This window comes from Zeus faber, assembly GCF_960531495.2.
Source record: "Zeus faber genome assembly, chromosome: 16".
In the NCBI taxonomy this organism is placed as follows: Eukaryota; Metazoa; Chordata; class Actinopteri; order Zeiformes; family Zeidae; genus Zeus; species Zeus faber.
In genome coordinates, this window is record NC_137202.1 from 1,804,727 (window position 1) to 1,875,474 (window position 70,748).

General features: G+C 44.1%; 5 protein-coding genes across 7 annotated transcripts in view; 2 read left to right on the forward strand and 3 right to left on the reverse strand.

Annotated features, from left to right (window-relative positions):
* Positions 1 to 7,281, forward strand: part of sufu (suppressor of fused homolog) — a 14,844-nt gene extending 7,563 nt beyond the window's left edge. Inside the window, exons 7-13 of one of the 2 annotated variants that reach the window (XR_013844597.1) lie at positions 1 to 42; positions 234 to 336; positions 1,127 to 1,261; positions 5,230 to 5,368; positions 5,461 to 5,529; positions 5,617 to 5,985; positions 6,082 to 7,281. The exon at positions 1 to 42 is cut by the window's left edge and continues 115 nt beyond it. Coding sequence is in view for 1 of the 2 variants with exons in the window: in XM_080017243.1 (XP_079873369.1) it covers positions 1 to 42; positions 234 to 336; positions 1,127 to 1,261; positions 5,230 to 5,368; positions 5,461 to 5,529; positions 5,617 to 5,706 (578 nt within the window). In the remaining variant the exon portion in view is untranslated. Of the gene's footprint in view, positions 43 to 233; positions 337 to 1,126; positions 1,262 to 5,229; positions 5,369 to 5,460; positions 5,530 to 5,616 lie in introns of both variants that reach the window. The other variant, XM_080017243.1, reaches the window with a different exon arrangement.
* Positions 7,282 to 8,400: 1,119 nt separating this feature from the next.
* On the forward strand, positions 8,401 to 18,716 carry trim8a (tripartite motif containing 8a). Its single transcript, XM_080017091.1, has 7 exons — positions 8,401 to 8,685; positions 9,301 to 9,905; positions 15,377 to 15,472; positions 16,324 to 16,557; positions 16,846 to 16,877; positions 16,985 to 17,100; positions 17,217 to 18,716. Exons 2-7 carry the CDS (start codon positions 9,336 to 9,338, stop codon positions 17,852 to 17,854), a joined length of 1,686 nt encoding a protein of 561 aa, XP_079873217.1. The 5' UTR covers positions 8,401 to 8,685; positions 9,301 to 9,335; the 3' UTR covers positions 17,855 to 18,716.
* A 6,769-nt stretch (positions 18,717 to 25,485) lies between these two features.
* npm3 (nucleophosmin/nucleoplasmin, 3) lies at positions 25,486 to 28,234 on the reverse strand. Its single transcript, XM_080016215.1, has 5 exons — positions 28,047 to 28,234; positions 27,863 to 27,948; positions 26,926 to 27,045; positions 26,703 to 26,796; positions 25,486 to 26,067 (listed from the first exon to the last, which is right to left on the reverse strand). Exons 1-5 carry the CDS (start codon positions 28,117 to 28,119, stop codon positions 25,973 to 25,975), a joined length of 468 nt encoding a protein of 155 aa, XP_079872341.1. The 5' UTR covers positions 28,120 to 28,234; the 3' UTR covers positions 25,486 to 25,972.
* Positions 28,235 to 28,375: 141 nt separating this feature from the next.
* On the reverse strand, positions 28,376 to 48,871 carry oga (O-GlcNAcase). 2 transcript variants are annotated; one of them, XM_080016573.1, is made up of 18 exons: positions 48,407 to 48,871; positions 47,462 to 47,513; positions 47,165 to 47,262; positions 46,935 to 47,065; positions 46,536 to 46,707; positions 44,403 to 44,501; positions 43,694 to 43,978; positions 43,425 to 43,580; positions 41,730 to 41,920; positions 38,934 to 39,194; positions 38,314 to 38,526; positions 37,457 to 37,631; positions 34,328 to 34,413; positions 33,271 to 33,375; positions 32,834 to 32,925; positions 32,262 to 32,454; positions 31,859 to 32,021; positions 28,376 to 30,674 (listed from the first exon to the last, which is right to left on the reverse strand). In XM_080016573.1, exons 1-18 carry the CDS (start codon positions 48,573 to 48,575, stop codon positions 30,538 to 30,540), a joined length of 2,778 nt encoding a protein of 925 aa, XP_079872699.1. In that variant the 5' UTR covers positions 48,576 to 48,871; the 3' UTR covers positions 28,376 to 30,537. The 2 variants fall into 2 exon arrangements, with proteins under 2 accessions (XP_079872699.1, XP_079872698.1); XM_080016572.1 differs by having other exon boundaries at positions 43,425 to 43,583.
* An 869-nt stretch (positions 48,872 to 49,740) lies between these two features.
* pprc1 (PPARG related coactivator 1) lies at positions 49,741 to 59,895 on the reverse strand (the record flags this gene model as incomplete). Its single annotated transcript, XM_080016981.1, has 14 exons — positions 49,741 to 50,050; positions 50,511 to 50,662; positions 50,971 to 51,092; positions 51,225 to 51,303; positions 51,424 to 51,621; positions 51,720 to 52,446; positions 52,830 to 52,897; positions 53,154 to 53,214; positions 54,965 to 55,018; positions 55,133 to 57,275; positions 57,364 to 57,444; positions 57,551 to 57,700; positions 57,852 to 57,947; positions 59,815 to 59,895. The coding sequence occupies 14 exons, from the start codon at positions 59,893 to 59,895 to the stop codon at positions 49,950 to 49,952; spliced, it is 4,113 nt and encodes a 1,370-aa protein (XP_079873107.1). The 3' UTR covers positions 49,741 to 49,949.
* Between the last annotated feature and the right edge of the window lie 10,853 nt (positions 59,896 to 70,748).

Here is a 70,748-nt window from a genome sequence, read left to right on the forward strand (position 1 = left end):
CCATCTGCATCGGATCGCAGCCACGAAGACTCTCAGACAAAGGTGCGCTTAAGTCCCTGAGAAGCAGTGAGCCAATTCAAAACTGCCTTTAATACCATGCACAGAGAGGGGGCAGTTCAGGCCTCTCAGGTGTGTGTGTGTGTGTGTGTGTGTGTGTGTGTGTGTGTGTGTGTGTGTGTGTGTGTGTGTGTGTGTGTGTGTGTGTGTGTGTGTGTGTGTGTGTGTCTCAACAGATACAGAGCAGATCAGGGAGGCCCTGAGAAAAGGACTGGAGTTCAACAGCAAGGCAGCATTGCCGCCGATCAACAGCCAGAGGCACGGACACGAGAGGCCCCAGTGAGTGTCCACGTCCAAACACCCTGTCCAAATTCAATGCTTTATGCTAAAACTGTATTAATACTATTGCGCTTGGAAAAATTCTGTGGTATTCGATAACAAATTTATACCCAAGTAGTTCATCTTCTCGGCATCAGTGAGCCAAGAATTTATGTAATTTTATTTTAAAAAGCTACAGAGATCTGTTTATTTTAAATCTATATTAATCAATATATTACATTTCAAAACAATACACAGCCCACCTCATAAGCACACACACACTCCGACCTACTCACCTTGGTTCACCTGAGCATACGTTTGCGTCAGCTTAATCTTCTTCACTGTGGGTGTCGCTTCACCGAGCCCAGCATCTCATCTGTTCTCCTGCCAGCTGATTAGCAACCAGGCAGGCTGTAGGTTCCTATCAATTGCAATCATGTTAGACTGTCATCTTCAAGGTAGCAGTATCAGAGATAAGAACACCCTTAACAGGAAGGTTGTTTTTTTTTTTTATGAAACCGCCAACCTCTCTACTGGTACTCTTGAAAGTATTCAGAAATCTACGTGATTTCTACTAGTTACTTTGATTTCTACAACTACCTGATACCAAACTAGCGTGACGTGTTCGCCTCAGTTACAGTTCCATTTTTTTTCTCTCTGCAGTTTCAGGGTATATGAAAATGTTTGGAGTGAATATATAAATTAGTGAACATGGTAAACACACAGCTCCCACAATTTCAAAATCAGCCTGTGATGTGATTTCATGTTTCCGCTGTCTCCTTTTTCGCTGTCACCTTCTTCCGTCTTTCAGGAGCCGGAAGGACAGTCTGGAGAGTGAGAGTTCTGCAGCCATTGTTCCACATGAGTTGGTGCGAACCAGACAGCTGGAGAGCGTCCATCTGAAGTTCAACCAGGAGTCCGGCACACTGCTGCCCCTCTGCCTCCGGTACCATACCTTTTTTGATATACACTCACTGAGGACTTTATTAGGAACACCTGTACACTTAGTTGTTTATGCAATTATCTAATCAGCCAATCGTGTGGCAGCAGTGCAATGCATAAAGTCATGCTGATAATGGTTAGCAACTTCAGTTAATGTTCACATCAACCATCTGAATAGGAGAACAAATGTTTTTCTTGGTACACTTTTGGCCCGTTAATACCAATTAATCATTAATGCTGGAAGTAGTCATTAGAAGATGGGTAAATTGGGGCCATGAATTGATGCACATGGTCAGGAACAACACTCAAATAGGCTGTGGCATTCAATTGATGATTGATTGGTATTAACGGGCCCAAATCTCAGGCTTCTTCTTTTGGGGCCATGGTAATGGTACGGTTTCTGTATCTTAATACTTGAGAAAAATAAAAAAATATATAAAAGGTGGTAAAAGTGTTTTTATAGTAGTCTGCCACAAATAACTTGTGTGTGTGTGTGTGTGTGTGTGTGTGTGTGTGAGAGAGAGAGAGAGAGACTGTGGGGGGAGGGGTTCTAATTTACATTAGCTCATCTGATTGGAGGGGAGGTGTCCAGGATATTGGATAATTCAGATATTAATTTCTGTTATTTGTTTATTTATTTACATATAACAAAACACAATAATAAATAAATAAACCAGTACTTTAGTTATTTTTGTGTAGAACAGGTATAAACAGTTTTTTTCACACAAATAATAATATAAAATAACTTATTGAAATAAAACCTCACAGTCAGACCAGTGCTTGTGTGCCTTTGCTTTGTGAGCCTCACGCGACAGTGGGTGTGCTCCTTATCAGCCAGGGCACCTCCCATCGAGGGAAGAGCATAGGCTATCTCTTACATAGAGGGGGAAACATTTGCCGGTGGCAGGAGACGGCAACTTAAACAAACAACACAACATAAAGCTGTAAAACTTGACAAAAAAAAGAACAGCTCATCACCCAGTGAGACTTGGTTCCCTCCATTCCTACAAAAGAGTTGTTCAAAAGAATCAGATCGTTCGTGGACGACGTGTTGCGAATGGAAGCGAGTGTCTGAAGGGAAGTTCGTAATAAGGGTCACAGCCATCCCAGGGGGTTATTTTCAGACTTGACACCTTGATTGATTGCACTCTTTACAAAAACATTTCTATGTAGTTTTATCTTGTTTCTATTGAATAGGCTGCAGAGCCATACACAATTGGGGGGGGGGGGGATAAATAAATAAAATAAATAAACCCCTTGCACAAAAAAAGAGAAATGCTGCGCACAGACCCCACACGACTAATGGATAAGCCGCATTATATAGGGATAGGATTCACTAGGAAGCAGCACTTACAGCATGCCGCAACAGTACGCTGCGCCAGCACGCTGCATCAACATGTTCAGTGGACCTCTACTGTGATATCACGTGTCCGTATTGAGCGCTAGCGGGTGTACGAGACAGTTCGATAACATACCGTGTACTGTTGCATCCCTAACACACACTCTTACATATATATACCATGTATATGTATGTGACAAATAATCTCTTGAACTTGAACTTGAACTTGAACATTAAAACCACTGACAGGTGAAGTGAATTACATTGATACATTCATCTTGTTTCAATGGCACCTGACAAGGGGTGTATTATGATATATTAGGCAGCAAGTGAACAGCCAGTTCTTGAAGTTGATGTGTTGGAAACAGAAAAAATCGGCAAGCTTAAGGAGCTAGGCAAGCTTCTTTGACAAGGGCCAAATTGTGATGGCTAGACGACTGGGTCAGAGCATCTCCAAAATGGCAGGTCTTGTGGAGTGTTCCCAGTTCCTACCAAAAGTGGTCCAAGGAAGGACAACCGGTGAACCATCGGCAGGGTCATGGGTGCCCATGGGCTCATTGATGAATGTGCGGAGTGAAGCCTAGCCCGTAAGAGAAGAGAAGAATCTTTAATTGTCACGCAACACACCACACTACAACACATGCATACACACATGCTTTGGATGGTGGCCGGTGAAATGTGGCCTCTGCATTTGACCCATCCTGGCTTGTCCTTCCTCCGGGGGGCCAGCCAGGAGCAGTGGGCAGCATTCGTCGACACGCCCGGGGACCTGGTACCAAGTGTCTTTCGCTGGTCAGACAATGTGTGCATGTTTTTGGTGGGGGTCCTTACTGATGGTAGGTGGAGAAAACCCCATGTGAGCACGGGGAGAACATGCAAACTCCACACAGAAAGGCTCCTATTTGGGAGATAACCCGCCGGAGCACGGTGCCAACAGTGCCCCAGGCGGGAATCGAACCCAGGACCTTCTTGCTGTGAGGTGCAATGCACTGCGCCACTGTGCCTGTATGGTCTAATCCCACAGAAGAGCTACTGTACCACAAATTGCTGAAAAAGGTAATTCTGCTATGATAGAAAGGTGTCAGAACACAGTGCATCATCATCATCATCATCACTGCACCTTGCTTCGTATGGGGCTGCGTAGCTGCAGACCGGTGTTCATGCTGACCCTTGTCCACCACCGCAAGCGCCTACAATGGGCATGTCAGCATCAGAACTGGACCATGGAGCAATGGAAGAAGGTGGCGTGGTCTGATGAACCATGTTCTCTTCTACATCATGTGAATGGCCGGGGTTAGGATCCGATCAAGCATCTATGGGATGTGCAGGAACAACAAGCGCGATCCATGGAGACCCTACTTCGCAACTTACGGGACTTAAAGGATCTGCTGCTAAAGAGCGAGATGTAAAAAAACAGCCACTTTCAATGGCTGTGTTATATGGCTTGCGCAAAAACCCATCTCTTCAGTTGAACAATATATCTGAAGGGAGTCGCCCTCGAGGGAGTACACAGTACTCCTACTCAGTCAGAATAAATGGTATCTATGTTTCTGTAATGGTGACAAACGTTCCTCTTCTTTCTTGTGACTTCTCTTTTTAAACACGCTTTACCTGTTTTGCGCATATATTCCTGTGGCAAATGATCACCTCATTGTGTTCATTGAAAAACCTACCACACCTCACTGCTTTTGCATGAGTCCATTACTGTGCAAAAGCTTCTCTGGCCATAATGAACAAATGGGATATCGATAGTGACCCTCCGCTGCGTTCATACTGCGTAATCTGTCTCCCTGGAGAAGAACAGGGCCAAAGCCAGCTTACAGACAGGCACTTGCCGCGAGAGGAGAGACGATTAAGTGAGAGACTTGTGGGTTGTTAAAACAACACACAGAGGGAAGTTTGATAACAAGTAACCAAAAACAGACCAGTTCCTCGTTCAGGTCAACCTTTCAAGTTTGTCCCCGGGAACTCCTCTTTGCATCGTTGTTGCAATGAACTGTAGGGGTGTCTACCCAGAGGTTTCGGTTTAGGGAGGGAGACAGTCTTTCTGGCAGTGGGATGCCGACATGGCATGAGATTTACCGATAGACAAACAAAAAGGCTCGCTGGCACAAACAGGAACATAAAATAACAGTAGTAATAATAAGTCTTGCTGATTCTCCTTAGTCGCGGTCTGATTCGCAGGCGTTTCTATGTCCGGCACCAGGCGATCCCTGCTGCAAGACAAACAACACATACGACAACTCTCCCAGCCGGGTCCGACCAATCAGTGCTAAGGAGGCTGATCAGGCAGACTGGGTACAGCTGGGCTGCAACGGGAAGAAGCCAGCACCGTCACCTGCAGACTGTGGCTTAACCATGCCCCCTTGTCTGCCACATGAACGCTGCCATATCTGGGTCAATCCAGTAAGCCAAGGGCCAATGCGTAGGCCTTCTTTGCTTTTTGCCAACTGGAGTTTGGAAGATTTACAGAAATGCATGGGAGACAAATATTAATATTGTCACCAAGCAGGTAGGGGCATTAATTAAAAGGGTCTAAGAAATTCAGAAAGTTGCATTACTTTACTGTAACGGAGCCTTAAAGGCAACGACATCACCCAGCTATACGTCCTTTTTTTTTCTGCCTCTTTCAGGGGGCGGTTGCTCCACGGCAGACATTTCACCTACAAGAGCATCAACGGCGACACAGCGATCACCTTTGTGTCCACAGGAGTGGAAGGAGCCTTCGCCACTGAGGAGCATCCGTATGCAGCGCACGGCCCCTGGCTTCAGGTACACACGTACACACACACACACACACACATACACACACCCATCATCCCCTTGTGCTCCTTTCATTTGACTGGCTGCTCCCTCCTCTGCAGATACTGTTGACTGAGGAGTTTGTGGAGCAGATGCTTGGAGACTTGCAGGAGCTTAACACTCGTGAAGAGGTGGGTGAGACCTTTTTTTTTTTTTCTGCCATTACGAGAAGAATCAAAAGATTTTAGTCACCCTAACTTTCTTCTTCTTTTTTATAGACTAAGATACCAAAAGAGTACACTTGGCCAGCGAAGAAGCTGAAGATCTCTGTGCTACCAGACTCTGTGTTTGATAATCCGTTACAATGAGACAGTGACTACATGTACAGACACACACGACATTCTGGTTGTGCCCTCAAGTCCATCTCTGCTTTGACGGGGGACACATGCCACACAAGACTATCACGGCATAGAAGCTAAGGTCACAGGTATTCACATCTGCCCCACACACACACACACACACACACACACACACACACACACACAGCAGATAAACCAAACTGCCTGAGACCATCCTCGCCTTGACCTAAACTGACGGACACTCTGGATTGGTCCAGTTCGGACAGCTGATCTGAAGGCCGGTGCCTGGTAAAGCCTCTCCCTGCTGCATGGCATTACTGTGTTGATCTGGATCTTAAACGCTTTGGAAAGAGTTTGACTAAACTGCAAAACCTGCCTCTCCAGATGGTTGAGCTGGTTCCATGCTGGTGGCAGGTCCACGTTGTTGGTGTTCTGCCAGTAGGCGCCTGCCAAGCACTCTGGTCCAAAACACAGTGGAGAAGACATCGCTCATGGAGTCACAACTACGAGTTATGAGCGCGAGTTGGCCAACAAAAAAAAAAAAAAGGGTCAAAGGAGAATGCAGTGTTGTATTTACATGAACGACATTGGTCTTTGAAAGGGCGGATATGTGACAGACAGTAACTAGAAACTGTTCTGTACAATTGAGGTTTTTATGTGTATACTTTTCAAATGCTGGACATTTCAGTTTATTTGTGTTTTATTTTTCTCGTACCAAAGCGGGAGCAGTTGCCACTACGCTACCACTGCTGTTCATGACAAATCATCATGTGAGGTTGAGGTTTCAGACTAAACCTTTATTCCATGTTGTTCCTGGATTATTAAATTGGCAACATTGTTATACTTGTTTTACAGTTCTGTTATTTGTTTGAAAATTTTTTTTCAAGCGCCTCAAACCTATTTTTTCCTTATGTGCTAAGACTAATATCTCAAATGTTGGATTGGTGGTGCTCTCTTCGGCTCTTTGCATTAAATATGGCCCCAGAGTGATGTCCAGTGGCTCTTTTACGAATGTTTCAGACCACAGGTTGTCCACAGGACCGTTATCGCAGCAGTTCTTGAATAAACAGTTGCATTGCAGGTTGAGAAGTTGAACTCCACTTGCAGACTAACTCTGTCCTAGATGCAATGGCACAAATACTCTGTGTTGTAGGCCGAGCATGCTGACAGCCCAAGTTAAAAAAGAAAGTTTCAGCGCCCCGCCCCCTCCGATGGGATATGATCGAAGGGAGTTTGGGGTGAAATTCCTCTGTGCCTTGAGCTGAATGGGAATCATGTTGACTGTGTTGGACTGTTTACACTGCTGCCGCCATGAATTGAGGTTACTGTGTTCCGTTCATTTCTGATACTGTCAACGCATTCCATCCCGACTCAGAAAGAAGTGACCGCTTTACACCATCTTACCTATCTATCTTACAAAAAATGTACCTTTCCAATATGTCTTGGTATGTTTTATTTTAGTTGTTTTTTTTTTTTCTCCCCGTACAAAACCGCTTTGGGGGGCATTCAGTATATTTGATAGTCTTATTTCACTGAACTTTCTACCGGTTTCTATGTAATCCCAAGTGCATTAAAGAGCTATGATATTTACACAATGGTGGAGAAAGTTGTTTTGGTGAAGCACATTTTCACTCCAGCTCTGTCACCGCAATGATTCAGTAAAACAAGAGGAATTTGTATTATCAGACAACTTGATGATTCAGATTTAAAGACCAATGGTTTTATTTGTATTCCACAGCTATGGATATGAGTGGAACGTAACTGAATGCTTTTACTTAAGTACAGTTTTTAAGTAATTACTTTAATTCCATTTTAGGGAACTCTGCTTTTACTATACTACATTCCATTGCAAGTACTGGATTGCTCAATTCAAGGGGTTTCCATGCAAGTCATTCTGTAACAAGTTTAAAAAAAAAAGCTCAAATGTTAAGTTAGAGCTTACAGACACTGTAATGAGTTTAACGCATTCAGGATGGAATGTGTCCCTCCACCAAAATGAGGTCACAATGTTGAGTATATTGACTCCAATACATTTGTAAGAAAATATCTCATATTTTTTACTCTACTGCATTTCTACCAGTCACTTAAGAAATAACTATAATTTTAAATATTTTCTGTTTACTAGTTCTATTCTTTTGTCTTTTTTAGTCAGGATATGCATAAGCACTCATCTGCAGAAAAAAGGGAAATAGGCTATGTAATAGAAGATATAAGTATATGTGCTTTTAATTTTAATACTATACTAATACAAAGTACAAGTACCTTGTATATCTGAAGTACATTTAAGAGTAAGTACTTGGATACTAAAGTGGAAATGTCAGTGTGGTACCTTCACTTTTAAGATAACACTTTATTAATCCCCAGAGGGTATTATTAATACCCCAGAGGGTATTTTGTTGCTTTAAGCAACAAAAACAAAAAATATAAATTGTGTCATGGTATTTTTTAAGTATAAGCACTTCTGGGCACCACTCGCAACAACAGCAGCACTTTGTTCCTGCACTGCTGATGCATTTACTGCATATGGTGTTGGTCCAATGGTGGGCTGTCATACAAACCCTCCCGCTCTCAACAAGACTCCTCCCACTCTGCAGAGACCCCTCCCTCTCCCCACAAACCCCTCCCATCCACTGCAAATGACCCGCCCCTTATAGGGGTGCCCCCTCCCCCTTACCGATCAGCTTTATGACGGGTCACGTTATCCGGGAGGGGACCAGTGTGAGCACGGCCAGCGGGCTCCCGAGTCGCCTTCCGCGGGGACCAGCCTTTCGATATAGTCCGGAGAATCCGAGGGCGACTGAGCCGGCAACGGCACGCCGACATCTGGGTTCGATAAGCCGGCTGTGAGTGCGCCGGACGGTCCGCTGAATAACCAGGAAGGACCGATCGCTCCGGAAGTCTGGAGCGGAACGCGGAGATCTCTTCGTCCGTGGACTGTGCGATCCGGGTGCGTGGGAGCCAGCGGACGACATGGAGAATAAATAGTTGGTAACGTTGCCTTTTATTTATCAAAACAAAGCTCAAGTGGTTCATTCAGAAACTTGAATGTATTTTCGCCGATGGTCGACCGTGTAATCTCCGTATATTTTACGTTGTAGTATTATTATTATTATTATTATTATTATTATTATTATTATTATTATTATTATCCATTGTGATCCCGGAGCAAGTTGCCATTGGTTTAAAATGGTGGTGTGTTTAGTTAATTGCTTCTTGTGCATATTCATGTACTACTGAGCATGTATGGGTACGTACATTTGGTATAACCATGTACAGGAACGTTTTTCTGTGTATTTATTTGAGTCTATTTTGTGACGTGTGTTGTTGAGGCCCATGTTGGTCGAAATGCACTTAAAATAGATCTGACTTTATGGCAGTACTGCCTGCCTCTGTTTGATTGTATGGGAATTACATTTTCAGCAGGGTATTGATCACCTGTGATCTATAGGGCCCAAAGCATCCCGAGCCAACACAAGTGAGGCAGAATGTTTGTTTTTAGTATTCATTCTTTATTTTATATTATTACTGCAGATATAAGTTTAATGATTTTTTTAGATAATCATTTACTTTCTATTGCCTATTTTTTTTGTTATTGTTTTTTAGACACTGGACATCATATTGGATTTGAACCAAGTACCATGGATGAGGATTGGAAAAACTGCTTTGAAGAGGAACTTCTGTGTCCTATCTGCCTGAACGTGTTTGATGAACCCATCCAGTTGCCGTGCAAACACAACTTCTGCCATGGCTGCATCTCCGAGGCCTGGGCCAAGGAGGCAGCCGGCGTGCGCTGCCCCGAGTGCAACCACGAGTACGCACACAAACCGGCCCTGGAGAAGAACATCAAGCTGGCCAACATCGTGGAGAGGTTCAACGCCCTGAACACGGAGAAGCCCCCCGTCGCCCTGCACTGCATCCTCTGCCGGCGCGGTCCGCCGCTGCCCGTGCAGAAGGTCTGTCTGCGCTGCAAGGAGCCGTGCTGCCAGTCCCACATCCAGACACACCTGCAGCAGCCCTGCCCGGCGCCAGGGCACCTGCTGGTGGAGGCAGAGGAGCTGCGGGCCTGGAGCTGCCCCCGGCACGAGGAGTACCGGCTGTTCCACTGCGAGGACGAGCAGGTCGCTGTGTGCCAGTTCTGCTGCATCTCACACTGCGCCGGCCACAGGCACACGGTGCGGGACGTGGATGCTCAGCGTGCACACATGCAGGTAAAGGGCTCCGAGGGGCCAAGTTAGGACGACGGGCAGAGCGGCGGTGGTACAAAGTACACGCACACACACACACACACACACACACACACACACACACACACACACACACACACGGAAACATGCGCCCACACTGATAACGACCCCATGACACACGACCACATCTTGGTACCAATACCCCCCTTAAAACTCACTCACTCACTATTTAGTGATTTTGTACTGACTTCTTTAACGCAAGGCAAGTTTGTAAGTACAGCACATTTCATTCATGCAGTAAGGGTAATTCAAAGTGCATTACATAAGACACAAAATAGTAGGCATAGTAAAAAAAAACAAAAAAAAAAAAAAACCCTGAAGGTCAATATACAACTTAAAGCAGGAGGCCCTCACTTGACTGGTCAAATATAAACATCTTGAGCCTGGATTTAAAAGTAGTAGTTGGGGCGAGTGTGAGATTCCCAGGTATCTGTCAGTAGATCTGGTAGATTTTTGTCACATATGAGGCGTCTTTTTAAAACCGCTCGGAACGGGGGCCCCTGGGCGAGGACTACTGAACCACTCTCCTGTTAACCCCTTGCCTTCCCTCGAAGAAACCGCAGCTTTATGTCAAGGGAGAGTGAACTCTGACACATGTCAGAGCTCACTCGCCCATTTTTTTTATTAATCTTAACTCATATTCCATATTCAAAGGAGGCTTTACCCTGGAGTGTCTCTCTTCCTAATACACGGTTTTGCAATTCGTCGATAGGAGGCAAGCGAGACCCAGTTTGAGACCCTTGATGAATCCACCGCAGTGTGATTAGATGCTGATTGCGTGTGGGTGACATGTGATTACACCGTCGCCAGAGCAGTGTTCAGACGCCGCTCTACGCTGTTAAAGTCTCAGGAGGAGGAGGAGGAGGAGGAGGAGGAGGAGGAAGAAGAAGAGGAAGAAGGAGTGCAACTCGAACGAAGGCCAGAGCACTCTAATATAATGTTGAGCAGAGGGGACAGAATTCGGTCAAATAATCTTGTTTTTAAAAATGTGGTTTGGGAAGGGTTGGCCTCAACCACTCTCCTCTCCACTCTCTACTCTCCTCTCCTCCCCCTGCTTTCCTCTCCTCACTCTCTTCGCTTCCCTCCTCTCCTCCCTCCTCCTCCTCTTTTCTCCTTCCCCCCCTCTCCTCTTTTCTCTCCTTCTCCTTCCCTTTTCTTCTCTCCCCTCTCCTCTTCCCTGATAAACTCTCCTCTCCTGTTCTCTCCTTGCCTCTCCTGTCTTATCCTCCCCGCTCCTTCCCCCTTCTCCGCTCTCTTCTCCTCTCCCCCTTCTCTCCCCCCCTTCCATTTTCCTCTCCTCTCCTCCCCCTCCATCTGCCACTCTCTCTCTCCCTGTCCCTCTCTCTCTCTCTCAGGGTGATATTTTGCTGATAGTAACGACCCTCTTTGACATATAATGGACGCATGCAACATTTCCAAGCACCGTGTTGATCGCCACATTCTACACGTCTGTCCGTCCGTCTGGAGCCTTTATTGCAACCCTTGCCCCAGTTTGGAGCTATTATTGGGACAAAAGATGTCTGTTCAGCCCTTTCCACAGCTGCTCTACACACAAACACACACACACAAGCGCGCGCACACACACCCATTCCTGTGTTGTTTCCCAACTTCCTGCTTGAGCAGGGTGACTGGAGTCATCTAGGAGTCAGACTGCGGAGCCTCTCCTTCTTCGTCCTCCTCTTCCTCACTCCTCGCTTTGAAAAGGTGTGTGTTCTGGTTCGTATCTGGATTTCACAATATGATACTTTAACAGCTTGGTCCAAATTGCATCAACATTATCGAGTAATGGAACGTTCTGTGGCGTTCAATGCCAAAGCTGGATAATCTTAATATCTTCAGCGTCATTGAGGCAAAGAATTAAAGCTCACGGTTTGTACCGATGTAATACAAGCAAGTCTTTTCTTTCTGTTGAAAGGGAATTTATTTAAAGCCGAGCAGAGATGTTTTGGGTATTTCTGGGAGCCGCGGTCCTGTTTCTCCCTCCCGGCAGAAGGATAATATTCAAGAACGTAGTATGAGCTGTAGAAATATGTCAGACCTTTCACAGTGTTTTATAGGACGGCCTCCGCACGTTGCTTCCCACTGTGGGTTTCTCTCTCTTGAGAAAACTTGTCTATTCGGGTGAAAGAATTTGGATTCCCCTGGCGCTGCGGGAACTGCTGATTTGACAAACAGGCAAAGGGGATAAATGATCTTGGCTATTGCTCATATCTCTGGTTATCTCTGCCTCTTTTTGCTCCTGGGGGACAGTTTCACAACATTCCACCGTGGGCATGGCCATGAATTCCAAATGAGGAGTTACAGTGTGAGTAATATCACAGTCGTTTCAGTCGGTGGGGGATTGGCGGCGCAGAGTGCGTGGAGCCTTCCCCGCTCACGCCTCACCTTTAGGCAGGAAGCCATTTTCTCTGGAGGCCTGGGCGATCTGCTGCTCCTGGTCCATGGTTCGGGATGTGAGTCAGAAAGGAGGGACGGCCAGTGACGTCAGATGTGGGGAAGAATCGTCTGCTGATTGTGAAAGAGGCCTCTCTGTTCACAGAGCCTGAGACTCCTCATTTAAACATGAGCTGCAACGTCTAGAAACCGAAACAGGACATTAGGGAAAGTGATCATTGAGCGGGGTTTAATCTTGATAAGGGTTGGTTTTCACGCCGCCAGAGAGAGCGACAAACACACTGAGGAGAATGGGCTGTTCTCCAGGTGTACGGGACAATGGGAATATAGAAGGGAAGACAAGAATAGAGGGGGAGAGAGAGAGCGAGAGAGAGAGACACCTTAATGTAGTGAAGTGGAGACCAGGCCACAGCATAAAACCTGGAGGTTTTTAGTTTCGGAAGCAAGGAGTGAGAGTCATAGAGGAGTCAATGGAGGTGCAGGTTTCATGCGGGACACATTTGCCGTCAGCAGAGTTCACATCAAAGCAGGAGCATAGAAGTTCAAGACCGTCGAAAACACTCACTCACACTAAATAGTTTCCTGGTTACTCCCACAGTCGGCATGGCAGCCAATAAGACGGAGAAAGAATGCTTTATGGGAAGTGTCAATGGTGCTTTCAGGCATATTTGACTGGACTGCTTGACTCATAAAGTGTGTGTGTGTGTGTGTGTGTGTGTGTGTGTGTGTGTGTGTGTGTGTGTGTGTGTGTGTGTGTGTGTGTGTGTGTGTGTGTGTGTGTGTGTGTGTGTGTGTGTGTCATTGAACTCACTTTGTTATGAGATGGTCGAACAGGACCGGGGGAGGTCGGGGTCTTGGGGAAATAGATATTGATTCATATCAAGTGACCTAAGGAAGGAGGAAGTTGAACACTGAAGATAAATACCAGGGATGGTCCTGGAGGTTTCGGAGTGTGAGAATCAATGCCCAGATCACTGACCCCACAGCGGTGGGTGTGGCTCGGTAATGAAGTGCTCAGTTTCAGTAATGTTTTTATTTTCTGTGGTAGACAAAGGAAAATGCAGGTGTGTAATGTATTGGATTCATTAAACTGTGTGAGAGTGTGTGGAGCAACAGGTATAGAGACCTGGGAGACGTATGGACGTGGAGAAGATTTGACTCCATCGCACATGTGATTTTGTGATGTGGGCCCTGGTTCCGCAGCCGAGGGGCGGCCGCGTTCCCCCCCAAAAACAAAATCTGACAAGGGTTGGTCAAACACCATCTGGAAATACTGGTATATTTTCTAACGACAATCATACATGTATATTTTTCTTACATCTAGTTCTCTTTATTTTTATGTATGTATGAATGTACTGTATGAATGTACTGTACTGTATGTATGTATGTATGTATGTATGTATGTATGTATGTATGTATGTATGTATGTATGTATGTATGTATGTATGTATGTATGTATGTATGTATGTATGCGTTTAATAATTTTTTTCTGAATTTTTTTTTTTTTTTTTTTTTTTTTTTTTTTTTTACACAACCTTTGGAGTTTCGCCCTTTTATCGTTTCACTGCACTTATATGACTGCAAGTGACAAATAAAAAAACAAATCTTAAATATAAACATTTAGGTAATTAATTATGCGGCCAATGAATTGAAAATCAATTCATAGACTTCTTTATTTTTGTGGATACTTTAACATGTGAACACATATTGAAATATACACAAGCAAATAACAAGGGCGCAATGTGCATTTTCATAAAATACATTCCATTATGATGTGTTTTTTTACAAGATTAATCTCTGTGGGGAAATCCAGGTGTTACAGCAGCAAGAGAGAAAAAAAACTCAGTCAAGAAAGGCATAGAAGTACGATTGCGATGAAAGTAAAAATAGTATCAACATATCATGGGAGCCCAATGTAGCCAAATGGCAGTAATGCATAAGTCAGTACTGGTAGTATAAAGCAGCGGTGTCACAATACTGTGCAATGGTATATTGTGGTTATATTGGTAGTGTATATTATTGTATGGTGGTAATAGTTATATTGTTTTTCTATTATCCGATAATGGACCTTAGTGACGACACGCGTGGTGTTGCAGAGTTAAATGGAAGAGCTCCGGTCTGCAGCCAGTTGTTGTGTGAGTGCTGGGGGCAGCTGAAGAGGCCTGTTGCTGCGATACCACAATGTGGCCGCTCACCAGCGGAATGTCCCATTTGTCTCCCTACTTCTATTTATCTAATTTTTATCACTATCTTTTCCCCTGCCGCTGTCATTCTCCTCTCTCTCATACTCTCATATTCGGCTCCTGCTTCTATCTGGCCAACCCCAGTGTTGTGCACACAGACATGACAATCTGTCACTGACACACAGGCCAAAGCAAACAATGGCAGAGAGAGGGAGAGAGAGAGACGCTTTGTCGCCATGACAGCGGCAGCTTTTTTCTCATTTGGGCATGGTGCCTTTCCCATGCACGAGCAGTTCATTAGAAGCCATACCTGCCCTCGCCTGGTCCCCTGCTCGCTGTCCACTTCTGACAGCAGATTGATTTCCTTCTACACCAGGTGGAGAGAAGGATTATGTTCCCTGCGCCTTTGGCATTTCCTCCCTGATTCAGATTGGGAGGCTCAGAACACAGAGGAGCTCGGCAACATCAGATCCCCTGATGCCGGATGAATTTAGAGACAATATAATTGTATTTATCAAGTCTGTTGCTCCGTTAGCTGTTGCTTAGTTTCCCCTGACAAAAACATGATTGCATGTGTTTTTTGGTATTTTTGCTGGCAGCTGCTGTTCCTTCAGCCCATTCAGGATTGTGCAGGAAGTTTCCCAAATACTGGTCAGATCGGCAGAGGTCACAGAGCAGGCCGAGCTCTGTGTCTGTGTGTGTGTGTGTGTGTGTGTGTGTGTGTGTGTGTGTGTGTGTGTGTGTGTGTGTGTGTGTGTGTGTGTGTGTGTGTGTGTGTGTGTGTGTGTGTGTGTGTGTGTGTGTGTGTGTGTGTGTGTGTGTGTGTGTTGATCTTTTCCTTCGTTCATCTTTCCACAGAACTCGTTGATGAGGCAGCAGGAGAGACTGGACGGGCGTGTGCAGAACATCAATGAGCAGCTCTGTAAGCTGGAGTCCGACAAGACACTGGTGAAGGTACGCAACTATCTGTCAATCATTTCAGTTTAGTTAGTGTGTGTGTGTGTGTGTGTGTGTGTGTGTGTGTGTGTGTGTGTGTGTGTGTGTGTGTGTGTGTGTGTGTGTGTGTGTGTGTGTGTGTGTGTGTGTGTGTGTGTGTGTGTGTTCGGTCCTTGGTCACACCAGAAACTGTTTGAAAATTGGACGGTTTCAGTGTGGCTGCTAGATGTATATTTATATATCTGACTTTCTGTTTTGTATTTTTTCTATTTCTTGGATATTTGTATATATTAGACAATTAAATAAAAAACATATACATATATATATTTTTACAATTTTATTAATATATTTATTCTCCATTCGTTTTGGACTGTTAGGTTTTTTTTTTTGTTGTTTTTTTTATGCTAATCGTATGTAGTGAAACACCAAACCTCACGAGAACAAAAACCTCATATATGTAACTGTGTCTGTAGGCATAAACTGGTTCTGATTCTGATGTTGGTTGGCTAAACAGTAAAAATTAAGTTTCCTTATGTTTATAAGGAAACTTTCACCATTGGTTCCACCTAATGATTAAAACCATGTTTATTTCAAGTTATAGTTTTCTGGCGAAGCAGAACTTTTATAAAATAGGATATTTCACTGTTTTTTTTTGGGTTTTTTTGGATCGCCCCTTCAAAGGGCAACACAGCCAAAGCTGCGTTGCTATTGGTTGATATCATGTGTCAAAATGAAGGTTTAATTCTATGACAACAACAATTGCATTGGGAAACAAATCTAAATAATTTAGCAATTTTAATAAATTCAGTGTTAAATTTTGCAGGTGTGTTGTGACATGTGATGTGTCCCCCATCCTCTCCTCTCCACAGGACGCGGTGTGCGAGCTCAAGGAGCGTGTGAGGGCCCAGTACCGCCGGATGCAGGCGCTGTTAGATGAGGACCTAAGTGAGACCATCCAGCTGCTGGACAATGCTCACAGTCTGTATCGGCAGAAGAACTCCCTGCAGGCTTTGCAGCTCAAGGAGCGGCGGCAGGAAGCGGACAAGCTCAAGAGCTCCGCGCAGATGTTCTACCACAAAGCAGAGAACATCAGTTTTATGAAGGTGGAGACCCGCCACGTTTACCACCTCTGCATCTCACGCTCTTTATTTGCTAAAGTGTATGTTGAAGAATCTATACGTGAAGAACATTGTAATTCACTCAAAAGAACAAATGCATGAATGATTTCAAACATCAGTTGGTGTTGCCTGATGAGAGGCCTTCAACTATGTTGTGTTGGTAAACTGCCAAACTGTGATCGCTGTAGCTGTACATCACCTCTTGTATAAGTTTATGTTTGATAGCAGATGGACGATCTGAGTGACTTACCTGTAATCCCTTTGCCCTTTTAGAACACAAAGCCTTATCAGCTGTTAATGGACAGGTAAGCACTTCTATTTCAGTTCATGGCGACCCTTCTGCTGCACATGACAGAACGCCTGTTTATGTGACTGTTTTTTTTTTGGGGGGGGCGGGGGGGACTTCTGGCAGGTCAACATGGTACCTAGGTAGTGGGCTTCCTCACCACAGAGTGGGCCAGCTCAACTCCCAACTCCTGCTGGCGGAGATCACAAAGAGAGAACAGAACCTGCGCAAAATGCTCGCAGGTGAGTCCGGGGGAAAGAGACGTGGAGATTATTTGAGTGAACTCCAATACCTCTACTCTTTTTGGGAGAATTAAAAGTTGTTGCGTCTTTCTGCCTTCTGTCCTTCCTCTGCTCAGAGCCATTCAGTGATTCGTGCATCCTTCAGAGTGTGCCGTCTCAGAGCGGCTGCGGTGGCCCCGGTTCAACACCAGAGAAACGTAAACACGCCACGGCCTTCCCAGAGGGGAACCCGGGCACCTCCATGCCTCAGGACCTTCCATCGCTGGCCTCTGGCAGCAAGAGGTCCTACCTGGGGAACCACGGCCAGCGCAGCTCCTCCTTGTACTCGTCTGGTGTCCTCTCCCAGGCATCTCACCCTCACCCCCATCCTCACCCAGGCCCGGGTCCTAGCCGGGCCCTCGACAACCCGGCCCACCACACAGGGACCATGTTTCCGGCCTCTCACTACGCAGCAGGGGGCCCGTCACAGCAGACCCTACTGCCGCAGTACGGAGGCAGGAAGATCCTCATGTGCTCCCTGGACAACTGCTGTTGCTCCAGGGTCCCCACCAGAGGCCGGCCCTCCTATCCGCCTTCGGACTCCTTCCCCTGGATGAGTTCTCAGGAGTTCACCTCCCCGGCCCCGCTGTCCACCGGCCAGCCGCTGCAGGGTCTGTCCATGAGGGACTGGATGGACGCGTCCCAAACCCCCAGACATCCAGACTTCTACGGTCTCTATGGGCAGACGGCGGCAAAGCACTATGTCACCAGTTAACAGATCACGAGTCACGAGATCTGGTAGTCGTTTAACTTCCTGTCGTTTAGATTTTTATTTAGATCCTTTTTGTTATTGGCTGACAGGGTGAGACTTTGTCCACTTTGTTCCAAACCCTGGCTTGCTGTATCAGACGCGCTGTCTCATATGAAGTCGGACTCTCCTCGAGGCTATACTTTTGGGGAATACCGCTGAATTTACTTTGGTTACACTCATTATTTCCATGTTTTAACAATAAGGGTCCGGCTGTGTGTGGCTGCCCTAAATATAAATCTGATGATATAATTGTTCCCCTATGAGCTCTCAGGGACTAGGTGGTCCGAGCTCTCATGGTGGTCTGACGAAACAGGACACTTGTCAGGCAAATAATGTAGGGGGCCCGGGGACAGAAGCTCCACGACAATAACAAGAGTGATCCCAACATGACTTTTTCTATTTTCCTCTTTTTTCTGTTGTTTTTGTTGTTGATTTGATTTGAATGGTAGTGTTTTAAAGTGAACATGTAGTCTTAAATACATTTGAGCAGGTACATCTTAAAGGGGGAATTATTATTATTTTTTTTCAATCAAACACACGTGGGAGCGAGACTTGAGTGCCTGAAGACTGGTCGGCTCAGTGCTTTTTGGAAGTCTCTGGCCCTTGAATTCCTGTTAGTCGCTGAACACGTGCAGGGAGGCTCTCGGGGCACTCCAAACGTCCATGTGATGCGACAGAAAATACACATCGGACCACAAAATGCGCATCAGGTTTTCTCTTTGACCTTCGGACTTTTGACCTTTTGTACAAGATTACAACTAGACCAAAAAAAAATAAAAGGACGGTGAAAATATAAAAAAAAATAATAAACAAATCTATAATTATATTACAACTGTTGTATTTGGAAGTGTTATTTAAACATCTGAGTGGAAGACAAAATGTCAGACATTTTTCTTGTTTAAGCCTGATGTCTGTACTCAGAGCAGGAGTTTTGTTTGTTAAAGGGGAGTGGGTTTTTTTATTTTTATTTTTTTTTTGTTGGTTTTTACAGTGTGGGCGCACCGGTTCACGTTAAATACCTCTAAACTTCCTGTTCAGGAAAGTTGCACCCTGCCCGATATTAAGCCCACAATGTATTCACAGGCTCATATTTACTGTCTCGTAAAAAGCAGAAAGATGATGTGAGAGAACCATTTGGAAGACGGAGGGAGGGTGGCTGGACGACTGCAGAGACCCGGCACGATGGATCCCTTTTGCGGCAGATTTCGGACGCTTAACATTCTGCGTCTCATCCCTCTTTGTCTCTCCGTCGGAGCTGCTTGGTAAGTTAGGTCACAGCGCAAGAATAACTGATGAGCGGCACCTCCCTCCTTACCCTCCCCCTTTCCCGCTCTCCCTCTCCTGGGGTACCATTTGCTGGGTCCAACACAGAGGAGGAGGAAGGGGACGCTGGATGATATAAGCATTGTTTTAATGAGGGCTGGGATGGCGTAGTCATCTACTTATCTGTCACTCAGGCTCCTTTCATCCCTCCCTTCCCCCAGCCAGCCGAGATGGAGAGGGGGACAGAGTGGAGGGTCGAGAGGAGGAGGGGATGAGAAATGGGGCGACTGGCTGGCTGGCGTGCTGGTTGGGGAGAGAGAACATTGCAGACATACTATACGATGATTGCAGGTGTAAGCACATCACATCAGTTATGGACTTTGAAATCCGCTACCAGCCCTGCTGCTCCATTTGGCTTTTATTAAGAGTCTGATTCACACTGAAGAGATTGATCAAATGCCGCCTCCTCCCTTTAGTTGGGAACAACTGACATTAATGTGGAGAATAACTACGGTTTGGTTGTAGTTTGAGTGGTGTGGCATCATTCCGCCAATTTGTGTGTGCGCGCGCGCTCTTCTACTCTGTGAATAAACAATATAAAAATAAGAGACCCCATAAGGTTAAACTACTCCACCTTTATAATAACCCTGACCAATATTTCAAAAAAGGGAGCAGGGCATCGAGGCACATAACACAATAATTAATTCAAACCTTCATTTCTTATTTATTTTTACTTAATTCATTACTATTTTTTGTGTTTAATTCTCTTTGTGCGTCCCAGTATATCTTTAATGCTAATGATCTCCCTGCCGCACTACAGGAACGATAAAGGTTTTAAACAGTTTGCATCCTGTGCTCCATCTAATGACACAGTGCAAGTCACATCCTGTTGTGTGTGTGTGCGCGCTCAGTTGTCAATGAACAATCACCCGATTAGGGTGTGTGTGTGTATGTGAAGGTAGGGGTTATGCATAGGAAAAACCATGATCCACTTGACAGGTGCTCAGTTTCGGCAGGTGTGTTCTCGCAGTTTATGATTGTGACGCCCCTGCCTGCTGTTACAGTACATTGTTGTGTTTGTGTGTGTGTGTAGGTGTCGGCTGTTGTGCTGCAGTTATTGTTTGTGGGTTGTAACTACAGTACACAGAGTTCTTACCGGGTCCTTGAGGTGCTCGAAGTGCTTGAATTTCATCCTCAGAAATGTTAGTACTGGAATACCTTGAAAATAGCACCCTTTTGTGCTGAAGTTCTTCAAAAGTCCAAACCAAGTGAACACATACGATATTACCCCTGGTTTTGTTATTTAAATTAACATAATCAAACATTTCCAGAGTCGCTTTAACAACATAGATTATGCCTGGGAAAAGTAGACACTTATAATAGCAGGTGATAGTCGCTGGAAAGTGGTTATATCTGTTTTGCATGAATGAATGAACAAAAAAAGTGCTTAAAAAGTGATTGTTGTAATCACACACCCAGAACACGGATGTCGTGCAGACGGCCTGTTCGACTCTGCCCCAGTAGCTGGAGGGCAACAAATCCCGCTGCGGCTTGGTGCCACTCCGAGAACGAGACAGCTCAAACTGACTGCTCGGTCGTCTCTAGGAACAAGACTTGGACCAAAAAATCGGGACTTGGATCGGACCATAAGGAGTAAATGGTTGAATTTTGAGAAAATCTTGCCCGACTCCCAACACGCAGACTGTGCATGTATTCACACTCACACCCGAGTTACCCATCATGAGTCAAACCAAATCCAAATCCTTGCCGCTTTTGATCAGATACCGCCTTTGAATATTGTGCCAAATATAAAAAAATCCAAGATGACTGAATACGCTCATGCACACGCACGCACACACGCTGTCCTTGATGTTGTTTACTGTCACTGCTAAGACCTGGCACAGGAGGAAAGGTTTATTTCATTTGATTTACAGATGAACAAAAAAACAACTGGAGAGCAATAACTAATACAATCGTTTCGACTGAATGAAGGAGTGTGCGTGTGAATGTGTTTTCTGGCATGACTTGTGCTTTAAAGAGGTACAAAAGTACATGGTGCTGCGTTTCCAAGTCCTTATCGGGAGAATAGGCCCGTCAGCCCTAATTGAGGAGACAAAGTGGCATGCTTAAGCTGTTGCCATAGCAACTTCAGGGCAACATAGGTTCCGCTCTGAAGGAAGAAAAAACAACTTTGAAAGCGGGTGTATATGTGTCTCTCTCTCTGACACACACACACACACACACACACAAATAGGTGCGTTAACATTCACTAAAACGACGAGTAGGAAATCAGCAGCGAATACAACAGCGAACAGATACGTTCAGTTTACAATCACAATGAACGTGTCAAGAAATGTAAGACTAAATTAATAAAAAATAAATGATAACTAGTCATTTCATACAGGACACGTGTCTCCATGAGACAACACTAGTCCAGGGAGCAGAGGAGACAGTAAACAGATGAAGGACGCGTCACCCGTTGGGCTCTGAACGGACGCTGGGAAGCCTGGAGTTTGGCGTCACGCTATGGCCGCCATCTTGGCAGGAGCTTGTCAGAGCTTTGTAGGCTCGGGCTGCGGGGGCGGGGTTTCGGCGGCAGGGGGCGGGGTTTCGGCGGCAGGGGGCGGGGTTTCGGCGGCAGGGGGCGGGGTTTCGGCGGCAGGGGGCGAGGCCAGTTCGAGTGAGAAGCTTCTCCTTCTCCCGTCGACCTCCCAGTCAGGTGCCTCCTCCGGCGCCCCCCGGTGGCCGCCAGCCGAACTGCAACTGGAAAGCACTTCCGCTTGGGCTTCGATCCGACAAACGAGTTGTCTACGTGGACGCGACGGGAGCAGCCGATCCGCCGCGTTCATTTGAAGCTTCGTCAAACAAATCTCAGCACATTCCAACGGGAGAATTATCAGACAAAAAAAAAACCCCAAAAAAACAAACACACATTAAAGCCTAAAGGTGGTTTTGCGTTTCAAAACCAAGGCCCACGTGGAAAACGTGCGCCCCCTGGTGACGTGACGTCACGGCGAACAGGAAGTCGCTCCATATAAGGCGGCGTTGACCCACGCGCACGAGGCCCTGCATTTCGTTTTTTTCTGTGCGTCTCTGACGGTGAAATGCCTGTTTTGAACGTCACCACATGTGGGATGCGATTAGAAGTGAAAACCTTTTCAACCACATTTACCAAACATTTATATACGTTTTTCATGTACTCGTTCAAGTAGCATCACTTGCATGCGGAAAGAACTGGCTTAAAATGTCCATTGATGCAATTTGTGCATCAAAACCACTTTACGCGCCTCAATTCCCATTATAAACGACATTAGGCAGGCAACATGAAAACCCCATTTAAATAACGTGTTGCAGTGCATACTCCTCTACAAAACTAAAAACAGATTTAAAACAGGATTTTTTTTTTCTTAATTCCAATTTATTATTATTTTTTCTGTTTAAATTCATTGGTAACAAGGATAGGTCAAAAGACCCTTTAAGACGAGAGATTTCCTTATGATTCTGTTGAGATTCTACAAATTCTGTCTGGGACTGGAAAGTCCCTTTGTGTGCACTCGACATTCGACCTTCCTCGTTCGCCGTTTAATCTGGTGAGATGGATGGATGCACAGCACAGAAATGTTTTACAGGCCTGTTAGTTTTCATCTCTGTCCACAGGCCTTCACCCCGGTGCCCCGGGCCCCTTGGGTACTGCAGCTCCGTGATGGGACCAGACTGTGTTCAGCAGCAGAATGAGCTGCAGGACCTGTTTACTAAGTGTTGGATTGTAAAGTATGAAAATTGAAGATGGCACTATGCAACGAGTACATTAGTTAGTACAGTCGTTTCTAAATATGGGGACATGGTGCAGTGAGTCTACTTCAACAAGGGGTCTGTGATTATATATCTACAACAGCATATTAGGGGCCTCCAGCAGGAGGAACTCGGATATCGGACGCTAAAGAAATTATGCAAGATTAACGTCACATAAAAGGTGCGATTCTCTAATGTACATGTGTCGACCAGGCTGAAGTTGGCGACTTATTCAACAGCTCCTTATTCAAAATGTTCAGTCCACCTTAAATGGCCCAAAAAACGTTATTTGACCTGTATATGACTGTCCAGGATTACAAACAATGATTACAAACATTACACATGTAAACATACTTTTACAGTGTTAAAATGCATTGAAACCTCAGGTTTAGTTGGCACAAAGCCTATAATTGTATCAAGAAATCATCCCATGGTTTGGTTCTCAGTGGTAGGGTGACCTGTTTATTTACAATTGGATTACAGATTGCATCTTTAAGTTAAAAATCTCTGTCTCACACAAGGCTGAAGCCCGGCGAAGATCTGTGGATCTGAAAACTAGATTAGATGTGATACAATATGTTGTTTTTTTAAGGAGGAAACCCAGTACTGGGAAAATAGACAGTTTGAACAGCAGAGTAAGTCAGACACCAGAGTCAACGATTAGAGATTTAGAGATCAAGTGGAGTTTAGTTCAGCCAAAGGTCACACATGTACATGGGTCAGTCACCCAAAAGAAAGACACTTGAATACAAAACAGGGTTGGCTTATATAGGCTAGCTACAATGTACAGTCTGACATGCCATGTCCATAGATTTATAAAATCAAATCAATTGCTACATTAAAATCTCTTCTAATTCTGGATTCAGATGCTTTGTCATACACAAGTGTCCCATTTTTGAGATGTTTCTAAAAGTAAGGGGGGAGGGCCATAGCAATTAAAATATTGAAATGACACAATTACACCACAGTTGGCACACCATGTTCAGAGGTTAATCATAAAAATGTCTTATTTAAGATAAGTCATAAAGTCAATGACAATTATGCAGGAAGCGCAATCACCTTTTGCCTTTCTCATTTAATTACAGTCCATCTTGTCAGGTTGTGTTTCTGGTTGCTTAAAATGCATACTGGACATTCATTGTTTGATTTTTCTGAACACAAGAGATTAGTAATTTTGGAAATCTCTCAATAGAGGCCTCTACAGTACAGGACAGAAATTAGTCACTAAATAGAGCCATCTATAACGTCATAAAACAATAAGTTATCACGTTATAACATGATATAAAAACGTGTGAATATAATGATTCATAAGTTGAATATATAATGAATGACTAAATATATTAACCACAGCACTGGATAATTACTCCAGTGTTTGCTCCCATTGACAATGTATTTACAATCAATTGTGGTAAAGTATTAAGAAATATGACTGTACACTTATAAATATGTTCCATTATTTTGGATATTTGTTTATTCATACCCCTTTCCCACTGCACCAAAAACACCCGGTACACCAGTCGGGAAGGAAATACCTGCGTCTCAGTCCCGGGTCAAATGACCCTGCAACAGACACAGGTTTTTAAGGCGGCTCCGATGGAAACACCCTGGTCGACGGTAATTTTGGTCCCTTCACCTGCAGGAGGCGAGGCGTGTTGAAGTTCCGGACCCTGGCGCATAAATACACAGGAATATCCCTGTATGATTCCATATTCCATTTAGAATCCAAAGTCAAAATGAGAAGTTAATTTACTTTTTTTCCACAGCATGGGGAACCGTCAAATGTTGTGCGTGTGGCGATCGCTCCGTGGGGACCGAAGCGGAGAAACCTTCACGCCGGCTCCGAGTCACTCTAGCGCCGCCGCGCCCAAGCCGGTTCCAGTTCCCCGCCGCCGAAGGACCGGTGACGCGTCTACTGTAGTGTTGGGTCGTTCGTCGAACGACTCAAAAGACTTTTATTTTAAGTTTTATGTCGTTTATTTTCCTGCCTGTAGTTTAGTGTCGTTTTCCTTAAACCGCCAGCTGCGGCCAACGCGCAACTTTTACTTTGAAGGTGCTGTCTCTGTTTGCGGCTCAACGACTTCCTGCTTCAATCACAAGTTGGCGCTGAATTGCATCGCACGACCAGGATGAAACAGCCCCTAAAAAATGCATTTAGTGTACACCGTGAACAACTGCAAATTAATTACACTTCATGCACGGACCCTTATCACTTTATAACAATATACTATTTATCACTTTATAACGTGATATAGTACATTGTGATACATTTGTATTGGGTAATAAGGTGAAAATAATAATATAACATAACATTTTCACGTTATAGCGTGACACTGATACTGCGTATTTGCGTCTGAAGAATATGAGTCAAAAACAATGTAGTTAGTCTGAGTGTAATGATAATCAACTGAAGAACATTGCAATAAAAATGCTCCATAGGTATAACATACATACATAAAGTACATTTTACACATACAAACCAACTGTGCGTTTAGAAATTGAAACCAGCACCATCTTGAGGTCAAATTCACTATTTAGAAATATAGGTTCTTAGATTTTTATTTATTTATCACAGTGTCTATTCAGACAAGACAGCAGCAATGTACTGCTACCAAAAGACCAAATTCCACACACCCCCAGCAAACCCAACCCTACCAGACCCAAAACCCATCACTTAAGAGTATAAAACACGGAACAGTATTTAATACAAAAAACAAGGTTCTCTAAAGCGGATTTGTCAAGTACACCGCTGAGACTGAGAGCTCACGAACAGAGCAAGCGGAGAGAAAATGCCACACCTTTTGGCATTTGAACGTCTCCCATTCTGATTCCTCCCTCCGAGAGTCCAGTCCCCGAAAAAAGCGGCACCTTAACATGAGAGTGTGGAAGGAGTCAAATGTGAAAAATGTTTCCGTCTGGTCAAAAGAAAAAAAAGAAAAAAAGAAAAAAGAAAAGGCTCATGGCATCATTTAATACAACCATTGATATAGTTCCTTGTCAAAAACCCCAGTATGATGAAACCAGGCGAGTCTAGAGCTTCTGCTTCTTTTTGGCTGGTTTTATTGGACTGATCTCCTCTTCATCCTCATCATCCTCAGAGATATCAGAGTCTCCATCGTCTGATACTATGGGTACAGGAGGTGGAGGATTGGTTATTATACATTTTTCCTCCAATGCAATCTCTTGTTATAAAGATGTTGAAAAAAAAAAAAGAACATTAAACAGTTGTACTGTACAGTTCCTAATTACTTATTGTTAAATACCAATTTTCTGTTATTATATTGGAAGTAATGCATTAAGTTTATGGTTTAAATTTAGTTGGGTTTGTTGGGGGGCACACCCAACAAATAAGTTCAAGTTCATTAACTAAAAATTAACCACCGTAAATGAGTATTGAATTTCAATTCCCAATTGCAGTCCTAATTGTTCTTCCCCTTAGCTGGAAGCGATCAGCAGACGTATCGGTGAAAGTTCTTCAAAACAGATAAGAGCAGCCAAAATACACTTCTGCATACTTCTTCTCTTCCATATATCTGGATTATTATATTTTTCTTTGTACATTTGGCTATACTTGTTTAATTTTTTCCCCAGACTGCTATTTAATGGAAATTGTCTGTTCAGCAATGCACCTATCTTTGCCACAACAAATTCCTCGTACGTGAAAATGTACTTGGCGGAATGAATAGATTCTGGTTCATTATTAGAGTGATTAAATGAGCTACAAGCCATCTTTTAAATGAAATGAAGAAAGATGTTGTACCAATAAGATGTAACCCGCTGACTGTGACGGGTCCTGTCCCAGATTTTAGCCGGATGGTCACCGGAGCCTTCAACTCAAACTCTCCAAGACTCACCTGAATTAAAAATATTAATAATAAAAACAAAATACAAGAAAAAAAAAATGGAAACAGAGGAGCATGTTCTACGTTAAAAGTACATTAAATATATATTCATGAGATATTAAGGGGAGGTCATTACTTTACCATGGGGAGGCAGTTGATGTGGAGGTGTGCGATGGGCACTGAGATGGTCTTCCCCTGGTGGTTCATGGCCGTCACCTCCACCACGTTGCTCTCCTCCTTCGCTCCTTCTCCGAGACAAACCTGCAGGGAATGTTCGGCTTGAATTCATGGAAATCAGCACCGTCTGTCTCCTAGTCCGTTTTTAAGGTTTGTTGTATGTTGCCAGGTTTTGCTGTAATTTTTAGGCTTATATTAATTCTTTATGATTAGGTTATTGTATATTGTCAAACATGTAGTGTTCATGTTTAGGTTTATTGGACATTTCCATTTTTTTCTGTCCTCTAGTTCATTTTAGGTTTGTTTTTAAATTACGATGTTCTTTTTTTCTACCAGTTTTTGATGTGAGCCGCTGTGACACTGCTCATTGTCCTATCGGGATAAATAACATTATCTATTTAAAATGAATTACTTGAGTTTATAATAAAACCACAATCCCAAGTGGAGTAGAAATCTACTTGAAGATAGTAACTCAAGCACAAGTTTTCTTAGCACATAGTTTCTTCCCTTCAATCACACACACGTCTGCAGTAGAGTTAAAAAAAAAAAAAAAAAGATTGTCAAATATTTAAGTACAAGTTACTTAGAGGCAAATGTATTTTCACATAAATTGTATTATTAGGGCGACAGTGGATTTTGACCTCTTGAAAGTAGTTTCAAGTCGTTTCAAGGGAGCAAAAAAATACAATGCAAATACACTCAAATAAAAGTATTGTTTCCCAAAATATACTCAAAAGCACAAATTGATCCAAGACGGCTAAAGCACAGCTGGTGGGCACACACACCTCCATGGAATTCATCCACATGTTTGATGAACTGTGTCCGACACTGATACTGTTCATCACCGCATGTGTCCATCACTATTATTATAAAAACAGAGTAGGAATTCGGTTTGAAATACCGTTCGAAGTTCCAGAAAATGCTCTAGGTCCTCCTCTTCATCTCCTTGGAAAGTGTAAAAAGGCACATTGGAGGAGAGTTCGCAGCCTGGGACGGGAGAAAAGGGGTAAAGTCAGTGAAACGAACATGTCTCTCAACTTCACTGCAGCCACACATGCGGGACCCTCGGCTGGGAGCCTACTTACTGAACAGACAGTTCTCCAGTTTTGGCATACTCGTTGGCTCGATTTCCGAGGAGTCGTCGTCACAGCAAGACATTTTTCTAAAATTAAAACGACGGTTGTTGTTTCCAGTTTCTTTGGTTGTCTTTTCTTTTCCCGTTTTTTGGTTTAACTGAACACGCTTTTACCAAACGGAGCTCTCACAGTGACAACCACGGCGCAGTTTATGACGTCACAAGGCACGTCATCACTGTGCGCCGAGAAACCCAGTTTGGCAACGTGATGCCCGAAACACCTCCCCAGAACTAGGATCTGGATGTTTATGTGGAAGGTAAATAATGACTTCAAGGAAGTGACATGTATCTGGGTTTATTTATTTTCAACCTCAATGTACATACAAATGGTTCATAAATTGTTACTTTTATTACCCCCGTCCCCTCCCAAGCACTATGATCAAAATGTTTCATTTACAACCTGCCTGTAAAAATCAGGTTATCAGAGTAGAAAGGTTTAGACCTGACACAGACAGACTGCACAATACAATAATACCCCTTAAAACAAGTGTGCAAAGTTAACCATCTTAAGATTGATATCCAGACCGATGGTGACTTCTCAGAACATGTTGAGACAAAGCCGTGAATGACGACTGTACGAGACGTCATGGAAGCTGACATTCACCCACTATGGAAAAACTAAATGATTCAAGATATTGATATACAAAATAACTTTTTTTTCCTTTGAATTACCAGTGAATATGTACTGTCTTACGTGACTGTTATATTCACATAGTACTGGGCGGCATGCATCTTCCCCGTGTTGCATGAGGTTTCTCTAATGGCTGCCACAGCAAATCTAATACACCTCATGCACACCCTAAGTGTATCTTTAAATATCACATTGGCAGGCAGCTACTGAGGAGGATGAGCAACAGATGATCACTTATGGTCAATATGCATCCTTTACTCTGTTCGTGGAATAACAAAAACAAAAATGGGGGAAAAGACCTCAGAGTATTAAATATTAAACAAAGATACAAAATGGCCTGGGAATATTTGTTCCAAACACCTACTCGCAGTACAGTGGAGTAGGGGTCTGTGCCACTTCGGTGACGGATTTTCGATAACTCTCATCACTGACAAGTGCTCTGCCCAAGGCTCGACTAAGAACATCCATTTGAAAGTGTGTGTGCAATGTTGTAAACAGCGCAGGATGGAATGCTAGTAATGTCGTGTGAGTGTTCGCAGTTGCCTCTTCAGTACATCCCAGATCACCCATGGCAGAAGCCTCCAGGTCTGGGTTTAGTGGTTATCATGGGGAACTGAGGCTGCTGGAGCTTCTATCAGTTCGGTCTGTAGGATTCTTACATTTACTTTTTTTTCCCCTCTAGTAATCTGTGACAAATTTTCCTGCGTGTTTTAAATTAAAATCAAGCATCTTTTGAAAACATGTTTCTGTAGCTTTTCCAAGCCCTTCCAAGGTCTGGCATATAACACAAAAGGCCAATGTATTATTAGTTCCTTATATAACAGACAGCAGCTAACGGACAGGCGAGAAAACAACTAAGCTGAACCAAACTCCTGAGACACTGTGGTTTGCAGGACTAAGAATTAAAAGGCAATGAACATAAAGGCAATATTTAAAAGGGAAAATATGGAAGGGGGCGGGGGCGCGGGACTGGTAGCCATTGTAAAAATATATGGCCTAAGCAAAGCACTGAAATTTAAATGTTTATGCATGTTAACCCACAGAGGTCCTTGCTCACTTTCAAACCGGCTTCTAGTTCTTAGTGGGTTTATAGTCGGAGGACGTGGTGGAGACACTGATAATGCCAGAGTTCAGTCCTCGGCAGATCAGTCAGGGTTACAACCCATGAAGAGCCAGTTTCTCACTCTGTAGATGCCCTTGCTATTTGCATATGCTCACCAAATAGACGGTTTGAATTTTTTTTCAGCAGAGACATGACTCCTAAGATGTACTGTTTGGAGGAATTGATCTCTGCTTTAGACTTTTCGCCTCTCCCCTTTCTTTCTCAAATTCTCCCCTAACTTTTTCTGTCGTTGCATTCTGTCATTCATGTGGTCAGACGCAGCAGGCCGTGCTCATTACACACCTGTTTCTCTTGTTACATAGAGATGGCGTGTCGTTGGTAATGGGTGCTGATGATGAAGGCCTACAGGGTTGTAAGCGACCACCGGGCTCCTGGAGATGCTGCAGAATTCAATGCTGGAGGCTAAACCACGTTCACTCTAACCAAGTGACGTAACCAGACTGCAGATGATTTCTTTACCCTTTTCACTTTGGATTCTTTGAATCCAGCAGAGCAATCACATCTAGGATCAGCACTGTAGATCTAGAGGACTGATTCTGTACACACTCTAAAAACTTGAAATCTTGTGCTAGCCCAGATGGTTATGTGATATAAAATCATCATGGAGGTTTGTCTCGTGAAGGTAACGGACGCCTTGAAAAGCCTCGTTGACCACTTGAAGCTTCTTCCTTTCCTCCCTACACTGCCTCAGAGGCTGCGTGCCATAATGATGACGTCTTTGGGAAAGCCTTCCATTTTAGCAACCTCAAAGCAGCCCAGTTTGCTATAGAAGTCCAACATCCTCTTGTCTGTGTGACGTACCTCACAGAAGGCTCCGTGGGACCCTGACCACAGAAAAGGAAAACAAATGGAAACAATGTCAGTGAAGAAAACATGGAATCGTACATTTTTAAAAAGAGTTTAATGTAGGGGTGTTACAATTCTGATTAGAAAAAACAATCTGAATGACTGTTTGATTTCAAACTTCAATATCACAAGCAGGTTCGTGATTCTCCCAGTATTTTTGTGAGTAATATTATCCAACATGGTCGCTATATTGGGGCGGTCAAGATCTGCTGCTAAACCAATGCAGTGTGCGCTGGTGGGTGTCCCCTGCGGCTCGCCCGGCTCCAAAACGTATGAAATTTGGTTCGGAGAGGGATCGGCTGCACCGCATCCCGCAACGCAAACTGCACCCGCCCACCTCGCACTAGGGCTGTCGGAGCGAAATTAGAATAGGATTCATATAAAAAAATAAAAGAAACAATAAAGTTCAATATAAGTTCATCAAGTTGGTTGCACAGTGAAGACCCAGAAAGAAATACTCCTGGTAAGGGTGAGCAATGTCTGCGGAGACGCACGGGCGTACCGGCGCATTTCCCTCCCATCCGGCATTTCACTGTGTGTACAAAGGAGAGTGCGCCTTTGCCCAGAATGTACAGGAATTCCACAGATGTGGCGATAAAAGTGCGAAATAAACCCGACCATCACCGATGGAATGTCCTCTAGTGCTGAGGCTCCAAACCACCGGCTGGTGGCCGCTATCTAGTTTCATATTGCAAAGTCGATATTACAATGTTATACAGTGGTACCTCGACTTACGACTGCATCTACTTACGACTAATCCAAGATACGAGTAGCGATAGTCCCAGAAATTTGTATCGACTTGCGACTGACTGCTCCAAGATACGACCGTGGAAATTTGGAGTTGCCGCATCGGCGGCCAGTCAGCAGTCAGTCAGCGGGCGACCTACATCATGTGTGCATGTAGTTCGTGACTTATCGATATTTTTTCATATTTACTGTGTTTGTGCTGTGTATTTTGTTTATTTTCACCCTTCATGATTTCATAATTCATATGGGAAAAATTGCTTCGCCATATGACTGTTTTAACATACAACCTTTCTAATAGAACGAATTACAGTCGTAAGTCGAGGTACCACTGTATTGCCAAGCCCTACCACAGTGGTAGACCAACTTGTCATTTACTTCTTTAAAAAATTAAATATAGATTACAGCTGCTACCCACCGTTGGCCTTAATGGAAGACAGCAAACATCCCATCATGCTCTTGGCCACGCTGGGATCAGTGACCTTGGCGTGAATGTCCACCTTGATGAGAGAAGGGAAATTTAAGAGGAAGGACTCTGGAAGGCCCTCCTCTTCTTCTTCATGGAAGCTCAGCATCATCTTCTGCACAGATTGGGCAAACACAGAGAGGGTATTGATTAGGGCAACCATGATCAGGAAATCTTATTAGGCGATTTATCGACAAATAATTACGATTAACAATTTCATTGTCTTTTATGTTAATTTATGCCACTCTCATACTACAAGCCTCTAAGGGTGTAATAATAAACATCCATACATTGAAAATATAATCAAATTTTACAAAACGATTAGGCGTGTAGTACAGTCACATTGTAGTCCTACCTCTGCTTCTGAGAGGTCTGTCTGACAGTCTGGTTTGTGGTATTTCTCTTGCATAAAAGGAATCCAGTTGAGCTTACACTTGTTGATGAATGGCTTAACATCCACAGTACCAAGCGCGTAACCACAGATCCCTTCCTCATCCTCCAGCACAAAGCCATAGTCTGGACTCAGAGTCAGGAAACCACCCACTAACCTGTGAACACAGCGATAATTGAGTCAAAAAGCTCCCCTCCGCCCCTCCCAGTAGGATTTTCTGAAATAAATTGTACAAATATCAGTGTATTTTAGTATTTTATGCAAGCTAATGACAGCTGATTAGTGAACTAGCTCCAGCGCTTACAAAGATTTTTGGACAAATCTCTCATATTCAATAAAATATTGCACTTAAGAACTATATATTTTGTTTATTTATTTTATTGTTTTACTTAGTTAGATTAACTCTAAACATGATGAACAGTTAACTTCCTTCCTCAAATTTCCAACAATGTCCTCACTGACATGCATTCTCCTGTATGATCATAACATTCTCACTATGTGTAAATGTGAAGCAGGGGTAAGGCTCCCAGTCTAACCTGTCTCCTATGAGGTCTGGATCCTGGTCAGGGAAGGGAACTTCCTCTATTCCTTCAGAGTACATCTCTTTGCAGATTTTATACACCGCAGCCTACAGAGACACACACATACACAACTGGCATTAGAGGGTGAGATGAGACAGGCACAGAATATCCTCCTTCTGCCCAAACGGCTTTTAAAGACATAATTTAACAAAATTCTGACAAAAACAGAGGCCACATCATTTTGGATATGGGAAAACATAGCAGCACAAATAAATTACCTTTGAGGATTTTGTGCTAAAAGGGAGCCAGCTCTGCTTGATATAATTAACTATTTTTATTACTATAACACCTACTATGTTGTTATTTCAACAACCATACTTCTACCTAGTGGCTGAATGCATATTTATATGCATATTCATAATTACATAAAAAGGCACAGACACATAGCTCACCTCATCTTTGGGAAAGTAAGGTCGTATCGAATATATTTTGGAGGTTGGCATTGAGGGTGGAGGCTGGTTGAAAAGATCGTTTGCTCCTTCTATTGGTAACAATCGCTGTGGGTATCAAAACAGACAGGTTCAGTTTTCCTGAGAAGCCTCACAGTCTATTTGATACAGCTGAGCTACTGTCAAATCAAAAGAAGCTGTGGCAAACACCATTCTTGAAATTAAACACATAATTTATAAAAAATACTCACTGTTCTTGTTGATTTGACAGTGAAAACTGCAGCAAATAATCACAAAAAACACCTTTGGTTAACAGATTTGCGCATATGGGATTTCTTGTTTTTTTATTTTTAACTAGTTTTGGTCCGAATAAGGTTTTACTGGCTAAAGGAGATGCTTCTTTCCCTTTTGCTAAGGCATCGCAAAATTTCGCTGCGCAGGATCTACCTGTTGAGAAAATTAATGATGCTTGCGCAGAGAGAAGAAATGAAAACTCCAGGAACCAACGAGGTGTCAGACATTTACGACTTAGCAAAGAATAGTCCTTCAACACGAGGTTGGAGATGCTGTCAGATTTTAAAACTCTAAGCTAAACGAGGGTGTTTGATCGTGGAGTTTTCCGCTGCGAACTTGCTTGCGCGTTCGCTGGCGCTGCGATGCTTATGCTTGCGCGTGCAAAGGGTGGGGAGGGGATAAATATTTGCGCTGTGCTTTCCTGCAAAGAAATGAGATGTCATGAAAATAAAACCTAGCCATGCTCGCTTGCAGTTGCATGCGCTGGGGATGGGCAGCATCTCCTTTGGGCAGTCGCTGAAAGAAATTCAAATTTTAGTTAAAATTCAAAATATATATAAGTTCACCCATTCCCTTTTTTTAATGTATCCAACCCAAGGCACTTTCCCGTTATGGATTACAGGGAAAGGAGAGCGTTACAATCAGCGCACCTTAAACAGACCAAATCCTTTCAGACCCGTGCACGCAAATACCTTTTTTTTTTTTTTTTTTAAACTCGCAACACTTTTTTGCCATTTGATTTCTGTGAATTCAGTGCATTGGATACCTGGAACTCTCCTGCTAGACCTCCCCTAAAGGCCCAGGGCTCTTGGTCTCCACTAAGGAACTGTGCTGAGGACTGACTACGACACCCTGTTAGGAGCAGAGCCAAGCGGACATCGTTACCACAGGATGGGGCTCTCCGACACAGATGATGGTGGGGTGGGGAGATGGGGAGGAAGGGGGGGTAATAAGAATCTAATATTATCCAATTTAAAAAATGAAATAGCCTAATTATTTTTAATGACAAGGAAAATTTATTTTTCACTATGAGGGGGCTTGAGCAACTAAAGCTTACGTGTGTGCAACTCAAAAATCTGGTCTATATAAAACCCTGACAAACAAAACAACTTCTCCTGAATTCTAATGAGATGAGAACTATATGAAGAACCTTTAAGCACCTAAGATTGCAGGCAAATGGGCAATGGCAGCGTAAGAATGCCATTTCATCCGTGCCGAAAACAAAGGTTTGTTTCACATCAGCATTTCCGTTAGGCTGACTGAGCTGCCTTGAAGAATGAAGAACACTGGATATTCTCGCTAGTAAAAGCTATACTCCAAAAAGCCATCAAGAGGCCCAAAAAACTGGAGCCAATTCTGTGTAGACAGTACAAGGTAAGCTTCAGCTGCTGTCACCCCGCTGTCCTCGCACCTTGGCTGAAGTCACATTCTTTAACTTATATGCCTTGTCACATGACCAGGGAGCATGAGTCATCAAACTAGGAGAATAGGGAGTCATGGATGACCATTCCTCAAAAACAACCAAGCCCCCTGAGTTCCTATTCAAGCCATTAGCAGGCCAGACCAGAGAATACAGTCGCTGATGGGAAAAACAGTACCCGAAGCAGAGAGTAACCAGTAAATAAATACAGGTGTAGTCAGATCAAGAACAGCTTGTCACAAATCTGCGTGCTCACTGCAAGGCAACTTCCCGTCTCATTTTTTTAATTGTGTGACTGAGGCTGCACGTTCTACATCCGAGTGTGGTGACAAGGAGTCCCGTCATGTGACCAGACAAATGCAGCGAGCTGGAAACAACGCATTACACTTCTGCCATTATATAACGACCTCACCCTGACGACCTACAACACTTCCTCTGACGAGCTGGGACAACACAGCGCAACGATGCACCCACAGGGAGGAACTCAGAACTCGCTTTCACTCAGCACTTTTAAGTGAAATACCATAAAAAGAGACTGCAAGATCTGTTGGGGAAACAGTTCTGCCTGAGTTATTATAAAATAATCTGCATGGTCAGATTATCCCAGTACAACCAGTAGGTAGTACTAGAAGCTATGCGTGAGTGGAATAGAGGCTGAACAATGAAAGCCAGGTGTGAGTTCCCTTGAGTAGGTGCATGCAGGGCTGCCCTGAGCCATCTCTGTAATCCTCTTGATAGAAACAAGAAAACAAGTTAGAAAGACGCTGCCAGAGAGAAAAGATTTGGGAGTTAAACGTTTCACTCAAAAGCTTAAATCGCTGCGCGAAATGTGACTTCATCCGGAGGGCCGCTTCCTCTCCTCCAAATTAAATTATTTACTATTATCAGTCTGATGTGAGCCATTAATGAAATAAATCCAACCTAAACGTTAACAGTAAAAAAAAGAATGCCTGCAGTGCCCATATACATCGGCTACTGGAGATCCAATAGCAGTAGAAACTTGTACTGTGGATTCTTCCATCTGTACACAGTGAAGGGAGAAAACAGTGGAAAATAGTCATTAGTAAGTGTTTGCAGTACAATCACCATGAAGGCAGACCGAATGCCAGCTGCACTGCTTGTAAGGGGGGGGGTGACAATCTGGAGCAGCACAGGAAAACAAAAGTGGCTTCATGTTGGCAAATAAAGATATTCACAATCTGTGGGGATATTCTGAAAGATGGAATTCCTCCTTGGGGAACACCTCATCTCTTTTGGAATGGTTGGAAACATTTCAGGAGGTTTTACTGCAGTTTTAATGTGGTTTTGCCCATGTGGGTTTGCTGCCTGCTGTGTACATATGTTAGGTTCATCAGCTTTACCATATAGCCAGACAGGACAGAAACCTGTGAATGAAACTGTTACGGGAATAACCTACAGGCCATGCTGGTGCTTCACATTATATCAAAGCAAGACTCAAATAAAATAGAGAGCCTTACTCTGAAGTTTATCATGGTGCACTGTCACCATGTCTTATTAGACTGTGCATGGTTCATGTGCTAAAATAAATTGAAGGAGAGATTTTGTTGTTAATTTTGTCAGGTGATAGAGCCCACTCTAATACAGTAAAAGCAAAGCCACTTAGCATTTTTCAACACATGCTGCCCACCTCCTGAGCGAGGTAATTCGAGGAGAATGCAGCACCTAAATATTGCAATACAATATAATATAATAATGTGGATCATTTACAAACCAGCTGAACAAGCAGCACTCATTTCAGCTATATATATTTTTTTATGCACCAGAATGGCCTTCCACAGTCAGTCAGTCAACATGCTCTCAAAACTCGCGTGCGCGCTAGGTGTGTGGGGGGGGAGTCCCCTGACACCCGTCACCACAGACCAGAGAAATGGAAGCCAGTGTGTCTGTGCTGGATTGCAGCGCTGCCATTACTTGACACACAGCAAGCAGCAGGAACCCTGCCAGGACAGTTGCCACGGAGACCCAATTGAGATATCAATAAAAATATAGCAGCTCTCTACAGCTAGCAGTGCAAGCGACATTTAATCGGACAAAAAGGAAAAAAAAAAATAATAATAATCATGAGATGGTTATGTAAGCACAAGGTGAATAAGTAGGATCATAAACTATTGAGAGAAAATGCATGAAGCATGTTGTTCTAAAGTGGTCTTCAATGATTGCAATACGCTGCATTCTAATGTCTGTGCCTGCTGCTGTGCACAGGTGCAAGCTGAGGTGCTAAGGAGCCCGTCTGCACAAATCAAGTGAAACAATTAAAACAGCCAACATTTGTAAGGCAGATTGTTTTTAATGTGTGAATGACTACAATTCACTTTAGCACCGGGCTGGAAAATTACATGTTCAGAATAGCATGAATGAGATGTGCATGTAAATGTCTCAGAGTGACGATGATCAATGCTACTGAATTGCTGCGCTGCTACTTTCAAGGTACCGAGCACTCACTACCATACATACCTAGCCACTGGACAAAAGACTTGACCATTGAAATAATGCTCTTGATGTCCCAGATGTACGTGTACAGGTCGTACAGGATGGTCCTGTTGGCCGAGTTGGACAGACGTGTGAACATCTGGATCACTGAGCAGCACATCTCCTCAAATGTCTCCGCCCTGGACTGCCACTCTGCTACCTGCACCATTAAAACAATGATCAGAGATAACAAGAAAAACATGCCAGTGCTACTCCTGTTGCATCAGAAAGCAAAGACAAGTGTAAACCTGGATGTTGTAAAAAAAAAACCCCAATAATAATAAAAAATAAAAAATAAATTAATTAATACATTTTTTTTTTTTAAAGTGCAGTTTCGAACACAATTTGGGAACTTGTAATCTACCAAAACAGACAACCTTATGGACTGACACTTTAAAAAATAGAAATAGTCTCATAGATAGCCAAAGCATTTAGTACCACAGGGCACAAGCAACAGAAGCTCTTGGCGTTGTATGCTGCCTTCGATCACAAAATAAATAAATACATTAAAAGAAAAAGTTCTGCACACACACACACACACACACACACACACACACACACACACACACACACACACACACACACACACACACACACACACACACACACACACACACACACACACACACACACACACACACACACACACACACATATATATAAAATAAATAAAATAAATTAAAATAAAATAAAATAAAATAAAAAACCAACAACACCACCACCCAATGGGCATTGTAGGTAATGCACATCCACCATTTTGTTTTGCAGCAGCTAACACTATAACTAGGGCGGAATAAATTCTCAAATAAGAATGCAATTGCACGTATTATCTGTATCTGAACCTTCTCGGGCTCCTTGCCCTTGCAGTTGACGCTGACGGCACTGCTGTTGGCTCGGAGCCAGTTAAATTCCTTCAGCATCTGCACAGCCTTGGGCCCATGCTCATAGGGCAGGTAGAAGAGCTCCGCTAGCAGGCTCAGGTCTTCCAGCGTGAGGGGCTCCACTGTGAACAGGGGTTTCTCATTGGGACCGGGCACAAACATATCTGGAGAATCCTGAGCAGAGGAGAAATGATCAGATCATTGATCAAAACTTGCAGTTGATTCATTTTCTGACTTCTAAATACACCATCTTGAGAAAGCAAATCATATAAAATTTTAGGAGCTAAAAATGGGTTTAGGGGTGTATCAAGGTAATTTTTTTCATATCGACAATTTATTGACTATTAAGGCCTAATATTTGTAAAACTGAGTATGAGACATTTAAAGACACCCTTCTGCTTTCAAAATGAAAAGTTCTGTTTCAGACTGCTGGGGAAACAAAGTCTAAATTGGTGGTCTACTGGTGTCTAAATGAATCACATAGATAATCAACAATCTATTATGAAAATATTAGTTCTTTGCAGGCCTGATCCCGAGGAAAACAAAATCAGCAAATACATGATCTCGTAGGTAAGTTGTACCTGCTTTAGCTGCTCATCTGTCTGCATTGGGGCAATGTCGCTCCCTGAGTCCTCCTGGATGGACTCCTCTGGCGACTTGGACTCTGCCGGGCTCTCCTTGTCTGTGTCCATGGGCCTCAGGTCCTCTGCCATCTTGTCCGCCATGATGGGACCAGAGTGCTTGTCTTCAGGGTGTACTTCAGCGTCAGGCTCAGGCTCGTCCAGCTTCTCCACCACCATCTCCATGGGCTCCTCATCAAAGTCCTTCTTCTCCACCTCCGCCTGCAAGAACAGGTGTGTAGGATTTTTAGAAATCTGCTTCTGCCTTTAAAGGAAAACTCCAGTATTTGTTTCACCTCCTCCTTATTTTTCAATCATTTGGCAGCTGAAGCAGTTCTCTCACAATTTGATCAGTTTAGAAGTCTTATGCCCATCACTCGGGTTGACTACCAATGAAAAATAAAATTATACTTCTTTTTACACATGTTAATATCGGTCTCTGGGGTCCCAAAAACATGTTTTAGAATTTTTTTGCTGAAAATACCATTTATGCTGTTGTTTCATGTAAACTTCGGAAAATAAAATAAATAAATACATCTACAATAAAAACACACAATTTTTATTGGTTTTCTCTGGAGAAACGCAGATCGGATGGAGCAGATGACCATATAAAGAAATCTGTGGCAAGCTGACGTCAGCTCATGCAGAGAGTACAAAAAAACTACGAAAACCGAGTTCAGAGCAGCCGGAAGCCTGAACGTTTTGTTCACACCAATTACTTTGTCATTAATTTACCTTATTATTTGACACTTTGGCCACATCTAATATGAACATCCAACATTGTAACATTATATATGTCAGAAAATAAGGAAAAGCATAATAAGTTCACTTTAAGGTAAACAACCCAACAAGAAGGGGTGTTCAAGTGCCCTGGTACCATTTTACATATATGACAATTTAGAAAGAAGAAGAAGAAACAGTCTTTATTTATCACGCAACACACCACACTATACTATACTACCGTATTTTCGCGACTATAAGGCGCATATAAACGTCTTTTTTTTCCCTCAAAATGTGCGGCGCGCCCTATAGTGCGGTGCGCCCTATGTGTGTTCCGCGGACATAAGGCGAGGTGGCCCGAGTTGGAGGAAAGACTCGAGCGGTTGATCATCGAGCAAAGAACGAGTGGGGCGAGCGTTTCGACGGTCACTGTTCGACTAAAAGCAGTAACGCTAGCGGAAGAAATGAAAATTGAACATTTTCAAGGAGGTCCGTCGTGGTGCTTTCGTTTTATGAAACGGTGCCATTTTTCCATCCGGACCAGGACTACAGTAGCGCAGCAACGTCCGGCGGATTATAATGAAAAGCTGGCGAGCTTCCACTCCTACTGCAGCAAACACATCGCCGACAAACGCATCCAGCCAAGCCACATCACCAACATGGACGAGGTGCCGCTCACTTTCGACATCCCGGTGAATCACACGGTGGAGAAGAAGGGGACCAGCACGGTAGCGATACGCACAACGGGGTATGAAAAGGCGTCGTTTACTGTTGTGCTTGGCTGCCACGCAAATGGACAGAAACTGCCGCCTATGGTGATTTTTAAGAGAAAGACTTTGCCTAAAGAGACTTTTCCAGCTGGAGTCGTTATTAAGGCAAATGAAAAGGGCTGGATGGATGAGGAGATGATGAAAGAGTGGCTGAGGGAGGTGTATGTAAGGAGACCAGGTGGTTTTTTCCACGCATCACCATCGCTGTTAATCTGTGACTCCATGCGTGCCCATCTCACAGCCGATGTGAAAAACAAGGTGAAACAAATGAACGCTGTGCTTGCTGTTATTCCGGGAGGTCTGACAAAGGAACTTCAACCGCTCGACATCGGTGTGAACCGGCCGTTCAAAGTAAGGCTGCGAGCGGCGTGGGAGCGATGGATGACCGACGGAGACCACAGTTTCACGAAAAGTGGAAGGCAGCGCCGGGCAAGTTGCGCCACAGTTTGCGGATGGATTGTAGATGCTTGGGCTAACGTGTCTGCTGGCACTGTTGTTCGAGCTTTCGCAAAAGCCGGCATCATTTCCGAGGAGCCGCACGGCACGGAAAGTGACTCTGACAGCGAAGAAGGGGAAACTGGCATGTCTGATTTAGCGCAGCTGTTTAATTCAGAAACAGAGGATGATGACTTCGATGGGTTTGATTAATACTTTGTAATAAATACATGAATAAAGCACAAACATACTCAGTTTTGCTCCCGCTCTATTTTTAAATACGCAGTAGAGGTATTTAAACGTAGTAGAGGATATGTACCGGTATATAAAACCCGCGCCCTATAATCCGGTGCGCCTTATGTGTGTGTTAAATACAGTAATGGCACACATAACTGAGACTGCGCCTTTTAGTACGGTGCGCCTTATGGTCGTGAAAATACGGTATTTAGAGGGTTTAGCTGCCATTACATTTTTTAATGAAAGATGCTTGAGATCAGGGTTTTTTATGTTTTTAAATAAACTTGAATGTTTTCAAGTAGAAATTTGACAGATTTGGAAAATATTACTAAAATATTGAATTCATATTTGAAATTCAAAATTGAAGTGCATGCTTGTTATTGTAGTTATGATTGTAGTACCTTGGTCTAAATAGATTTCCTCAGTTAATGTAGAATGTTAAATAATTATTATTATTAAAATAAAGAAAAAAAGAAAATGTTCCTCCGAAATGCCTGCATAAATAAAATAAAAACTCTTGTGTCCAACTGGTTTGTAAGAGCTGCCTGTGGCGGCCATGAAGTGACGTAGAACATGACGTAGCCACTGAACTTACCTGCTCCACCTCTTGCTGTCTTTTGGCCATTGGGTGCAAGTGTGGGTCCGGGCCGAGCGAGGGCATGGCGGGGGACATGATGGGTTGCTGGAACACGGTGGTCACAGTAGTGGCTGAGCAGAGGGACGGGGCCCCCAGGGACGAGACATCTATGGAGGAGCTCTTGGCACCGCTGTGAGGCACCTGTCGGCCTGAAAGACAATCAGAGCGGCATTGTTTACTTTCATTAGTGGGTACGTTCTCAGTTAAGTGCTTTTCTGCGGTGAAAAGCGTCTTGAACACTGCATTACACTAATGCCATTTTCAGAACTGCATAGACCGTTCTAGTTCTAACCAATCCAATTGTCATCCCAAATAATATCCTTCAAATATTGTTAAATAAACAATATTGATGTATTCATGAAATTGTCAATGTTACCCAGCCTTCGTACGTGGTTGAACTTAATCTTAACAATGCAGTTGTGAATCAGCAAGACTAAATTCCTCTTTCCAAAAAAAACAGGCATGTGATTGGCAAAGGAAAAAATAGCAGGAAAATGTTGGTGGGGGAGGTCGATGGCTCTGCAGAGCCTGAGAAAGTCTCCCTGTTAGAGAAGTGTATTGTTGTAGTAGGGTATTTACACAAAAAAATGAAGTTTTCACCAAATGAAGTCCTATAGCAATGGACAGCAACGGGGATATGTGCGTGATGCAGCACGGGACTTTCGTTTAATTAAATTAGGAAACAGAGGAAAATAAATACATAAAAATTTAAAACACACACAATGTAAACTTCCATTCACCGAAACCTTGAATTCGAACATGATCTGCAAGCATGTTACAGTTAGGGATGTTACCAATTAATTGACTATTGATTAATTGCTAATATGAATTTAATCGATTAAGATTTTGTCTTAATCATAAGAACTGAACAATGTGAGGTCTTGTTATAATTGTATTAACGGGAGTGTTTGGGGCGCAGGGTGTTTCTCAAAAAAAACAAAACTAAAAAACCCAGCCAGGAAGTAGTAGTACTAACCGGAACGACAAGGGGCAGTCGAGAGAAAATAAAATTCCCAGTGGAGCAGGAAGTAGTAGTAGAAGTAGATAGAGTCTTCCGGAAGAACGACAAACATGTCTGAGTGTAGAAAACCATAAGTTTATTGCTGCATTTAGATGTAACACAGTAGACGGGAATGGGATAATGGCACTTTCTGAACGACACGGGGAAAGGAAAAAAAACCTGGAGCAAGGAAGAGGTACGACAGCAAAACGAAACAAGCAATATGTTGCTATGTGGATGACTCCAATAAAATATAATGAACTAAATTATTTTGTATCTGTTATTATTTTAATAATGTTTAGTCATTAAAAAAAAAAAAGACTGTAAAAGAGATGTAATTTTCCTTATGTGTGCCGTGATTTTCTCAAAGGCAGAGGGGGGGGACGCCATTGGTTAAACCTGGGCCTGTGGTGTCCTTTTAAAATCGGCAGGTTGAGCTAAAGCTGAACGCAAACACACATCCTTGTGGATACTTGGAAAGGAATCAAAAAATCCTCACCCCCCCCAAACATAAAAAATACGGCTATGCATGACTCACGTGGGTCACATTCTCAGGTCAGAACAGCCGTAATTCTGGATTAATCCGGAAAAATGATATCCCTGAAAAAAAGCACCTCAAGAGAAACTGTTAACAAACATTTTACTGCTCTTACTGTTGTACTGGTGAGGCACTCCAAACTCCCTGAGCCACTCCGTGAGGGCCAGTTTGAGGGCCAGCTGAGGGCTGTACAGCATGTCCGTCTCCAACTCTTCATCACTGCCCTCGTTCTCCAATTTGATCTGGATGGACACTGTGCTGTCCTCTCCATCTGCTACAACAAGGCAGAGACCAGGATGTTGTTGATTAACAGCGGCCGCCAAGTAAAGTAACAAACAAACACGAAACTAAACACAGCGATTTCACACTTGCTTGAATACGTACTCATGACCACATCCTTGCGCACTCCATTCATGTTGGATTTGTACCAGGTGGCCAGAGTGTGGATGGCCACAAAGTTGGACTCAAACTCGCAGTTGGGATTGGTGAGGACCCCCTTCAGCCTGGGAATGAGCTCTGTGGAGCGGCCCTTGTACGGGCCTAGAAACAGCCGCTTCTGATCGTAATCATTGGCATGAATGTTGTCCCAAATCACGGGTGCTCTCCCCAGGATTTTAGACACCTCTTCGATAGACTCCACTGTGATATCGTTGGATACCACCTTTGGACCTGGAGAGGTGACAGAAGCACAAGACCCCTTAAAAAGGCTGATTTTAGCCCCATGTTGTATTTGGAAATTAAACATAACACTCCTCTATCCATCCAATAATTACTATATTAGGCTAACTTATATATTGGGAGCTTTAGGGGTGTGGGGATGTAATGTTTTACACTGCATTCCAATTTTGATGTGATGTTTTTTTACCCTAGGTACCACCAATAGCCTCAATGTGCAAATTCTAAATTAATTGTATTTTTTATCAGAAGCAAATAAATAAAATTACAGACTTTTTAAAATAGAATCTGTGGTTCCAATTTCAGTTTTATATTAGTGAACCACTGATATACTTCTTACTATAGCGTAAAACACTAATTTGTTTTAATAAACCAAGAACAGCAATGGCAAACTTCCTGTTGATGGCATCAGACTCACCTGTCCATAATACCTCAATGCCAGGAAGTAACTTCTCTCCCACTGTGTGGAGGTAGGGCGACTGAGAGACATTTGGGTAGCAGAATGTTCCACAATACTCTGAATTACAAGAAAAAACAACATTACTTTGATCATATCATCATCATCATAACAACCTTCCTCCATGTCCACCCAGCTTGCTGGGGGGGCAGCGATCGTCATGCGCGCATAGAATGTAATTTAATGTTGCAAATCCTCCTCCCATTTATTATTTACAAATACAATTTTTACACAAGACATAGTTTTTACTCAATTCAGTCCTATAGCAACGGAAAGCAACATGGAGACATTTGTCCCCACCAAGGATGCAACGGTACACAGTATTTTATCGCAACATGCGGTCGCCGCCTACGGTTAAATACGCATATGTGAACCACGGTATTACATTATTACGGTAGAAGTCCACCTGGCGTGTTGGCTCAGCGTACGGTGCACACGGTGTGCAGTTGCCGCTTCCTATTGATTCCAATGCTGCGGCTCCACTGGCCACGTCAGTCGATGACTATTTTTGCATGGGAGGTCTATATTCTTCCAACTCTGTGCTGCTATGTGAGCCTTTTCAGCCTAGTAACACAAGATAAAACTACATAGAAATATTTTGGAAAGAGTGCAATCAATGGAGGTGTCCAGTCGGAAAATGAAACCCTGGGATGGCCACGTCCCTTTTTATTACGAACTTCTCTTGAAAAAATATTTTGAACGGCTCATTTGTAGTAATGAAGGGAACCAAGTCTCGCTGGGTGATGAGCCATTCTTTATTTTGTCAAGCTTTACAATTGTATGTTGCCAGAGGCAAATGTTTCCCCCTCTACGTAAGTTTCTTTTTTTGTGAAACATTCTAAAAATATTATATAAATAAATAAAGGAAATTTATATTTAAATTATCCACTATCCTGGACACCTCCCCTCCAATCAGATGAATTTATGCAAATTATAACCCACCACCAATGAATTTGAATCCCCATCTCCCCCCAGTCATACACACAGAGTGTTAAGATTCAAGATTCAAGATTCAAGATTTTTATTTGTCACATACACTAGTTATATGTGGCAGAATACTATAAAAACATTTTTTACACCAAACTTTTTTTTCGCTTAAATATAAAGATCTCGAAACCGTACCTTTACCGTGGTCCCAAACCCGTGATACATACTGAACTGTGGGCCCACTCTACCGTTGAATCCCAATGCAGATATTTTTGGAATGGGACAGAACAGGACAGCCCCTTAACTCAGTTGGGTTTAAAAGTTTTGTTTGATCTTTGAGCTAACACGTTTCTCATTTTCAATACAAGTGAGAAACTAATGACACAAAATACATCAAAATCTTTCTCTTTGAGATTATATTATATATTGCTATATTATGATCACAAGATTTGCATATTGAGCGGCAGGCAGGTGCGGGGGAGAGGAGGCGGGGTTTGCAGAGGGTGCCAAAGCCCCTGCCCCCTTGCTCCTTGATGCCCCAAGGACCACATGGTACCCTTCTTATCAGGCACATTTATTTTTTTATAATGTGAATGGGTAGCTGATTGTCTGGGCAAGATACATCCATGAGGAACGTTTTCCTGGCACACCTGCGATGTGCGCACAGCGCAGACCACGGGCATCCTAATGCGCATCATCGCAATCGTCTGCACTCCGCCATGCTGCTCCGTTTGCCAAGAGCAGCAAAATGTCTAGAATTGCAGCTGAGGGTCCATGTGCCTTTTATTTTTTTCTTTCTTTTTTTAGGACCTGCCCCTTTTAACCTCTCTGCACGGGACTGTAGAGTGAGGAAGTGAGATCCGATCACAAGTGGTTACTCGACAGCTCTGAGCGGAGAGGGCGAGGGTCCCCGCCCCCTCTCTCCATCCCTCTCCGCTCCAGTTTCAGAAAACGGTAACTGCACTTACACTGTTTCAATGCTCTGATTTTTCCTCGCGGATAAAAAAAAAAAAAAATCTAAAAAAATCGTGTGTCATCAATGCCAACCGCGATTGAAGCAGTCGATCGCCGGTAGACAATTTAATAGTAAATCTGTCCAAGCCTACTTGCTATCAGGTTTATAAGCAAACGTATATTGCTGGTAAAGAAAATAACTGATTCAGTTACCTGTGGGACAGAAGAGAAAGGTTTCTGGCTCTCCAAGGTACTGGAAGATCTCATTGGTGATGGACACCTGAGCATGTGCAAAAGAGCTGAACACCTCTTTATCGGCAGGACACATGTTGTGGTCAATGTCATCAAATAGTAAGGCAAAGGACTTGCAGCCAAAATGAGAAACCTGGGGAAACAGAGAGAAAAAGATTTATGATAGAACATATCGGGTCTGATATTCTTGTCAAGCTACAAGGGGTGTAGCCAGTGTTCAGACACCGGAAGTACTTTTTCTTTGGGATGTTAAATACCTCCTACGACTAGTGTGATGCTGCCTATGCTTTATATCCATAATTGACCTTATGTCCAATATATGTTGCACATAGTTTACAGTTGGGTAAAATGTTGTCATGCCTGGTCAAGTTTCCTCTTGAGTGTAGAAACCTCTTTCTGATTGGAGAAGGTGATGTCTAATCCAGGGGAAATGGCATAGATAAACTCTATGCCATGCTCCTTAGCAGCGCAGATCAGAGTCATGAGTTGCTCTGAAAAAGGGTTACAGAAATGAAACAATCGCGATTTTCAACAGCTTTTTTTTTGGAAAATTACATAAAGAGCCTGTATACAGTACAGTAAAAACTGACCTGCTTCTTCCACTGAGTACAACTCTCTCCAGAACATTCTGTGTTTGTAGTCATCTTTAGGTGCATAAAGGTATGTATTCAATCCCCACTTCTGCTGCCTATGGAATACAGAATAGCAAAAATATAGTTAGGCTTAAAAGGTTAGGCTTTCCTGGCAAATTTCATCTTTGTTAAGGCAATAACATATGAATATTGTCATCAGAAATACAGAATCAGAAGCAGAAATACTTTAATAATCCCAGGGGGAAATTACTTAAAATGACATAAGTAATTACAAAACAATAAGAAATTACATACCTCCTGAACAATTCCTTTCTTTGTTCCATTGTCCATGGTCGACCATAAAACCCTGGAAGAAACATTAATTCATGTTTAATAGTCTGCAGAAAGCCAAGTTTCCAATGAATGTCTACATTATTAAATGCTACAACCTGCCAATTGCCTTGACAACTATTGAGAAGACATTCATCTAACCAATGATCATGTTTTGAGATGGTACAGAGACACATTAGAATAACAAACAGTTAAAAGACTAACACTGGTATTACACAACATTTAAATAATGGGCTTGGAACACCGTGGTCACAGTAGAGGTTTTTAAAGCTTGAGTTTTTCCTTAAAATCCTGGCACCATTAAGACCAGGGCACTATGCTTTAAAGAGATTTAAAAGACAATTCTCGAACACGAAGTCACCTTAGAGCCAGCAAAAAATAGGCTTAATAGGTTGCCACAGTGGAAATTAATTTATTGTTTGACTGCTGGAAAAGTAATGACATGATCTGGACTCTGTTGTAAATCATGTTCGACTCGAGTTGATCCAATTCAACATTTCAACATGGCAAACAAATAGTTGCCCTATTTAGAGTGGCAATGTTTAAACGAATCACTGCTGTAGGTGGATATAACTGCGTGTCTACGGAATTCCGTCCGTCGGTTTTTTTTGCCTGCTTATCAATTTATTTATTTTTCGGTCACTTGAAGTAATAGTTTACGTCAGAGGGTGCCATTTTTTACATCGACCGTTGACTGCCAAGAACAAGCTACGCTGGTTTATCGGATAATTTTAAGTGCTCGGACTTACTACAACCATTGTCTAATGTGTTTTCTGCAACCCCCCCCCCCCCCCACACACACACACACACACACACACCGGGATCATCTCTGCAACACTAACGTTCGTCAACACCAGGGCCCGACTTTATGCACCGTAACACAGTGAATTGTAATGGAATTAAAATCACCTTCCACCACCCCGCTGATGAACTTCCTGCGGCCCGTCGGTTCGACGCCGATGACGGGCTCCTCCGCCACTGGCACAGGGGCCTCGGTACAAACCTCATCGGGGCCCGGGTTGGGACTCGGTTCGCCCTCGACTCGAGACGCCTCCAACACCTTATCTTTTTGAACCATGGTGTCAGATCCACCTCAGAACAACGGCGCGCACACGGAAACGGGCTTAGACGGCTTCGTATGAGGGGGAGGCGGAAAACAGGATGAATAAAATCGCTGTCGCAAGGCTAGCAAGGCTGTCCGCCTCCTGGTCGATAATTTTACCAAAACCGCTTAAGCATTGAGTAAAAGCAAGTATTGTCAAGTAACGTGGCGCATTGTTTCTGTTATTTTAGTTTTGAATTTTATATTATTCTCGTCCGTTCGTAGTCGTCTCACTCTTGCAGATTGTCCCTGGTTTGTCTTGTCGTTTCTTCCTGTTTACACCGACTGCGCATGCTCACAGGACTAGACGAAACCAGTTCGAACTAGATCTGCGTGACAAAACACAGCAGAGATGTTACAAAGAGAAGGAGATGAGCAACTTCAACATCTGCCATTGACGTTGCGACGTTAAGAGAATGTGCACAGTGAAATAGTGACATATTATATTACTATGCGGATCAAGTACTTAGAATGTTAGTAAACACCCATGCCTGGAAAGGGTATACGTACTTGCAACGCTGCCCTAAGGGGTGTGCTGCTTACCATTAACCAGGAGGAAAGTACTATTTTAACTCCACGGCACGTTATGGCTGAATTGGGCTGGAAGCCAACGTAGCTACTTGAGCAACAGTTATTTCATTGAGAAACTACCAAACTAACGGGGGTTGTGTTGAGGATCTCCACTGTAGTTTATCTATGCCCATTTAAGGAATGCCGGTAGGCTCTACTCCACATGTTAATGGTGTGGGGGTGGATGCTGTCACTTCCAAAACAGGCACATGATGTTCAGATAAAGGTGCCCTGATGATGGAGGTGCCCTGATGATGGAGGTGCCCTGATGATGAAGGTGCCCTGATGATGGAGGTGCCCTGATGATGAAGGTGCCCTGATGGTGAAGGTGCCCTGATGATGGAGGTGCCCTGATGATGGAGGTGACGGTGCATTCATCTTCCTTGATATTTCCGTTTCATGCTTTAAAGTTTTAAGTAAACTGTATTAAAAAAATAAATAAACCAAAGTGCAACAGTTTACTTTTATTAGGTTTGTGGTACATTTCCAATGTATTACACCAACCTCGATGGAATCCATTTAACTAAATGTTCCCCATTTTAAAATGTCTTCCACACACTTGATACAATTAAATAAACTTAAAAATCTATTTCATTGTATTGTTTTTTTTTAATCTTTTTACTTTTTCATACAAATCTTCACTTCAATAGAAGGTGTAAGCTTGCAGAAACGAAATGAGACAAAATAAAAATACTTAAATGACAGTTATATTCAAAAGGCATGGTTGGAGCCAACCAACAGCTCTGAGGTAATTGGTTTCCTCCTGTGGCAGGCTTGCCGTTACCTCTTCATATTATTCCGGGCTTGCTTCAGTAAAGTGTCAAAGTCTAGTGCATGAAACTTGGGCTTTGCAGGTGATGAATCATACTCCTTATTTGAATCTGAAAGCAGGAAGAGCGATAGAGTAAGCATCATTGCAAACCAGATCGTGGGTATTTCAATTTAAAATTAGGGTTCAATGACCACCATTAACTTCACATTGCGTCATCTGTGGTTCAAATATGATCACAACTTTAACCACAGAATGCATAGACGCATCTTTGAAAAACAGCATTTAAATCATTAATAACATACTAGATATAAATCTAGTGTAGGATTTGTATTCTGTTGATGACTAAGCTGTGATTATGCTATGAAGCAAGATAATGGTGTTTGCGGAGTAGCTTCCGTGTTAACTTGGGGTTTCTTGGCGCACAACGGCTCACTTATTCTGCAGAACTAACCTGCTTCAGTGCAGGATATGTTTCAGTGAACACATCTCAAGTTCACCTGATCAACTATGTTAGGTAAATGCATGTATTTTCTTAATATCTTCCTCATGATACTGAAGCCATTTCCTACCCAAGTCTGAATAGCTGGTCCGGCAGAACTGTCTCCTTCCACCAAAACAGAGATCAAATGGCAGCTCATCGGGCTTGCGGAGCTTGCTTCCATTCTCTATGGCCGTAAAGGCATCCTTTGTATTGTAGTAAGTCACAAACCCATAGTTGTCCCTGCAAGACACTCATGTCAATAGAACATTCAACCCGCATCATTTCAGAGTCCATAAGAGATCATAGCTGGCAATCAATGGTACATTGCTCTGAATTGCTTTTAAAAGGCAACCTATACAACAACATAGGTGTTCCAAGAGGCCCCAGTTATGAACAAGCCTAGTTTCTTGAGCACCGTAGCTTGGCCTAGGAGGTCATGAATGGACCACCCAGGTTCAAAGACGGTGTAAGAACGCTTACCACATTTCACCAATAGCACAGACTTTTATTAAAAATAAATACAATTGAAAATGTGATACTATACTAACCCATGATCCCTAAAGTGCAAGGTGCAGTCCTCCATCTCTCCATATAGAGAAAAGCGCTCTCTTAGTTCCTTTCGGGTCATTGTGCCCCTGATTCGACCAATATAGACAACCCTGCGCTCCTCCTGGAGGAGAAAATTCAATGATTAATACAGAGAACCTAGATGTTTGTAATTTCATTAAATGTAATGTTTCTGTAAATTCATCAGTTCATTTGCTTGCCCACAGGAAACAATCACAGAGCAAAATAAACTCACAATGGCCTTCTCTTTTCGTCTCTTTACTTCTTCAGTATCCTCAATTGAACTATGCCTAGACTCTGGCCTGTAGGAAGGACTATGAAAGAAAATAGAAAATACAGTAATGATGGTCAGTGAAAGTGAGGCCAAATACCATACAAGGCTACCAATGCAGTCCTGGAAAACCTCAGAATGCACCATCTTGTGTGCGCCGTACCTGTACAAATTTCTACTCCACTGGGCTTGTCTTTGGGGAGAGCGTGAGGGAGACCGAGATGGACTCCAAGAGCCAGAACGAGAGGAGGAGTAGGAATACTTTCTCCTCCTGGGAGGGGAGCGGGAAACTGAGAGAGAGGAACAAGACGAAGAACGAGAAGAAGAGCTGGACCTGCTCTCAGAGGGATGTGAACGATACCTGGAAAGGGATGAAGGGAAAAAATTAGCAAGTCAGTGCAGATCTTATAAACATGCATGTGTCCCAACAGTAAAAACGCTGTGGGTGCAGGTTCTCACCTTTTGGTAGGTGGAGAGCGAGACCTAGATCCTGAGGTGGAGGAGCTGGAGTAAGACTCTGAGCTCCTGGATGTCGGGCTGGAGGAGCGTCGGGATGCTCTCTTCCTAGACCGACCCCTCTTTCTCTCTCGGGGGCAGGCTCTAGGGCTGGGTGAGCGAGTAGCAGCATGGTGGCGGTAGGGCCGCACTGACTTCCCTTGCCTGGGACTTTTCTCCTGAGGAGCAGCATTGGTTTCCTGCCTGGCAGGTGAGGCATCAGGAGTCTCTAAATTAGAGCTTTTCACTTCCCTGTCAGCTCTGTGGGCAAGAGTCTCATTAAGCGGAGACTCCTGTGTTTTTACACGCACAGCAGCTGTACTGATCTGGGAAGAGGATGCCGGGACAGTTTGAGGAGGCTGAGTAGTGGTTGTGTTCAGCTGGCTTATGGTTTTAATAGTGATGGCAGTCTGCTGTTTGACGTTCCATCGCTTGCCTGGCTCGCCAGTAGAAGCCATCTTGTTGGGGAGGCAATAGTCATGGTCAGAAAAGACCAAGTCAGGGTGGCAAGTGGCAACACCAATAGTTGGTTTACTGGGGACTTTGATTGAGGGCAGAGGCCGGGCTTCTATCTGGATAACCTTGGAGGGGGTTGACTTAGAAGCTTCAGTGACTTTGCTCTTTCCAAAAAGGGCTACAGGGGCCAAAGGCTTCCACATCTGGTGAGGTGGGGTGGCCGGAGGGGTCAGAGCTATGAAGGGGAAGAACACATTTTTAAATATGCAACACTCAAAAAATAAAAGGAATTAGCTTCAAATTGATGTTAAAACGGTGTTGCATTGTGTTCTGCAACTGTAAAGAGCTTGTTGCACTGCAAACAGAATAGCCTCTTATAATGTTTGGTTATTTAAGACTGACAGTCAAAAACTGTGCCAAACTGATGTAAATGCTGTTTAAATTGACATGACATCAGCATCCATTTTACACCGAAAATTGCCTCATGAAAGGCGAAACTTTAAGTAAGGAAAATCAACAGCTGTTTTCAATTCTTTGGCCTACTTATTCTTCTGTAAAAAAATATTGAAAATGAAAAAATGTTTAAACAAGCCTTAATGTGAATTCAAAATTTTTTACCTGCAACACTACAGAAGTCATAGGCTCTGACACGCTCCACAGCAGTTTTCTCTGGAGCCAGCTCCACACTAAAAGGAAAGCACAAGGACTTGATGTATCGCTGTTAAGTAGGTAAAGTGTACACTTGAATAAGACCACAGAAATCTGGCTGTGATATTCATTTTAGATATGTTAAATTGAAAAGGCCATTACCAGGGCCAGACATTCAACAAGGCCTTTGGTTTGCGGTAGGTCTTGGTAAAAAGGTGCATATAGCTCACTCTGAAAAACCGTTTGTCCAAAACCCTCACACATGAGCAGCATATGGGCTGTAGGGTAACTCACCTAGAGTTTCCTACAGCAGCTGCTCTACCAGAGACCTCCGGCACACACTGTTCCCCTTTGGCTGAAGAAAAATGGAAGAGAATGAGTGAGCATGAAGCTTATAACATGACAGCGGTGAGGAACAGGGAATTTTAGGTGTAGGGATGTATAGAGCAAGCAACTGCAAATTCAAGTTAAAATTAGGATGAATTGTACTTTTTTTTTTAAATGTATGAAAAATAATGCAATACATATGGTGCTTGGGGCTGATAATGTCATCAGCACTCTAAAATTGGGAATCCATCTATGATATTAGATTAAACGTGGTAATAGAATAAGAAATTGTCCTGGGATATTGGCTAGATACACTGACACATAAGGTGGGAGCTGCTATGGTGTTGCTATAACAAACCCACTAAAGTTCCAGTTACTGAACATGGTCTAATCATTTTCAGTGGTTGGGGCCTATAGTTCAGCAGACACAAAAAAAAACAAAAAAAACAAAAAAAAAAAGAAAACAGCGGGGCAAGAGGAGTTCAATGGATTTGCAAACAGGGCAGAATTCCAGAAGCTGAGCCGACAAAGTACAAAGCAGCTGCTCTACCCACTCCACAGTGCCCTTCACTTAAAATAGGGGAAAACCCCATCATTTAAAAAGAAACTGCATTTTGTACCGTCAGATAGTAATTTGTTAATCCAGTCAGTCCAGCCCAACAAACGACTTTCCAGAGATAGTTCCGTGTGATGCAGCACATACGTCATTACGAGACCAGAGGAAAAGTGATATTCTCACTACGAATAGCCTGGATCGGATCTATGTGACCCACTGCCTATTTGGAATTCGTAACAATGCTGGATAAAAATATATATTATATCTGGCAATGGCAGTCTTTAGCCATTCACACATTGGCGTCCTTTACGGAGAAGTTCTGTATGGAGTCTGTTCACACATTAAATGGCTGTTACAGATACAGTACATAATAGGTAAGGATGTTATGTGTAGATGCAATCTTTTGGACAATCTGTCGGCAACGGACATACAATCTGAATCTGTTTTTTTTTTTTTTTTCTTCCTGGTTCTCAGACCAGCGCTTCGGTTTCCACCTTCCCACCCCTCCTGGATGGACAAGGTTCCCTCCGCTGACGGGGCAGGGATACAGCTCTGCCGCCAGAAGCAATAACCTAAACCCAATGTTATTAAATCAGTGTGTTCTTTTTCAACCCGTCCTACACACTCTGCCTCCAGAGAAGGAATGTTCTCTGCCCGTTCCCTCTCCGGTGCAGCCAGCGGGCAAGCAAAACGCTTGTACCAGATGTCCCCGCACTGCACCCCTAACTCTAAAAGACACGTCTAGGTTCTGAGTGGCATTTTTAGGAAGAAAAGCAATAACATTTAAGAATATAAAGACCTGTCTCCGTTTCTCCTCTTTGCAGCCGAGCTCCACAGTTGGGACTCGCCATAGTTAATTTTTTTTTAGCAATTACCATTTAAAATATTTGTACAAAGTAAATATTGTTAAAAATTCACTATTTGTGCTTTGCTGGTATTAGAATTTGGCCCCACCCCTTTTTTACATGCATGTCCCAGCAATTTTACTGCTTCCATTCACAGCTGTACCGGCATTTTCCTAGAAATTATACTAGGTCCTGAGAATTTACGGAACGACTATTACGGAACATTTACACCAGTCCCTTTCCCCCACATTACAGAGCATTGCTAGTGGATTTATGGCTTTCACTGCATGTGGGAAAGGGCCTTACGAGAGCCACCATTAAATTAGCAATAAAGTATGTTTTAATTTAGCTACTGAAAATACTTTTCTCTTGCTCACCTTGAGTCTCTTCAAACTGTTCCAGAAGGCTGGTCAGATCAGCAGCTTCAATACCTGAGAAATGTGTGCATTAAGAGTAAGTGGAATAGTCAGAAATTTGTATGGTACATAGTCCATCAGTCCTTTATCACCCTCATAAAAATGACAAGTACACAACATTAAACTCACCAATCTCAGTGGTGAAGGCCTCAATCAGCTCCTGTGAGGACATCTTGGCCCTTTGGGTGTCTGGTGCCACAGTTGGTCTCCCTTGAGCTACAAGTATGCGATGGCGAGGCATCAGACACTGGGAGGGATGTGGCATTTGAACGGCAGTGGAAGAACACAGCTGCCCAGTAAAGCTTATGGGTTTGGCAGACTTTCCACCGGACACAACAGGTTCATAAACTGAGGTAATAGCAAGCGACTCAGGCACCTTTGGGGAACTGGCTTTCTGGATGACACAGGTGGGTATATGGGCAGGCACAACAATGGTGGAGGCTTTGGGGTATTCTGTAGTGGCTGTAGAGGGTACTTTTTTGGAAAGCAAAGCTTGAGGGCTTACAGGATGAGCGTTAGGCCGTTCCCTGGCTCCAAACTTGTCTCCTGAGGGGGTAGACGAAGATTGCTTTTCTGGCATGGCCTGATAACCAGTGGACTTAATGGCAACCCCAGAGCTCTGAGGCACACATGGCCTTTCACGGTGTGAGGCGACATGCTGAGGTGGAGGCAAATTCTTCACAGGGTTGGGGGATGTGGCTGAAGATTGCTGGGGATGAGGAGATTTAGAAGGACAATCTAGTTGAGCGACAAGTTCCTGTTGTGGTTTAGGTTTTGGGATAGTGTTTGAAACCTTGGTAGAAGAGACTACCATAAAGGATGGCAAGACCAACAGTGCCTCAGGCGTTGGCGGGGCACCAGGCCCCATTGGCTGCCAAGCCGGCTTGACCTCTTCCACATCCTTCTTTCTTGACAGGAGAGTTGGTCGGCGAGGGTCCTTTGGGCTGGGATTTGGCAAGCAAGGAATGGGAGGCAGCTCTTTAGGGAGTTCAGGGAGACTTGGCCACTTGGTGCTCTGGTCCTCTTGTTTCTCTATTGGAGCAGGCTTCTTCTGCTGGCGGAGGCGTCGATACTCCGCCAGACTGAGAGATTTGGGTTTCAGCTCCGGTACTGCCTCAGTAACCTTTGGGTCAGTTGGAGGAGGGGCTACACCGAGGGGTTGTGTTGTCACAGGTGTGATGAGGTTCACAGGAGCTGAGCAGCCATCTGTAGTCAAGGGGATTACATGGGAACTGGGGAAGGCTGCAGCGGTAGCTGTAGATAAGGCCTCAAGCTTCTCAGGGGATGGAGCTAAATGTTGGGTTTGACTGGGCTGAAGAGTATCCACTCCTGAATGTGGACAATAAGGCTGCCTCAGGTCAGGGCTTTCATTTAGTATAAATTGATTGGATGTCGCATATGCTGTTACTTTAACATTTGTCTCAGGAGGGAGTGTTAGTTTGGTGACTTCTATGTGCGTTTCTGACCGGCACGCATCATGTCTCTTTATGCGTTTTGGAGAGGAAGGAGCCTGAGTTGACGCAGGTGGAACTGGCTCACGTTTCTTCTTTTCCTTTTTAGATCTTTTTACAGGCTTCTGTGGTGGCTCCTGTGATGCCTCCCTTGCAATGCTACTGCGGAGAACCCTTTCTTCCACAGGTTCAGGTTGTATCAGTTTCTTATTTTTCTTTTTCTTGCAAGAGGAACTTCTCTCTTTTACCGCTTTAGCACCAAGCATCTGGGGCCTCTTAGTGACCTCACAATTCATCTCTGAACTTAGAACTGGTGCCACTGTACGTGCAACTTTCATTTGAGTGTCACTGAATGTGGTGTCATCGTCCACAATTATATCCTCAGAATTTTCAGAATCACCTTCTGATTCGCCAGGAACTTTCTGTTCCATGTCTGAGAAGTCTTGCAGTATTGGCAGAGAAAGAGAGAGATTCAGATCAGGGATAGCAAGGATAGGCTCACCATGTTCCCCCTGGTCCACCACCTCCAGCAAGATGCCTCCTTCGGGCAATATCTGCTCTTCCCCCCCATCCTCAACACATACTGCCATACAGTAGGGGTGCATATGTCGCACCAAATTCCCCAAGCTAACTGAAACTTCATTTGTATCTCCCCCCTCTGCATCAAATGCAAAGGGAATAGGGAGGGTGAGACTCTCCCACTCCAGCAGCTCTTTGTCAGGAAATGATGCCTGCCTTATTGGGCTAAGTGTAAGGGAGCCATCTTCCTCCTCCTCTCCATCACTCCTCTGGATTGAGCCAGGCTGTGTCCTGGGGAGGTTCTGGGTGCAGAGAGGACAAAGATCCCATCACAATCCAAACTGTATCAGTCTACAGAAGCAGTTTTAACTACTGGTCCATGACGCCCACCTTCGCACTTGAGAAGTGTCTAGTGTTGCAGATTGTGTCTTTCTCTGGAGGAGAGCGGGACAGACACAGCAACCGCCTCAGCTATAGAAGGGAGTGAAATCATAAAATAAAAATATGAAAGAGTTATACTGTTGGTATAAATCCAATAGTCCTCTAGGCCACAAACATGTAACAGCTGAGCACTAACCGGCGAGTGCTCCCTGGCCTTCTGGTTGGACAGCAGGTCTGAGTCAGGGAGGGTGTCAAATGGAGACAGGTTCTCATCATCCACATTATCAAGGATCTCGGTCAGGGCAGTCAGCAGTGTAGCCTCACTCTCCTCATCGTGTCCTTTGACCTGAATGAAGCATTACAAAAATGATTACAGAGTACACAATTCACAGAATGAATTGTGTGTATGAATAAGTCATTAATTCCTGTTTACTATAATTGATAGCACAGTAAACTTAAAATGAACACAATGGGGGGGGGGGGGGGGGGTGTCTTGCCTCTCCAGTTGAAGCATCCTCAAAGATAGAAAGGATTGATGGGTCTAAGCAGCCTTGGAGGGTATCCAAAGTTTCACCAGAGCTGAGATCAACCGTCTAGAGAAACAGACAAAATGTAGGGGTTGGCCTCAACTTAAAATTCAAGCTAGTGTTGTTGTGGCCCACACCCATTGTCGGTTTTGAAGCAAGCATTGATTGCTACTGTGAAATAATAGCCCTTGATTTAATTCACACAAGTTGAGCACGGGTAGTGTTCAAGATTGTCAATGGTTGAAATGTAGACCACACATTTAGCTGTTAGAACACTGAGAATTCACTTTTTTCTTTGTTGTTTCTTTTATTCTGAAGAAGTCCCCCCGGGGCAAAGAAGAACGCATGCTTTTAGTCACATCTTGAAATACCACCGTTTTCCCCTCAACTTGAACATACTGTGCACAGCACAGCATTGACCAGCAAGACCTCAAAATAAACGCTGTACTGGATCCACGCAGAAGTACCTTCCATTGCTACGGTTAAAGCACCTCTAATGAACGCCTTCTGAAAGCAGGCAGCAGTACAACAGACTAGCTCTGGTCACATGTGCTAACCTTCTGGAGTCATGCAGCGATAATCACCACGAAAAATTCCTAGTACATGTACATGCACCTGGCGAATAAAGTCATTCTTATTCTGATAACGTGGTATTGTAGATAACATAAACACCTGGTATGTGTGTGTGTGTGTGTGTGTCTAACACGTGGTAGAGGCCCCCGATTTTCCAAGTGATTGACATCTTCTGTTCATGCGCTATAGATGCAAACGGTAGGTCGAGCACACAGTTCTAAAAATACAAATGAAGTAAAGCACTGACACGCATGACGGTTTAAAAGGAGAGAAAGCGTGGATGCCCCCACGGTAACCCACGTGTATCCCTCCATACGTGGACACTGTGCGCGGACATGTTTGTTGTACCGTGCAGCCCACGTGCTGCACTACAACAAACGCTGCAGCCATGGCGTGGCTTCCGGGTTCTCTCCCCGCAAAATAAACTAAAAATAAAATCGAAAACATCAGATATAGATATATATAAATATACATACACACATGTAAATCAACGTTTTGTAAGTGACAACTTATTGGGGCGCTTACAATTATATAAGTGTAAACAGTGTAAAACCACCGACACGTGAGTGGCCACATCTTAGCGTCATTCGGGGCGTAAGAATGGTAGTAAAACGAGGTTAAAATAAAAAGATCGTGATCAATCCCATAGATGCAAAATAACCTGAGCGATGATATCACCTTTTAGATAACGTGGACAACGTGTTACTGTGGTGCGACTACACTGAGAATGACACCGGCTTACCTGTAAAAGTTTAATAAATACATACACACACACACACACATCGATAATCAGAAATATGGCTAATTTGCTGCGCTATGCAGCACCACGTGTGAATGAATCAGAGATGATACCGATTCATTCAGTCCCCATGATAGGCCACGAACACGGTAGATTGTACTTTGATGGCAACTACTATAATTAATTACAATATAAAATGCACGCCAAGTCGAAGCATTAACCGTCAATCCAGTTGTCATTTATCTCACAAACTCGTTATCCGGGGAGTCTCGCCGAACGAGCAACTCGCCCGTGTTGCGACCGGCACTCGAACGGGCACCTACATAAACGTCGCCCGAATATTACACAAACATCGCGATGAAGTTACAACATCATCGCACATTTCCACCGAATTCTGTTTCGTGAACGCGTTGGGACGCAGAGTTAAAAAAAAAAAAAAAAAAACTCCCAAACAGACCGCGGAGTTTAACACACTCGGGTGGCATCCACGTGTCACTTTTCCACGCGCAGCCCTGCCGCTCGTACACAATGTTGCGCGCGCTGCTCCCCAAACACCCGGCGCGCGACACCGCGGACACGCGCCGAGGGACACCGCTCGAGAGTCTCCTCTCCCCCCCTCACCTCGCCCAGCGCGTCGGCGGCGAAGAAATCCAGGTTGCAGGCTGTTAGTATCTCGTCGCCTGCTCCCCACCGCGCCGCCATCTTTTACGAGTCCTCGCGCTGCCCGGCCCAGACCCGTCAGTGCGCGTGCCGCCCGGTTTGAAAGTCTGGGCCGTTCATTGGGCAGGGGCGCGCGACACGTGGTCCGCAGTTCCCGGCAAAATGACGCAGGATGACGCGGTGGGCCGGACTCGGTCTTCGAGGAGGGCGTTCTATTTTCACACTCCTGGTTGGGTTTTGGGGGTTTCAGTTGGTTTGCGCGGTGAGCGAGAAAGGGTTGGGGAGAGCTGAGCTGGGAGTAGAGTTCTCACAGGAATCATCGTATTCCAAATCACTTGTTTAGGTTGAAAGGTGTGCTTGCCAAAATGATTTTCGCTCAATTGTGGAGGAATTCATGGAAAAAAAACACCTCAATTTTTAACGTTCTAGTGTTTGACGCGACACACACACACACACACAGCTGTATGTGTATGTGTGTGTGTGTGTGTGTGTGTGTGTGCACGACTGGGGGGGGGGGGGGGGGGTGAATGAGCGCCCTCTGGTGGGTACCAACCTGAGGTGAAACGCATTGATTCCCTATAGCGACTTCCGACCCGTCCTGTGCTGATTTCTGCAACAGCATTTTGATGGACGCTCAGCCACCAATGGTGCAAGAAGTGTCAACAATACACATGGAAGAGGAATTAGTGAATTTACTCCCGGCATACATAGAAAGGTAGAAGAGGGAATTTATACTGAATATAATAGAATACAATATTGATTTAGTGACATAGTACAAATACAACAAATTGTATCCTCTGCATTTGACCCATCCTTTTCTTGGGAGCAGTGGGTAGCTGCAGTGCAGCGTCCTGGGACAAGCGCTTTGCCAGTGCATTGGTCAGGGGGAACCAACAGGAGTATTATAGGGGACCTATTATGCAAAACTCACCTTTTCAGTGCTTGTGCACCTACATTTGGGTATCTGATGGGCCGAATAACACAAACTGTGAAATAAGACAACTCAGTCTTTTGAGAGCTGTCTGTTTCAGAAACCATGTCAAAGAAGGAGATGTTCAGCTTCGCTGCCCTGATATACGTCATCGCAGAAATATACGTCACTTACAGAGGGAATCCGAAGTAAAGCTCAAATACTGGCCTCAAAGGTCCAGCCTACTGTTTTTGATAATGAAAAACTGACGCCACTGCTGTGTGGATATCACGAAACAGCTGCACTTAAAGCAAGATGAATACAATATGTATTCGGCGCGGTCCCGACATGCAGTTGTCTAAGTTTGATCCAGATCGCTCCATTATTGTGGAATAATTTCTGTCACTTTCTGTACTTTCTGTCATGGGTGCAACACGCGCGCGCGCGCAAATGACGCTCACACAGGTGACATGAGAACGTTGCAGTCCAGTGAGTCCACACTACAATGGCGGCACGTGTAGATGGGACTGATGTCAGACTTTCATGGATGTTATGGTTCGGACGAACCCACAGACAATCTGTATAAGATGTGTATTCGGGGAAGTTCCAACATGGTGTCGTTCGAGTTTCGTCCAGATCAGTTCAACATTGTGAAAGGAGTTTGTGATCAACTATTGCCACCTTACCAAGATGGCGCCACGCATTCTAAAACTGAGAAATCATTGCGCGCATGTGCGAGCTGACTGCGTACGCGAGTCACTTGTGTCAATAACTCAAACCTTACCACAATACTGTCAAGTTTAGATAGTCGGGATTAGACTTTTACTTAAGGAATACAATATACAAACCGTTAACCATATAAAGTTAGAAAGTGACAGGTATTATTTTACCAGAAGACAATTGGATTAAACAAAGCATTAAACGTAAAGTATTAAACGTCATAAATATATTCTCTTCTGAGGACAACTGACACGTACCAGAGTTAATTCTATAAAATAAAAACTCTAACATCACTATTAGAATCTATAGATATTCCAGAGCTATAAAGGTACCCAAACTTGCTAAATTATAATTACTGGTAGCAATAACTATCAGCAATTAATATAAATGTTATCATTGTAGCTGTGCATATATTTATTGTATGCATGTGTTTGTGTTTTGAAATATTTATATTGCCACATTTATTTATACTTTTATTACTTAGTGCAACCCAACCAACTCACATCATTACATTTAGCAAACGCTTTTATCCAAAGCGACTTACAATTATTCAAACACCGACGGACGCAGCCATCAGGAGCTAAGTGTCTTGCTCAAGGACACTACAGCATGATAGCAGGAGGAGCCTGGGATCAAACCAGCAACCTTTAGATTACTAGACGACCAGCTCTATCTCCTGAGCTACCATCCCCTCCATTGCCCTGGGCGGTGTGCTGAGGTCCACATTTAATCCACATTGGCCTATATTTTAAGCAGAAATTAGCGAAATACTACTACTACTAATAATAATAATAGGAATAGTGGCAACTAAGAAATTTGTAATTGCTGTTTTGATACAAATTATGGCGTGTTTTCTGGAAACTCGGAAAACTGTAATACGTACCTAGATAGCGCCACCACGCACAGGCATATAAATCCTTGCATGCATGCGCAAATTGATGGAGTGCACAGATCACGCAATAGCACTCTACCAGACCGTTTCGAGTGAACTTCTGCACTCAATATACCCGAGGAGATAGACAGGACACCGGGCTCTCTGTGTATCGCTGTCGGCTCCGGCAGGCGCCGTTGTCAACTCCAATCGGCCTGCTCGTCGATTGGACTTTCAGCTGAGTGCAATTTGCCCTTGTTTTTCGTCTGATCACAATTACCCATGTGTGGCAAAGTAAAAAATCTGTGCATCCGTGCACCAGCAGTAGTCTGCTGCAGGCTCTGTGGAGCGCGTACACACACAGAGGCTCCTTCTTGTTTGGATGTAATTTATACTTATAATTGTTGTTCTAATGTAATGCTTGTCCTAATGTTTTAATTAGTGTTTAATCCCATGAAAATAAGAATAGTGTCATTTGAATGAGAATGAGCTGAACTCAAGTTCCTACTATGCCCTAAGCTGTCTCCAGAATAAAGCTGAAAGCCCTTTTTGACCAACCAAGTCTCAACTTGGCCCTCACAGGCTGTAATTGGGCCAGTAGGGCACCCCTCATAAGGCCTGCCCCCCAGTATATATACTGGCCTGTCATACTTCCTATTTTGCTATTCAGCTCTTTGCTGTGGATGCAAGCCCTCTATAACGGAAAGAAAAAAAGAAAAAATTATGTCGGCTACGGACCTTTAGACATGGGATATGCGGCATGTGGCGGACAAAGGGGCGTCAAGCCCCGACTGCGGACAACAGCTGGGTTCCCTTTCCCGTGGCCGCCAAGCTGCCTCGAATCAGCGCTGACTGGTCCGACTCGACGCAGGGACATTTCTTAATGTTTGTCTGTCTTGCAGAGGGGGTCGGGCGCACGGGCTCGCCATCAGCGGAACACCATTCCACCCTGCGCCCGAGATTATTATTATTATTATTATTATTATCATTATTATTATTATCATCATCATCATCATCAGCATCATCATTATTGTTGTGTCGGTCTGCAGACCGACGCGTCGAACAGAGGGCTGTGCGCAGTGTTGTCCAAGGAGTTGAAGGGGACCGCACGTCCAGTGCTGTACCTCAGCCACAAGCTCTCAGAGCGGGAGTCGATTGTCTGTCTTGCAGAGGGGAGCGGCGCACGGGCTCGTCAGCAGTCCAACAGCAGAATGCCATTCCGTCTGCGCCCAAGATGATCATTAGCAACCTCGTTATTATAATAATCCTCATTCTGTTATTTATACTTGTGGCAAGTGTACTTTATTGTTGAAGGTGGCAATTAAAAACTCTCGCCATGTGGGCACACCACGGCCAGAAAGACTCAGGCAGGTACATGCGGCAACCTCATGACAGGGGTCCTGCTGGGTCCGGTGACACTGCGTGTTGTGATAAAAACGGATGCCACCCTGTATGGCTAGGGCGCTGTTTGCAAGGGCTGGATGGTCAGTGGGCGCCGGGGGGCTCACCAGACCCGGCACATCAATGTGTTGGAGTTGAAGGCAGTCCATGTTACACTTGAGTGAGGGGACACGGCGTCCTGATAAGTTCCAACACCATGACATTGCTTATATCAATCGTCAGGGTGGCGTCCGATCCCTAGCCATGTATCAGGTTGCGTCAAGGATTTTGCTATGAGCCCATTCCCACATCTATTCCCTGTCTGCATCACATTCAGGGCAGGCAAAACCTGGGAGCAGACTTATTATCAAGGGGACGATCGCAAGTGTCGGACTGGCCCATTTACCATGGACATGATAGCGTCGATTCAGTCAAGCAGAGGATCTGTTCACTTCACGAGACTCAGTTCATTGTCCCCTATGGTACTCCATTCGGAAACATGACCCCCCCCCCCCCCACCATTGGGCCATGATATCCTCCGTCACTGCTCACTCGTCTGCATGTATTCCTTCCCTCCCATTGTTGCAGCAGGTGCTGGACAAGGTGAGGGAGGACAGGGTGGAACTGGTTCTGATGCCTCCTTGGTGGGAGACATCGACTTGGTTTGCAGACCTGAGATCTCTTCTCTCAGGTACGCTGTGGGTGCTCCCTCTTTGGTCAGACCTCCTGACCCAGGCAGTGGGGGAAATCTTCCATCCCGCTCCTCACAAGTGGAAACTGGTCGCATGGCCCCTGAGCGGAACCGGCTATTAAACATAGGTTTATTCATTTGAGGTGGTGGAAATAATTCAGAGTGCTAGAGCCCCGTCAATGAAAGTGCTTTACACATCTAAATGGCTAGCCTTTGAGCGCTGGTGTGTGGCATATGGAGATGACCCATGACTGTAATATCGGGGTCATACTGAGTTTCCTCCAAGGCTTGCATAAAAAAGGCTCGGCACTTCAAGGTGTACCTGGCCGCTATATTGGCCTGTCATAATAGAGTGGATGGCAAGCCACTGGGCAGTCCCATATTGACATCCAGGTGTATGTAAGGCTCCCACTGGTTAGGCCCATGTGTGGAGTCGTTGATTCTGAAGTGGGATCTGGTTTTGGTGTTGAATGCCTTAACGAGACCCTCAATCTCTCCAAGAGGTGGGATAAAAAAAATTGAAGTCAGCACTGCTTCTGGCACTTGTTTTGGCAAAACGACTGGGAAATCTGGCCTCACTGTCTGTCCACCAATACTGCTTGGTGTTCTCCACGGACAGTCGGAGGGTTATGTTGAAACCCAGTCCGGCTTTTCAGCTGAATAACATAAAAGTGGGATTCAAATCAACCATGATTGATCTCTCATTTTTTGCTCCTTCCTTTCGCTCAGAGGAGAACTAGAGGCTTCATACTCTTTGTCTATGTGGAGCACACCAGTCCGACCAGCTTTTTGTCTCTTATGGATCTCAGACAATCAGGAAACCCCTGTCCAAAGATAGTCTCTCACTGGATAGTAGAAGTAATCTCATTGGCCTACTCCTCCAAGGGGCAGGAACCCCCAGAAGGTCTTAAAGCACATTCTACTGCTGCTTGGTTCTGGTGCTGCTTCCTGGGCACCCCCACAGATGTTCGGATTCTACAGTCTCAACATGACGGCATCAGCACTGGCTGTTTCGACAGCTGCCAGCCTTTGTGCAGAGTTATGCTATGTGGTTGAAAGTGGTTATGGACAGGTCATAAGCTTAACTGTATGCAGAATCCCCCCCATGAGTACTGCATATATAATTTACCTATTACATATGCTGTATTTATATAGTATTACAATATCCCATTGTGTGTGAGATTAATGATTTAATGCGTTTTATAGTTAGTAATCATCTTAATAGTTAAGTCAAACGTTATCCCAAGCAGCACTGATGACCCGGCCAAGTGCGGGCCGTGCATTTGACCCGAGATTGGCCACAATAAAAATTCCTTAAAATATTGTACCTTTCCTTTGTATTCTTCCCGCCTATGTAAATTGGACAAACCTAGACGTTAAGTATCATTTGATTAGAATTTAATATCTTAAATTAAGTCCATGGAAAATGTAGTGCTCATAACACCTTAATGTAAAAATATGTATATTAACAAAAATGCCTGTTTATTATAACTTTATAGTATTGAACTAAGTTGCCTTATATGAAAACAGTCTGTTCATTAGAAATCTTCATAAATAAACCATTGCGTCATTTAGAGACTTGTCAATTTTATTGTTTCGTCAAAGCATTCCTTCAGAATCGGGCTTCCTGTTTCCTTTGCATTAAGCAGACGCTTTTATCCAAAGCGACTTACAATTATTCAAACACCGACGGACGCAGCGATCAGGAGCAATTAGGGGTTAAGTGTCTAGCTCAAGGACACTACAGCATGCTAGCAGGAGGAGCCTGGGATCGAACCAGCAACCGTTAGATTACTAGACGACCAGCTCTACCTCCTGAGCTACCATCCCCGTGTACCATCGTACACGTACCGTACCATCCCCCATGTTTCCTGATGGCTCCTGCTGTCCTGTAGTGGATCAGTTTGTCTGCTTCTTCGCTTTCTCCCTCGATCTGTCTGAGACCGGCTGCTTCCACCTCCTCACATACCATATCCTCATCAGGAGCTTGCGCATGTTGAATCCACACAGCACCTTTGAAACAATAAATTGATAATCCTTATGTGTTTAGACTGTTTTAGGTGTTGGCTTCATAGTTTGTGTCCCTTTACATTACCAAGTGACTAGATCCATAACAGTATGACAGCTGTTAGGGAAGAGTAGGGCAGAGCGGGCCCTCTTCCACGTCCTCTGGCAGCGATGGATGTGGCCCTGGACGGAGGGTACGGCGATCTCAGCCTCCTGGGCAGGAAGAGCGGGGGTCGGTAGCCCAGAGAGCAGTGGAAGGGCGACAGGCCGGAGGAGGCATTGACCAGGACAGATGGTCGCTCCAGGAGGAGGGGTTGGTCTTGGACCAGGACCAGGTGTCAGGGAGCAGGGTCGGCCACCAGAAGCGCTGTCGGACGACGGCCAGGGTGCGGGTAATCCCGGGATGGCAGCTGAGGCGGGAGGCATGAGCCCACTGCAGAACCTGGGAGCGTGCGGTGTCAGGGATGAACAGGCTGTTAGGGCGTCAGGCTTGGTGTTCTTGGTGCCTGGGCGGTAGGATAAACAGAAGTTAAACCGACGAAGAACAACGCCCTCCTGGCCTGCCGAGAGTTGAGTCACTCCGCTGTCCGGATATAGGCCAGGTTCTTATGATCTGTCCAGACGACAAAGGGGTAGTTTGCTCCCTCAAGCCAGTGGCGCCACTCCTCCAGGCCTCGTTTGATGGCCAGGAGTTCCCGGTTGCCCACGTCATAGTTGCGGTCGGGTGGGGTGAGCCTGCGGGAGAGAAAGGCACAGTTGGAGAGTGCTGAGACAGTACTACACCTATCCCCGTGTCCAGAAGCGTCCACTTCTACCACGAACTGGAGGTTGGCGTTGGGCTGTGCCAAGACCGGGCCCGTCGAAAAGCCGCTTTTGAGGTTGAGGAATGCAGCCTCGGGGGTCTGCAGCGACTGCAGTGGAGGTAAGGGCTGAGAGGAGCAGGGGGGGGCCACGGGAGCCAGAGGAATCTGCAGGAATCGCCGAGCTGGAGGTGGTCTGCGATGTCCCGGAGGGCCTGGTCATGTTGACCAAGCAACACTCCTTGGTTCTGGAGTGTGCGGCAGAGCCCCTGTGTCGGCTGGGTCCGTATTTTATGGCCAGACCGTACTGTTACGACTGGAGCGAGGAGGGACCCAAACGCATGACACAGAGATGGGAGGCAGACGAAGGATGTGTATTAGACCACATGGTGGAGATGGCCGGGGGGACCCGGTCAGGTAGGGATGATGACCGGGAAGGAGGGGTCCAGGATCCGGGTGGAGAGACGGGGAACTGGGCTGGATGGAGAGGGATGGACAGCCTTGGTCGACGAGAGGAGACAAGCAGGTTAACCCGGGCTGGATGGAGAGGGACGGACAGACTGGGTCGACGAGAGGAGACAAGCAGGTAAGGGGAAGACAAAACAAGGAGACATAAGCTAGGGACTTGGAACAAGCGCTAGGAACTAGGCCAGTAGCAGTACAACTTGGGTAAGCTAGTTGACGGTCTGGCAATGAGTGATTGGGGAGCTGGAGAATAAATGTGGGTGATGAAGGAAATTGATCCCTGGTGTGTGAAGTTGGCCTAAGGGAGGAGCCACGAATGGTTCAAGAGTGCCCTCTAGTGGTGCTGGGAGGCCGTGGACCTAACGCCACTGGATCGGTGGAGAAATTGTGGAAAGAAAGTACAGTGTCCTCTGGTTCCATCTGTATTCTGATACGCGGCAGTACGGCATGCTGACAAACATCAGTCACGGCTGAATCGGGGTGAGTAGACTTCCCCGCACTCCAGCTGCAATCGATACTGCCGAGCGCCACAGTGGCCCAGACTCGGCCCACATTACATCCGCCGACACCACTTCCAGCCAAGTGACTGGCACTCAGCTGGAAGCGGCCCGTTTCCACTATGTTTCCACCCCCGGGATGTTACTGAGAAAATGGTTTGAAAGATGACTGATGTTTTAATCATTGATTTGCATTTTATTTTGTATTTGTTTGTGTGTAAACATTGTCACACGTGTTTATGTTTTGAAATCATTAATTTGTTTGAACATAGTCTTGTGTCAAGATATTAAGAAATTACACTCCCTAGTTAGAAAGAATTAACAGCCAGTTAAAAGTAATGAGGCACTCAAACTCCACCTCCGCTGCCATTTTCGGAAGGGAGACACCCAAACTCCTCCTCCCGTGGCGTGGTTTTATAACAAGCCGCTGACCACTGAGGGCTGGTCCTCCTCAAGCTGGTCCTCCTCGAATAAGAACTCTCCCATTTTAAATTTTATTTTCAAGTTTTCTTGAGGTCTTTGTATCACTAGGGCGCCGCCTCCAAAGGTCCCCACACCAGTGAACCATTGGTCCGCCTTCCTACCTCACTATTGTTTCTGAGTTAAAGTGTCACCATTTTAAAATCCTGCATTCATTGTTTATTTACTTTATAATTTCCCTTATTTACCATTTTATTTTCTTTATCATTTATTGTATTTTCCTTTTTTATATGTTACACTATAATTATATGTTATACTATAATTTATTACACTTAATGATTTATTTACTCAAAATAAACACATTTGTTTTTCCCAACTAAAACAACATGGGAGTGGTGCCCTGACGAGACAATGATTAATTATGAATTATGAATTATTAAAGTAGAGGTGTTAATGCTATAGAATGAAGAACGAGAGTTCTTACGGGTGGTCTCACTGACCAGCTCGCTCAAGAACTAAATAATATGTCAGAGGAAGAATGAAGGGCGGTGACACAGTATATACTGTATACTGGGGTTGGGCCTTATGGTAGGTACCCTACTGGCCCAATCACACCCTGTCATGGCCAAGTTGAGACTTGGATAGTTAAAAAGGCTTTCAAGCTTTATTCAGTGGAGCTGTCTGGAGACAATTTATGGCATAGTAAGAACTCTCATTCTTTATTCGTAAAACCAGGGCTGTAGCATAACCCGAATGTTTTTATGTACAAAGGGCGTGCACGCTTCACGGAGGCCGCCATGTTGCACCGCCATGTTTCTTCTACAGTCGCCCAGAACGGACAAACCAAACACGGGCTCTAGAGAAGGTCTTTTTCATGGCCACTGTTTCTTCCACGGAGGCCGCTATATTGGGGAGGGGTATTCAGTTGGTTGCAATCTGCAACCTGACCTTAGATGCCACTAAATTCTACACACTGCACCTTTAAGAAGGACTATGGTCAACAACGTTTTATTTTTGCACTTTTTGAGTACTTACTACGTACTAGTAAAAATAATAAAAGCAGAAGTTCCAACTTTAAGTACGGGTCACTTACAAATTGGTCCAGTATTGTCTACATTTAAATTTACTGTTTGTAAAGAGTAAAATATATTGTTTTCTTGATAGTTTTTAATTGCACAGTGCAAGTGTTTCGACTGTAATATTTCATTTCACATTCTTCCAAAGGTCTTTTTTTTCTTTTGCAAATGTCATCCTGTTATGTTATCTAAACACTGCATAGGCCCTTTTCACATCCTCCTGCATGGAACTGCTGTATCTTGCATCCTAGGGGCGATATTGCACCATCAGATACAAATCAAGTTTACAAAGTGAAAGTCAGCAGAAGGTCAAAGGGCAACAGAAGCAGAAGGTTCCATTAAGTTAAATAAGTCTTTTATTCAGCTTTTCATTTCATTATTTGTTTTTATTTATGGGAATGATACTACTTTAGGTACAGCAGAGAAACCACAAGGGATCCCCTGGACGAGAGTAATTTCACACAGTCACACAAAGAAACGGCACCAGTTCACTGTAGTTCACAACTTTCACATTTTCTGTATGTATTTGCCAATTTACCAATCAACCCAGGCCTTATTAAAATGTTGGTTCCTAACATTTAGAACTGTACTGAAGCACAACCTCACTGAACACTTTACTATTGAGAAACAAACCTACCCCTGTGCTGCAGCTTCTCACTGCTTAAATGCAGTCAAATGGAGCAAACGCTTAAGCCTCAAAAAAGACATGCTCCTTTTTAAAAACAGTAATCTCACATAATTTATAATCATATCAATCATATAATCATAAAATCGGGCAGTGTTTATATATTACACTGAGGGAATAAACGATCACAAACTCCATTTTATCAGAATTTACAGTGTTTTATTGACTCTTTAGCACTTCTGCAAATCAGCTCATTTTGCCACATGCACGCTGATGTACCAACTGACAACAACAACTACAACAACATCCACACGGACAATTAATTATATTATATAATTATAGAACCAAGAATCGCGATTGTGGCGCCACCCCTTGCGGGGGGCGCCTGCGCAAGCACCGCGTGCGCACATTAGAGTACTTTTTTGAGCTTATA

Coding starts and splice junctions, on each gene's coding strand:
- npm3 (XM_080016215.1), bottom strand. CDS start 28,119: ATGTCTTGCTGTGACGACGACTCCTCGGAAATCGAGCCAACGAGTATG. Junction 27,046..27,862: donor ATTTTCTGGAACTTCGAACG/GTATTTCAAACC, acceptor CATTCCCTGCAG/GTTTGTCTCGGAGAAGGAGC. Junction 26,068..26,702: donor CAGCGGGTTACATCTTATTG/GTACAACATCTT, acceptor CTGTACCCATAG/TATCAGACGATGGAGACTCT.
- trim8a (XM_080017091.1), top strand. CDS start 9,336: ATGGATGAGGATTGGAAAAACTGCTTTGAAGAGGAACTTCTGTGTCCT. Junction 9,906..15,376: donor CTCAGCGTGCACACATGCAG/GTAAAGGGCTCC, acceptor ATCTTTCCACAG/AACTCGTTGATGAGGCAGCA. Junction 16,878..16,984: donor TATCAGCTGTTAATGGACAG/GTAAGCACTTCT, acceptor GACTTCTGGCAG/GTCAACATGGTACCTAGGTA.
- oga (XM_080016572.1), bottom strand. CDS start 48,575: ATGGTTCAAAAAGATAAGGTGTTGGAGGCGTCTCGAGTCGAGGGCGAA. Junction 46,708..46,934: donor TCAAGAGGAAACTTGACCAG/GCATGACAACAT, acceptor CTGTTTCCCCAG/GTTTCTCATTTTGGCTGCAA. Junction 32,926..33,270: donor CTTACTTTCCCAAAGATGAG/GTGAGCTATGTG, acceptor GTGTCTCTGTAG/GCTGCGGTGTATAAAATCTG.